General features: G+C 44.1%; 2 non-coding genes across 2 annotated transcripts; both read right to left on the bottom strand.

Annotated features, from left to right (window-relative positions):
- Window positions 1-30,740: 30,740 nt before the first annotated feature.
- LOC147672926 (U6 spliceosomal RNA) lies at window positions 30,741-30,847 on the bottom strand. The gene has a single exon (XR_015303475.1). It is a non-coding gene; the product is annotated as a U6 spliceosomal RNA (small nuclear RNA).
- Window positions 30,848-31,354: 507 nt separating this feature from the next.
- Window positions 31,355-31,461, bottom strand: LOC147672925 (U6 spliceosomal RNA). Its single transcript, XR_015303476.1, has one exon. It is a non-coding gene; the product is annotated as a U6 spliceosomal RNA (small nuclear RNA).
- Window positions 31,462-72,089: the final 40,628 nt, after the last annotated feature.

Raw genomic sequence — 72,089 nt, 5'->3', positions numbered from 1 at the left:
GACAGGTCGCGCTATATAAGTATGCCACAATACACAATACAACCAGAACCACCCTCAAGGGAGACACACTCTGTATGTGCAATGCCTGGGTCTGCATGATGCAGACCCATGATGCTCCAGCCCTCTGTAACTGCGATAGCACAGGGAGCACCTCAAGGTCAGAAGTGTCCTGCACCAGGGTCAGTAGTACAGTACTCCCTTTCCCAGAGCTGAAATCCCCATATCCATTGATACTCTCACTGTGGGGTGCCTCCATCACCTGTCCTCTTAGTCGCCGTACTCTCCTTTTGGGAGTACTACTACCAGAACCTAATATTCAGTGTGATCTTGGTGGGCTCTCGCCGCCCACTTTTTCAAACACTGGAGGTAATTCAATCTCAGAATGCAGTCAGTGGGCATCTTGGGACTAACTGTTGTCCCCCTCTGGGTCATTGAGCACCCCATTTTTAAGACACCAAATCCATAGGGTCGAAGAAATCCTGTCCATGGGCCTGAGTTACTCTGGCCACAATGGCCACCCAGTGTAGCTCCCGCCAGTGTATGGTTCTGAGTACAGACTGGGTCCCCTTCCTTGTGCCCCAGATGTGAACAATCAAAGCACAGGTGTTGGATATGAGGTGCCTCGGACAACCACCATGTTTAGGACTTCCCCCCCTATTCTTAGAAGGGGTGTAGGAACCCTTTCCCCCCACACTGTTTAGTGTGTGGCGCAATGAGTGCTGCAGGCCCATCAGTGTACAAAAAATGACCCTAGACATATGAATGCCGCAATGCTACCAACCATATGGTCATTCATTCCAAACAATAATTAAGAAAATGTTTATTTATTAAACATTGTATAACATCGTAGTGGGTGTGAGTGAAAAACATTCTCAATGCTCTGTATTCAGTGATACACACACATGACAAGTAAAGCTCAGCCCATTCTTGGTGAATCAACAATACAGATATGTGTTTCTGATTTCAGTCAATGTTTCAATCCCTAGGGAGATTATGAGACCCTGATCAGGACTCTGTATATTTCCGAAACTGAGAGCTTGAGTAAAAATGGATCTTGAAAAAGACTCAAAAGTTAATGCAAAAATAGCAGTCCTTAGGGCCTGATGTTTTAGGATAATGGTTGCAAAATCTGGGACAAGGATGCAAGGAGCTAAATGGAGGCATCGCTAAGTTAAGGGACACAGGCCCACAAGTAGCATTTAATTAACAAGCACTGGGTACTTGCAGTTCCCATTACCCCAGACTTACATGTACATCAAATGTACCAATCATGTAGATGCCAACAATACCATGTTTTTAGGGTGAGAGAACCAGCACCTACCACTGATGGTGTAAAAATGGGCTCAATTTTAGAAGGCAAATAAACTGGGGCACTGTGGCAAGGATAGGCCTCCCATGGAAAACACTGGGATACATAACAATTTTCCATTCTTCAGTTTGGGAGGAGCTAGAACCAAATAACTGGTGTCTTTTTTTAGAAATCCTCTCAATTTTAGATCCCTCCCAGTCAGTTTTCTATGCATCTTATACCACAGAGTCAGCCTTAATGGAGGTCACTGTCACAATCAGGCTTGCCTTAGATCATGGGAACACTGCTATGATGGTTCTCCTTGATCTATCAGCTTTGTTTGATACCATCTCCAATTCAATCCTGATCCAGAGACTGGTTTCAGAGGAGAAGCTTTGAGATGGCAGGAAAACCTTCTACGGAAGCAAACCCATACCGTATAACTCCAGACTATGGTCCTGGATAAAGGGGCTCTGCACAGATCGATTTTGAGTCCAACTCTCTTTAACATATATGCGGCTCCCCTGGCCAAGGTTATCACTGTGGACCCTAATTCGGAACTTTCTAAATTTAAATTTAGAGATTGCATGGTAAAAATCACCTCCTGGCGGCCAATCTTCTTCAGCTTAATTCCATTTGGATGAAGTTTTGCTCTTTGGGAAGACACATTCGCACAGCTTGGCATGGGGGTCCCTATTTTTCTTTTCAGACCACCCAAACTCTAGAATCAGTTACTCATACAGCTACATTCTTGTTCAGGTGAAGGAAGTAGCCCACTAAGGTCATCCTGGTCACTCTTGGCCTCCTCTTGCCTTCCAAACAATGAAGAGTTGATGAAGTAGTAGAGAGTACAAGCAAAACTAGTTTATTCACAAAGTACACTGCAGTGGTATCCAGTCTGACCAGACTCCTATGATGGCTGATGAGGGACTGACTCTAACAAGCATAAAGTTACATTATGTAGGTGGCGGAGCCCACAAAGACCCATCTATTATGGAAATGTACTGGCAGCTGTCGTAATACATTGGGTGCACAGAACATAAGATTTGATTTCACAGCCTGGTATAAGCTATCTATTATTCAAGGTTGTCTGGCCTATTCTCCCTTATAGACAGGTGGGAGAAGGCCTCTATGTAACAGAAAAGGCAGGCGTTAATGAGCAAGTTTCAGCATTGGAGAAACAAAACTTACCATTTCTCGTAACAGAGCAAGGAACAGTTTTGACAGAAAAGAAAATGGCGTCTTCGAGAACAAAAAAGATGGCACAGATGTCAACCTAACTATTGCAACATCTGAATTTACTGATTACATTTACACACAACATGCAGATATAATGTATTATCCATATAACTATTAAACATAATATTGGGTAAAACACGAGTAAGATGACCATATTACGTTTCAATTCTATCAGATCCTCCTTTTAGCATGTTATGCTAATACGGATAAACTTTATTCTTGCTATCAGGTAAGGGTCTTTACAATTCTAACAGAGGACAGGAAAATATAGGTATACAGACAATAATATATCAAATACGAATATGTTTATGAACATAGCCAACCAAAAGAAAAACATAACACTAGACATTTGCAGCACGAGTAGCATCAGGGACAGAACCTGCATGGGAAGTAGTTGAACCAAAAACCCCTCATGCAGCTGCATGAAGGTATCAAGTTCTTTTTGAAGCATATGGTTGCATTTGTATCATGAATCAAAATTCTTTTGGGAGTGAGATAAGTAGTACAATATGCGCAACATAAGGGAAGACACTGAATCAAAACAAAGCAGCATATTAAGATGACAATAATATATATCACCTTTTCTAAAATGCAACCCCAACTACCGAACAAGGACCAGCTCCAGTTTCCGCTCTCCATCCGTTTTACATTTTCCAAAATGTCTTAAATATGCTGCGTAATATTCTTTTCCATATTCGTGATACTGACCATACACTGCTCTCCTGTTATTGCGCAGGCACCACAGTTTTTGGCTAAAATAAAATCAACTGCATATCGTGTTTGTTCAGGGTATATGCACATACTTTTCAACTGAGTCGTGATGTTCCGTAAAGCTACTACTGTAGAGTTAGATAAAATTTGCAACTTACACCCAAAATGATCTTTAGCTTGTTCACCCTGGGCCATGGCGGTACCACCAAAAATAATAATAAAGGAAAGAATATTTTCAAAAATGAAACCATTACTATAATTATTAACACAGAATTCCTTGGTCAAAGTTCTTTTACCAATCTTATATTTGATCTACTATACCTACAAGGTACCCCAAGAGGTAGTACCATACCCAAGGCCACGTCCTCTGTACCATAGAATATGTACCATTTGATAAGAAATAAAAACTTGGATGTGAATAGATTTGGACCTTGATAATCTATGGGGCATATCTATTATTCATTCCCTTCATAATAGGATTTTTGCCCAAGCACATTACATTTTTATACACTACTTCTCCAGAACAATTTAGATACAAATAGGCATCAGTACTGTTTATTTCAGGGCAACACACAGGATAAATAACTGCCTCTTGAGTAACAGTCAGATGTTGGGAGTGCCAACCTGTCAGAGTGATATTCCTTTTACCAAGGTACAGATCACCACAATACATTTTGGGCATGCATCCAGGATACCCTGTTGCTCTTGGCTTTCTGTAATATAGGCAAGGTCCAGGATATCCCAGACCGAATTCACCTTCTACCTCTACGAATTGAGGAGGATGAACATATGACAAGGGGTAGGCAGTGCATAAACTTGTAACAGAATCAGTGAGATAACAAGCTGTGTTATTCCCAAAATGTTTTCGATGTGTGTCTAAAAAAAAACTATATGTGGTTCTTTTACTACGATCTAAACAATCAGCCTGATATAGGACACAAGAGGTAACTTCAGAGCATTTCAAAATCCAGAACAGCCCCCTCCCACCAATAGGAACAACACTGCAACTACAACCCGAACAATTGTCTGCCTGAGCAACCATTCAAAACTAATCTGTCCCGAGCGCAGGGTGCCAAGAAACTGTTCATCTTCTTCAAGAGGGTGACCAAACAGATACATTTTTACTACACTTTTACAAAACAAATCACCAGAGAAAGAGATGTTATATGATGGAGCCAATGATGGAACTGACGCCAAAAAAATAGGAAAATGTCAAAAAGATCAGGGTGTGTTCTGAGGCTCCCTGGCAGGCATCTATTGTACAATGCTCGGTGGTGCTATTGAGCTTCTGCGGTTGAGCCACACTGTTGTAGCCCTTCTGTAAATGTTCAATGTTCTCAGGATAGGGCACTCTCCCTCCTTGGAGAAAACCCTCAACTTATTCTGTTCTGCATCACAGGCAGGGCACCAAATCTCCCTCTCCCTAGTTCATTGGGAAAATGCAGAAACAAGGGGGCATTGGCATCAATCTTATGCAATAAAGTCTATCCCTAACTACACTCACTTCTCTTTCGGTGCACTACTTTTCGGGCGAAGACATAAATTGTACCTTTCTACTCCAGGCACTCCAGGCATTGTCTCATCTCAGAGAAGAATCTGCAATTCAGGAGCTGCCGGGGACTACTCCAAATTAGTCAGCACCATGAATGTACCTCTATTAAGTTCATTGACATTGTAAATGCTACTCATCTGATCTGAAGGTAGCAGGGAAGAAGCTCAGGTCGAAGCACAGTACAGAGTTTCAATTACACCAAAAATCACTTCAGTACTTCCAACAACAAGCATTTGCGAGAATTGGAGCTTTTGGCATTGTATATAGACTCAGGTTCCTGCGAATCAGATGAAGTGGAATCCTGAGCAGCCCTAATTTCAAGGGGAACTGTTGCATTCATAGCAGCAAAGTTTTCTTCTTCTGTCAAAATCCAAACTGGGGGGCATCAGAGAACGGGAGGAATCTTGGGACTTTTTCTGTCTTGTGGTCTCCAATGCCATCATGAACCCAGGAATCGAAGGGAAGGGGTGGCGGCACCCGTCTGCTGTGGGAAGCGTGGATCCAGTTTTTTTGACCATCCACTCTTACTGCCGTCCTCGTTGTGATGAGTATCAGATAGGGTCTCTTCCTTCTAGGCTCCAAAATGTCTCGTCCCTGGAAGCTCTTTATCAAAATATATTCTCCAGGCTGAATAGTGTGCCCAGGACCCTCAGGTGCTGAAGGTAACACCTTGTGTATATGTTGGTAAATACAATGCAAACCTTTAGTGAGTTCATACAAGTAATCGAATAATAATGGAAAATCTATCTCAGAAAACTTCTTTAGTCTAGGGACATGTAGTGTAGTTCCTAGTTTCCCACTAGGCCCTGCGCATTGGAATAACATAAACAGTAGTATCGACGTGGAACTGCAGATATTCCAGGCCTCCACTGACTAGGCTAAACTTAATTGGGGGTGTTGCCAACTAGCTCAGAGGTCACTGGAAACTTTCTTCTCTGCATGGGAAGTGATCAGCTTCCCTGGCACAGACAAGAAGGGATTCAGCTTTCCAACAACCGTGCAACATGACAACTTTGCTCCTCAGATCAAGAGTCAATCTCTAGGGTCGTGTGAAACAATAGACAGGTATTTCACTCAGTCAGTTTAGTGCAGTTTACTTTCACGAGATGTAGAGAATAGAGAGACGGGCATTTGTCAATAAAGGGTTAACATTTATTGAACAGTCTTTCTTCTCGTACAAGAGAAATGTATTGCCACAATTGCAAGACTTGTTATTATAAAAAGTACTTACAGTAAGATAAGTATTGCGAAATAGAACTGTAAAAGCATTGATATGGTTTCTTAGCCATACAATGGTTTAAAAGTAATAAAACATATATACAGTCATATATACATTAGGCTAACATACTCAACTGGTGCTTCTAACTACGCCTACCCCAGTGTGCCTGACCTAAGCCTAACACGTGGAAGGGGAGTAAGTAAGTAGCTTTAAGTTAAGTTGGTTTTGCCAAGGTTTGCTTCAAGAATTCTCGTCTAAGGGTTTAGTCAACACCATACTTCTGAATAGAATGATGGAGGTCTGGTATCTCCTTCAGGGGGCACTCTCGATATCCCAGTCACCCGCGAGGGCAGACCGGAAACGCCGGAGCTGGATTTCTCTGCAGGAGAAAGGCAGCGGCTCTTCTTCAGAGCGTCGGGAGGAGGAGGGGGGACAGCGTCCGCGGCAGCTGGAATCTGCTGGGCTCTTCGCAGAGGGACGGCTGTTCAGCTCCTAAGCGTACTGCACCATCGTTCGCGCTTTAGCAGCGATAATGGTATCAGTAGCTTCACCACCAAGGGACAGCAGCAGCGTACTGCCTGCAGCAGCAATGGGATGCACACAGGGTGCACAGCAGCTTACAACAGCACGACAGCTCTTGTTGGTCTCATTGCTTAAGGCAACGTTGGTAATATTTATACCTGACAGGTGCCTGGTTTGACGCAAGTTTGCTGGACATAAGACGTCAATTAAGATGTCACTAGGAAGTGATAGCTATCAGTTGCTCATTAGAGTTCCATTACTAATCAAAACACAGCAAGCGGGGATTTCCAGGTTTGCTGAGTTTTTATCTTGTTGAAGAACTCGGAGTGTTAATCTAGGAATATCAGATAGTGACTTCTGCTCTGTCATTGCACTAATTGGTCGCAAAGGAAGTGGCAGAGAACTATGCTGGAATGTGGCTCTGTTCGTGTGAGGCCAGAGATGACTTTTCTGAAAATCGCACTTGAACGGTTATGCCAATATAGGGAATAAATGGATTAATAGCCGAATAGGGGCATAAGGTCACAGTATCGATCAGGAACCTAGATAAACACGCAACACCCACTCCACATATTCATGTCCATCAAATTACTAAACTAGAGCAATTAGATGCATGTGTAACATTACCCACCCCAAAATACATAAATGCATTCGAAATAGGCGTACTTGTAATACATGAAATTTAGGTACTGTACGTTTTTTGAAGCATAGAAATCATTCAAAAAATTATTGCATATGAAATCATTGAACGATTATGCAAAAAGAATTACACATGAAGTATCTCTGACAGAAGAAGGGCGAGATAATTCATCACATATAAATGCATTGTAATAACATGTGCTAGAGGCTGATGTAACGTTGTTATGTCTCTAGATGTGTTTAGAAATAGAAGTGTGAAGCTTCTGTTCTCTAAGAATAGTTTTTACGTTAAGCAAAGAATTGTTCGTGCCAAAAAGGGTCAATATTAAAAAAATGTCCAATTCAAAAAGAATTATTGCTTGAACGGGGAAGTAGAGTTCCAAAGCTTTTTGCAGTTTTTGTTGATCAAAACTGAAGGCCGAATTCAGAGTTCATGGGAACGCTGTGTGTCGGAAAGCTTTCTCAAAAGTTATTGTTTCTGTACGGGTGAAAACATCGTATCAGACAGGCTCTCAAAGAATTGGTCTACAAAATCAGGTGACAGTTCAACCAAATTAGATAGCGCTGTAACTTGGCAGGTGTGAGAATGATTGCTGTCATCGTAGTCAGGAGCAGCAATGCTCACAGATGGCCGTACCTGGGTGATGCTGCTTTTGTCGCTTGCTCCACTGTTACCACCTAGTCGTAGCACAGGAGTCTCCACAAATGCCGTCATCAGGATTGGTAGCCGCTGGGGACAACACAATGCGTGAGCCGTTATTGGACTGAGCAAAGTATCGACGTCCATTGGTACTGCTGATGGAAGTGAAAGACAGATGTCCAACACGCATTCATCGCCGCAAAGCATACACCGTAGCACAGGTAAAATGCAATTTTGCCATATAGGTCTGAATGAAAGGAACCAGGTCATGTTTAGATCTCTCAGCCTGGCCAATCCAAGGACGTTAGTTATCCTGTCCCGGTAGCGCATTGCTAGGATTGTCTCTTCCATTCCCATGGGAGCTATGTCTGAGTTTCGGCTTGCCATAACGAAGCAGGAGGGTCAAAAATAAAATCCCTGCTACAAGTCCCAAAAATAATGGTATTCCGCCAAAAACAGAGTGTACAAAATTAGGAACGATTCCCAAAATTGCCTGGAAGGGTGTTAGCAGTCCCGTAAAGACTGTCTTAAATATGCCTGGGATGCTTGTGGCACTAGACATGTTAAGGAGTTGGCTGAGCATTTCTACGAAATGCACGGGGCAATTTGTTGATAAAAGTTCATGAACTTCAGTAGCTGTCCTTGCAACTAGAAGATCATACGTCTCTTTTGATGACGTTATAGGCACTGTTGTCTGTAAAAGTACAGATTTCATTTTGCTTAATGTATCAATTCGTATAGAATAGAGATTCAGACGAGGCCAGATGGGAGTCACTGTGTCTGTAGGCCCACTCGGGAACAATGCTTGCATACAGCATTTGACCATGGATGTTACGCTTACTAGATAACTTTTCCCTGGCACAAGGCCACAACATCCGTGATCCGTTCTAAGAATGTAACTCCCGTTTGAAAGTTGCATAAAGAAGGGCTCTATCTGAGTTGCAGGTGTGACTAGCTGGTGGCATGAAAGGTTGTTAGAATTTCCATCACATGCTCCGTGTAAATTAATACCCTGACACAAAAGTATACCGCTTAGTGAATGTTTACAGTTGTCACCACTAAGAAATACATTTTTGTCGCTGTCACTATAGCAAGAATATGTGTATGGTAATTTCCATTCAGATTTTACATATCCTTTACCCAATTGTTCATACTGGCCAGCAGGTATGTACTCAAGGCACTTTTTAAATCGGGAAGTTGTTATCGGAATTGTGATAATTCCGTGTATTATCCATTCAATGACAGGACTCTCTGACATTGTCAATGGTAATCTCTCGAGTTTTTCGATGCTCAGGATTGTATAGTCTGCTCCTTTCTGTGCCAAACTGATCTGTTTATCAGTAAGGTTAAAAATGGAAAATAATGACGTTGTGTTGATTAAACGCCAAGGCACATAGCCTGAACGAAGATTTTGCAGCGTCCAGCCTAATTCTGTAATAGAACGCAATTGCGACTGGCCATGTTGTTACATTAGCAAGTCTCTGTCTATCACATCAAAGGCAGATGATACAATATTGTACAATGAATATATTCTGGAAGACAGAGTCATTAACCCATTGTCTACTACATAAAGTGATTTTTCCAAATTAATACGATCAATTTCTCGTATTTTTTCAGCAGTTTCAATTTGTTTGACTTTCCAAGCCTCGTTGTAAGCAGCATAGATACTGGCCGCTATGAAACACTTTTGACGCTGTTTGCGTGGTCCAAGAATGAAATCGCGCAAATCAGCACCATCTTTTAGTAAAGACAAGTGTTGCTTAATTTCAGCCAGTGTGGATGTTGTTAGCCATTCAAGGCAGAGTTTCCCTACACTGTATGTTGTTATTATCCCTGGATGTTGTCTCTGGGAGTATCTCGAGTCTAATCTGGTCATTTTTAACCCCTGTGTTTTATTCAGGAATCTATCTTGACAGCTGTTTGTGTCAGTAGGCCAGATTAACCACTTTTTCCAATCAGGATGTGTTCTGTTAAAGTGTAAAATTTTTGACACGTCTAACTCAATATCGGCAGTTACATTTTCTGGTATTGGCTTTGGTATAGACGGTGTTTTAAGGTCTTTGATCTTAGCTAGGCCAAGACAAGATGTTTGGTGTATTGTGTCATTTAAAAATAACATTTGTTCTGGTATCATGCAGGTTCTAAATAGTGCTTCAATGCCTTGCACCTGCCAATCTTTTGTACCCCACATTGTTTTCGTTTCAATATTATTTTTCCAATAATCAAAACCAAATGTCATCATTTTGTCATAAAATGCTTCTGAATATATCAATTTAGAATTTGTCAGCATTGTTTTCATTCCTGTTTTATCTAACAGTTTATAATAAAACGTTTCTGCATTACTGGTGTTAAACCCTGAGAAGTATTTGAATTTCTCAAAAAATGCTTTAGAACTGCTTTTAGGTGGTGTAGAACAATGTTCCCATTGATTATACATAAAAACATTTCTAGGCTGTGCAGATTTATGCAAGTAATGATCACCATAGTGTGTGTAACCGAATAACTGCTCATAACTAGATGAACCTTGTAAATAATCATGATCTGTGAATCTAGCTGACATTACTAAATCAGACATCATGTCATTAATACTGTTAAAGTCCCAATCATCAGAGAATGTACTAGGTTTTACAAAGTCACTTAAGGAAACCTTCAGTTGATGAGGATACTTCAGGATTTCGACCGGACCATATATCTCATAGTCTGTTTTCTCCCATACTACCCCACCAGGTATTGGAATTGCTGTGACATTTACTGTTGACAGTTCTCTTTTCTTCACGTGGGATGATCTGTGTGGTTTCAGGACTAGGTTGATGTTCTGACTTGCTGTGTCCATCGTAATATACTTTCCCTCAATGAATTTTCCCAAACACAGTACAATGATGAGCCAAAGCAGGAGGAAAAATACACCTAGACCGAACCAGAACTCTAGCCAAGGGGAAATAAGGTAGATTTCCTTCAGTTGATGAAAGAGTTCCGTTGCTTTTTCTTTAAAAGTATTTTTTGTTTCTGGCATCACTTCGGGGTCGTTTTGATCTTCAGAGAAGTTGTCGAAGTTGATGAAATAACCAGAGGCAGTTCTGTCAATTGATGGGATTGCTCTTTCAATCTGTCTTTCGGTAGCATTTTCTGATGCCACATTAGTGTAGACTGGTGTTGTTTCTTGACAAACTGTTTCAATCTGTGTCTCAAGAGGCACGAGTTCCATGGCATTATTGCATAGTCCTTCATTGTGCACTGCAGGCTGATCGAATGTGATTAGTCTTTCAGTTTGAACCTCTTGGATTGTTGCAAGTTTGGGTATTCTGTTGTTTCTTGGGAGTCCACTGGGCCTACTGTTGATTATAGGCCACATGCTTGTGGTTTTACCAGGTCGATGGACACGACTCTGTTCTCCTTTTTACCAGCAAGGGGCGGTAGCACAACTGATCTTGTTCCGGTGACTGCCAAGACAGGTACTGCTTTTCTGTAAGAAGGCCCAAATTCCTTCTTCACCGCGATCTTTTCTCTGACTAGATCCCCAATCTTTGGAATCCAGACAGGACTTGCTGGGGCTGTTGCTGGTGGTGCCTCGTCAGTGGTACTTGGCTGTTGCTTTAACTTTATGTTGCTTAAGGATTTTCTTGTTTCATTCAGTTCCTGTAAAACAGCCAAACGATCTTTGATGTCAAAGTTTGTTGCTTTTTCTTGTACCACTGACATCTGACTATCAAGGTCCTGAATACGCATTCTAATTCCGAACAATAGTTCGTATGGGCTGAAACCTTTTAGAGAATTTCTTGGCATGTTGTTAAGACTAGTCTGGACACTTATTAAATGTTTGACCCACCCAGCGCCTGAACCTAATACCTTCGCTGTTAAAGATTGCTTTATGTCACGGTTTTTTCTTTCTACCACACTATTCCCTTTGGGGTGCGACGGACAAGAATACCGCAACCCAATTCCCATGCTAGCCATGGCCTCCTTATAAGCTCGAGAGCTAAAAGCAGGACCCTGGTCAGAATGGAACGTGGTAATTGCGTATGTGCCGATAAAGACTCGCAAATCTTTTATAACCGTTCTAGCGTCAGCCGAGCGCTGGAGGCCTCATTTTTTAAGTGTGTTTAGCCTTAACTGTTAATAGGACGCAGGATGGGGTGTAGGCAGCGTTACGCTCTTTCTGACTGGTAGCCGGTAGCAAGGTTCGCTACTGCGATCCCTATTACAGTTCTCACAATTGTTTGCATATATTTGGTGTTCTACACTCATTCCCGGCCACCAGAATACTGATTGCAATTCAGTCAGTGATTCCTTGATCTCTCTGTGCCTAGGACCCAAACCCATATGTGCGTCTGCTATTAAAAATATTCTCCTGTTCGTGTTTGGAATTACTCTGTCCCCCACTCCAGGGATTCGAGCAAAAGGAACGGAGTTTGCATCGATTACGTATGCATAATTGAGTGGATAGGTCACGGGTAGTGCCGCACAGTCACCTTTTACGGTTGTTTTTACTGCCAGCATGGTTTCCCCGTCTATGTATTTATCTGTACGCTTTTTTGTGGCTACGGAAGCCGGTTCAGTTGCTTCCGCAGTGGCTGTATTAGCCAATGAATTCCCTCAACGTGAACGCCATCTCGTTGAAGACTCTGTGCGTGAATCACGTGAGTCTTTTGTAGTTCTTTGTGTAAAAGAGCTACCTGTTTCCATAGCATTTTATGCTTTATTGTGGCACCTGTGTCATCTTTGTAGTCGTTTTCGATCCAACTCTGCAGTTTATTGTTGTTAGAGTTGACGCAAAAATGAGAATCGCACACTAAAAGTGTCGGGAATTCACGTTCTGCATTTTCGAGCGCCATCTTAAAAGATCTGATTTCAGTTCTCTGAACCGAACAGTTTCTTACAGATTCAGTTTTTGTCACTTTCGGTCTGAATTTACCGCACAGCCAACGACCTTTAATGATCGCACATGCTGCATCGTAGGATTTTCTCTCTACGTTGAAATGCTGTACAAAGCTATCTGTATAGATTATACAGGCGTATTGTGGGAGTGGTAGAATTTCGATTGGCAGAGGATATTCTTCTTCATATTCTAAATCATTCAGTTCTTCAAATTGCGGGGCGAAATAGTATTTCACATCTTCCGCTCCTAGAGAATCTATACACTGTATCCATTTCGGATCCAGTGACACTGTAGGCAGGTTTACTGGGCTGAATAGCGCTTCGAAGGCGGATTCCGCTGTAAGGATATTAATCCGTTTGCCGTGTGCTAGTTCTCGTTCATTTGCTAATGCGATTTGCACTGCTTTCACAGTTCTTTCTGTGTGACTGAATGTTTTTTCTGCTTGTGTGTACAAGTGAGATTTATTTGAAATTGGTACCTTTTCTCCCTCATTAGAGGTTAGGTACGTGAATCCGCATCTTCCTGGGATGACTCGGATTACAAGATCGATCTAATTTTGTTTTTGCTAACAAATCTGTTTGCAGTGATCTCAAAATTTCTGTGTGTTTTTGAGTCCAATTGATTTGTTTAAAATCAGGCTTTATTAGTTCGTAGAGAGGTTTAACCCTCTCTGCGTAATTTAGGATGTAAGTTCTTCCGAAATTCAGAAAACCTAGAATGGATTGTAAATTCTTCAGCGTTTTTGGTGCTTGGAGTACAGCGCACTTCTCTAAGAAGTTGTCCGCTAGGCTTTTCCCTTCACTTGATAACTCGTACCCTAAGAATAGTACTGTCAGATGGGCAATTCGGAACTTTTTAAAGTTGAATTTGTAACCCTCTGCTGCGAACCCAAGTATAATGGTGTTCACTCTTTTCAAGTGTGTATCCAAGTCGTCGTCTGTGAGATAAATATCATCTACGTAAGACAATGCTTTATCATCATAGATTTGTAGTAACTCTGTTACCCTAGCTGAGAATAGTCCTGGGCTGTTCTTGAACCCCTGTGGGAGTCGACAGAATTTTTCTGCGACCCAAATGCAGAGAAAGCGGTCAAATATCTGCTTTCCGGTGCAATGTTTTGACAAAAGAAACCATTAGATATGTCTAATGTCGTTTTATATTTTTTCCTAACTATGTTATTCATTAGGGCTGCACTATGCGAGTTTTGTACTGCAAAAGTTTTGCAACATGTATTAAGATGTCTGTAGTCCAAAACTAGACAATATGAATTGTCTGGCTTGGAGACAGGAAACAAAGGATTGTTCATTTGAGAGGTGCATGTTTCAATCACCCCCTGGTATTCAAGTTGATCTAAGATCTCCCTGACTTGTTTTTTAGCTTCTTGCTTTATGGGATACTGCCGTTGGGCAGTTGGTTCACTTTTTAATTGGATTTTGTGAGGAGGTGAATCCTCATCCCATCCTACATGATTTTTATACAATGCAGGTGCCTGGGCTACTGCCCATTTCCTTGCATAGGTATATTTTTTGTGAATCGGAATGTGATTCGAGAAGGCATGCATAATCACTTCTTCGCCACGAGGGCACTCCCTGACAAACTCCGGGGGCCAATCTTTTTCAGCTAACAGAATATCATAGCCTTTTGAGAGCTTATCCCAAAATAGACCCTTTATTTTCCTAGTCTTATCACCCTCTATACGCAATGTAATTTCGTATATTTTATGGGGCTCGCTAAGTCTGGTGTCGGCAGTTTCAACCTGAATTTGTGTCCACTGTCTCCAGATGACTCATCAAGATCTTGCGCGCTATACTGATTTCTGCTGCACTGTCCAACATTGTCAATGCCCACTCCCCGTTTTTCAACTGTGTCCTCAGTATTCTCGGCATGGTTGATTACTCTAATACTGGCTACCTTCTTTTTCTGAAATTGAGATTTTTTACTCTGAGCAGGTTCCTTGTCTTTGGACTTGGTGTGCTCTCCTGGGTCTGACCGTCCTCTTCTTTCCGAATTCTGTGGAAAAGATCGAGAGGGACGTGTATCAATACTTTGTTATCTATCAGGTTTTTTCAGATTATCCCTATTTCTAAGGTTATATCTTTTCTCAGAGGGCTCCCGCTGGGGAGACTGGCGTTCTCGATTCGGAGTTCTTTCCCTCCGTCGAGGAGACCTTCCTCTGGACTGGAAAACTTTTTCCTTGGGAGTGGATTGTTTATTTCCATCCCAGCTCTTTTTAGGAGTGTTTGAATTATTTTTAATAAATAATTTTTCAGGATTTTCGAGCAGTTGGGGCTTTACTGGTTTCCCACCCAAGCTGTCTCTACCTAATTCTTCATAGCATTTTTCTATGATTTTTGCAAGCTCAACAGGATCTTCTATAACTGTTTCCTCCAACTTCTGGCGGATCGCCACAGATGCTGCTTCTCCTTTTATGTTGGCTAATAATATAGCCGAGACCTGCTTGAAGTCTTTCAGTAATTTCAAACCTAGATTTAAAGCGGGCTCTGGACCGTATTCATTTTGAATCTGTTTTAGCACTTCTGGTATTACCGCCATAGACGGAACACCGTGTGTTTTTGTGTAAATGGAAGCAAAGACTGTACCCCAAGTGTCACAGTCCTCCACGTGTCGTGCGTTTCCCATAGGAAGGCAGATGGTCAAGATTCTGTGTTTCTCTATAGGGGTAGTATCAGGAAATACTGCCTCTATTTGAGTGATTTTCTGTGCTAACCAGAAAGGAATTTGTTCCCGTTTTACGGGTGTTTTACCAAGACATGACTGTATGTTCTGTGGTGTGATTTTATTAGTGTTCCCCTGATGAGGGGTCAGCTGTGGTACATTAACAGCTGGCTGGACTGTTGCAGTCCGCATTACATATTGGACTAATTGCCTATGTATTTTTATTAATGTTTTTAGCTGTACTAACAGCTCTTCCTTTGACATTTTTACAATGTCAGGATGTGGTGTGTAGCTGGCTAGAACCGGCCACGTGGCTCCTGGTCTACCCAGTGGACCGAGCTTAGTTATGTGATCATTATGTTTTAGGGCGCCATTAAACCAGAGCAGGTGCTCTTGAAATTTAAGTGGAATTTCAATCTCCTCGAAAGGAGCGTACTCTTCCGGAGGTTCCTCTATTTTGTAATAGTGGAACTCTTTTGTTGTAGCGTTTACCGCTGGAAAGTTTATCCATGAATAGAATACCTCTGTCTGCCGATATTCGTGAGCCTCTATCACGAAAATTACTGTACCACCTTGGGGTGTCAGTCCGTTCTCTATAAGTTTTAAAGTTATAGATTTTCTTAAGTGGACCGGGATGATAATAGCATCCGGGTCTGTCTGTAGGAGACTCGAGTCCTCCTCAATTAGTAGGGATGCCAGTCTAACTGCTTCCCTTTCTTCTTCACTGTCTGTCATTTTTTATAAATGCAGGCTTTGCAGAGTTGGTCTCCAAGGGGACAAAGATTAGGTGCACAATATTTTGGAACACTGTATCCTTCAACGTTGAATAAACCAGAGCTTTACATAGGAATCTCTTCCTACTAAGGTCGGGCGGATTTTAACCTTTCACCCACTCCAGACGTCTATTGGAGTATTTACGGGAGAAAGGGGTGTGAAATATGCACAACTGAGTTACTCTAACGTCTTGCGTTAGTTTATCGCCTTACCAAACGTTTGGGCGCCATGTAGTGTAGTTCCTAGTTTCCCACTAGGCCCTGCGCATTGGAATAACATAAACAGTAGTATCGACGTGGAACTGCAGATATTCCAGGCCTCCACTGACTATGCTAAACTTAATTGGGGGTGTTGCCAACTAGCTCAGAGGTCACTGGAAACTTTCTTCTCTGCATGGGAAGTGATCAGCTTCCCTGGCACAGACAAGAAGGGATTCAGCTTTCCAACAACCGTGCAACATGACAACTTTGCTCCTCAGATCAAGAGTCAATCTCTAGGGTCGTGTGAAACAATAGATAGGTATTTCACTCAGTCAGTTTAGTGCAGTTTACTTTCACGAGATGTAGAGAATAGAGAGATGGGCGTTTGTCAATAAAGGGTTAACATTTATTGAACAGTCAGTTCTTCTCATACAAGAGAAATGTATTGCCACAATTGCAAGACTTGTTATTATAAAAAGTACGTACAGTAAGATAAGTATTGCGAAATAGAACTGTAAAAGCATTGATATGGTTTCTTAGCCATACAATGGTTTAAAAGTAATAAAACATATATACAGTCATATATACATTAGGCTAACATACTCAACTGGTGCTTCTACCTAAGCCTACCCCAGTGTGCCTGACCTAAGCCTAACACGTGGAAGGGGAGTAAGTAAGTAGCTTTAAGTTAAATTGGTTTTTCCAAGGTTTGCTTCAAGAATTCTCGTCTAAGGGTTTAGTCAACACCATACCTCTGAATAGAATGATGGAGGTCTGGTATCTCCTTCAGGGGGCACTCTCGATATCCCAGTCACCCGCGAGGGCAGACCGGAAACGCCGGAGCTGGATTTCTCTGCAGGAGAAAGGCAGCGGCTCTTCTTCAGTGCGTCGGGAGGAGGAGGGGGGACAGTGTCCGTGGCAGCTGGAATCTGCTGGGCTCTTCGCAGAGGGACGGCTGTTCAGCTCCTAAGCGTACTGCACCATCGTTCGCGCTTTAGCAGCGATAATGGTATCAGTAGCTTCACCACCAAGGGACAGCAGCAGCGTACTGCCTGCAGCAGCAATGGGATGCACACAGGGTGCACAGCAGCTTACAACAGCACAACAGCTCTTGTTGGTCTCATTGCTTAAGGCAACGTTGGTAATATTTATACCTGACAGGTGCCTGGTTTGACGCAAGTTTGCTGGACATAAGACGTCAATTAAAGATGTCACTAGGAAGTGATAGCTATCAGTTGCTCATTAGAGTTCCATTACTAATCAAAACACAGCAAGCGGGGATTTCCAGGTTTGCTGAGTTTTTATCTTGTTGAAGAACTCGGAGTGTTAATCTAGGAATATCAGATAGTGACTTCTGCTCTGTCATTGCAATAATTGATCGCAAAGGAAGTGGCAGAGAACTATGCTGGAATGTGGCTCTGTTCGTGTGAGGCCAGAGATGACTTTTCTGAAAATCGCACTTGAACAGTTATGCCAATATAGGGAATAAATGGATTTATAGCCGAATAGGGGCATAAGGTCACAGTATCGATCAGGAACCTAGATAAACATGCAACAGACACACCTCACATTCGCTGGACAGCCAAAGATCACTTCCTGGGGTGATAATCCTGTCATTCTGGTGGACACTAGGGCAAGAGGTAAAGCATCTGACCATTGCAATCCAGTGCTTTCTCTAATTGTTGCCAATTTTACCTTAAGAGTACAGTTGTACTTCTCAACTAAACCTGCTGACTAAGGTTGATTGGCCGCATGAAATTTTAGTTTGATGTGCAAACCATCGCACACCAAATGGATCACCTTGGCATTGAAGTGACTTCTGTTGTCAAATCAAATGGGGCAAGCTGTAAAGCGGGAACAACTCTTTAATAAGAGACTTTGCCGTCGCCATTGCAGTATTTTCTTTAGTTAGATACGCCTCAATCCATTTGATAAATGCACAAACTACCTCTAACACATATTTCAAGTTATTAACCCACTGTAGCTCTATGTAGTCCATCTGGAGTACGTCAAAAGGGAAAGAAGGGGTGCAAAATTACCAAAAGGTGTAGGGATACCCTTCCCAGGATTGTGTTTCAGACAAATCATACAGTACTTCACTAGATGAGCAGCAACTTTTGGAATATTGTCATTCTGACAAACAGGTTCTAGCAGTTTACAAATGCTTTTGGCGCTAATATGGGCGGGACCATGTGCCATAGTTACTACAGAAAGGACATATGCATCTGTTAGCATCCATCTCTGTTTCTCAGACTTGTCAGTCCAGCATCCTTCATCATCTAGATGCCCTGTTCTCTCCTGCCACACTGCGAACTCCACTACTGTTGCCTCACTCTGTATCTTGCTAACACTTTCCAATGAATTCTCAAACATACCAACGTCTGGTACCCCTCTAGCAGGACCTGCCACAAAGATTTTGGTCGTTCTCAACCTGGCTGTCTCTTTCCCTATCTGGTCTGCAAAAGTATTTGTCCTCCTGCTTTATCCGTAATTGCTTTATGAGTACTACTTTGAGTTTTGCCAGTCATGTGGGAAGAGTCAAAGCTGTCAGAAGTCTATCTATCAATGGACCATGTTGAATTTTGGTCCCATGTGAAGTCAAGAATCCTCTCTCTGCCAAGTGGCATCTGAAAGTATGGGCCACCCCGAAGTCATACTGGCTGTCAGTAAAAATATTGACAGCCAGTCTTTCGCTTAATTCACATGCTCGCAAAGGAGCTATCAGCTCCGCAGCTTGCGCTGATTGATGAGGAACACGTTACATCTCTACTACTGTGAGCAGCGTGGTAGTAGCATATGCCTCAATAGTGGTGCCATCTGACAATTTAAAACAAGAGCCATCAACATATAGTTCCCCATGAGGATCAAAAAAGGGAACATCAGTCAGGTCTACCCGTCCCTTCGTCTCCTCCTCTGTCCTAAAGAGACAATCATGGACATCCTTGCCCTCTACTTCAGAAGGGAGGGGTACTAATGTGGCTGGATTCAGTGTGGCACATCTTTTAATAGTAATATGAGGTGCAAACAATGTTAATTTGTACTGAGTCAGACGAGGACTGGTAAGGTGCTGCGTCTTTGTTTTATTTAAAAGGACATCCACAGCATGCAGTTCCATTACTGTGATATCATGTTTGAGAACGAACCCTGTGAGTGTCGGATAGAGACTGCCGCAGCATTTAAAAAACTCAGGAGTGCTCTGGCCACAGGATCAAGCACAGCAGAAAAATAAGCACACAGCCTATGCTTACCTCCAAATACTTGTGTTAACACAGAGAGTGCACATCCAGCCACTTCGGACTTGTACAACACAAATGGCTTCTTATAATCTGGCGTGCCAAGCACAGGTGCAGAGCAAAGTGCAACTTTTATTTGTTCACAAGCATGCTGACATTCATGCATCCAAGGCAAAGGTTCATGCACATCTTTAGTTATCAAGCGCAGCAGAGGGCGTATAAAAAAAGAATAAGCAGGTATCCAGTGCCGGCAATACGAGGTGATGCCCATGAAAGCATGCACATCCCTTTGAGTCACAGGGACAGGCATCGTAACAATGGCATCAACTCGCTCAGGTGTTAGCCTCGGACCCTCTTTCGACAACAAGTGACCTAAGTAGGTGACCTGCTGTTGACAATATTGGAATTTGGAAAGGGATACTTTATGTCCTGTGTTTGCCAAATGCTTTAACAATTTGAATGTGGCATCCCAACAACCCTCTTCTGTATCGGAGGCTTTCAAAATATCATCCACATACTGCAATAATACATTACCTGCGGGAAGAAAGAGAGAGTCCATCTGACTTTTCAAAGCTTGGCTATTAATACTAGGACTTTCAGTATACCCCTGAGGTACACTACAGAATTAGAAACTTCTGCCAGCTAAAGTGAAGCGGAATAAATACAGGCTATCTGTATGGACAGGAATGCAAAAAAAGCATTTTTCAAATCAATAACAGAATTTTTTTTATCTGTGGAAGGAATTCTTGTCAAAAGGACAGTAATATCAGGGACTACCGGAAAATGAGGAACAACAATTTTGTTTATTTCCCATAGATCAATCACAAAATGATAGATATCAGGATGGGCATCAGGGGAATCCACAGGTGCCTTTTTTAAGAATGGGGAGAATGGGGCTATTGCACACATTCACTACTGTCTCCTCTACCCCCATTTGATCAGGTCCTGTATAATCTGCATCAAAGCCTGTTCCCCAGCCTGTGATATTTTGTATTGCGGAATATGAGGAAGTTCAATGTTATCTGTGACCATTATTAAAACTGGTGGTATCTGTAACAACCCCACATCTATATCCCCTGTGGCCCGCAATGAGGATGGTACATCCTTAAATTCAGCAGGAAGCTGTGCATCTTTCACCAAACACTGTTTTGCACTAACCACATTAGGTCCAAAAGTCAGATAAACACCATCCGAGGAACAAAAAATGGTGGCATGTAACTTTTCCAACAAATGCAATCCTAATAAATTTTCCCCACAATTTATCATCAACAAAAATTGAGAGCCCACGGTAAAGGGACCAACAGTAAAAGCAAGAGGTTGGGATATGGGGCATACAACTGGTATACCTCGAAAACCTACAGAGACATTATTACGACCAGACAGGGCTGCCACAGGGACCAGCGAATGAGAAACAGAGCTATTCATTGCACCTGTATCAACCAAATATTTCAGTGCTGAACCATGCAAATCTGCCGTGCCATAAGGACTAAGCTGATCTACAGAAATTTGGACTGGTCCCTCACCCTGTCCCTTGCTGTCCAAGCTTTAGGACATCCCTGTAACTTCATCCAGATCATAATCGTCATGATAGTACTGCCTTCCCCAGGGGTCATCGGAATAATTCTATTCTGAATGATCCCCTAAAGATGAACCAACTTGACCCTTATCCCGACCAACCTGTGCACTGTCCCTTCCACCTGGACCCCGCCCTCTAGGTACTGCAAGCTTCTGTAACAGTTCCAGACACTCGCTTCGCCAGTGTCCCTCCTTTTTACAACATGTGCACTGATTCAGCCTCAAGAATGCACCATCTCTACCAGCATCCCGTGACCTTTGAGCTGGACCAGAGCCTCAGCCCCCTTCCAGACCCCCTTGCAACCTGCTGTAGAAACACCTTCGTCTTTAAATCCTTCCTCTTTTTCTCCACTGTACCCTTTTCCTCATGTTCTCAATGCTCAGAATATTGAGCTATACTCAATATCACTGAAAGGGAGGAAGTAGTCCACATACTGTCAGAAGCTTGCAACCGAGTCGCAATTTGAGGAAGTACATTCGTAACAAACCTATTAACAAACAACAAACACCACCCTCAACTGATAAATCCTGCCCACTGAATTCTAGCTACATCCCTTCAAAATGCATAAAGACATCTGACACACTCTCCTCTGTCTTCTGACAACATGCCGTTAACTTGTCCAAATCCACCCGTCTAGGTGGGATAAGAGAATTCATATAGGTAGCAAGCATTTGCAATGCAATCAGTCTTCCCTTTCAGACCTTATAAGTATTTAGCCATACAGCACATTATACTGAGCACGGCAACATCTACTGTTTAACATGTTCAAAGTTGAGGGTTGCTTATAGCAACATATTTAAGGGGAGAATTAAGAATGAAAAAGGAATAATTTTCTTTCACCTGTTCAAAAAGTGAAGGGTCACCGGTGATGGAATGTATCAGATAGGGCAAGCTGAGAGTGTGCGTGAGAGAGATTTAGAAAGAGTGTGTGTCTGTGGGGGTGAAACTGTGTGTGAGAGAGGGGAGGGGTGTCTGAAAGCATGTGCAGGAGAAATGTGTGTGTAAGTATAAATTGGGTGGGTGCGTTCGAGAGAAAATGTATGCATGAGAATGTGTTTGATAAACAACTTTGGAAGCAGTTCATATATACGTCTGTTTGGAAAAATGTGGTGTCTGAGAAATAGAAAGTGTGTGTGAGAGTATGTGTGTGTGTGAGAGAGAGGGCATGAGAGAGGTGAATTGATAGTTGTGTAGCAACAAGACTTAGAGCTATTGGCATTGAAAATGCCTTTTATTTATGTGTTTTGAAAAACTGCAAATGGTGCATAAACACACTTTGTACTTATAGTCCTTGTTTACCAGAAGCACGGCTGGCAGTAAAAGAGGAGAATTTGTTGGCAGCCTTTCTTTTTATAAGCAACGACTGAGTATAAAGTGCGCGTTTACGCATCGTTTGCAGGTTTTTAAAACACATAAATAAAAGGCATTGCTATTTACAATGCTATTAGCTCCAATTCTCGCAAATGCTTGTTGTTGGAAGTACTGAAGTGATTTTTTGTGTAATTGAAACTCTGTACTGTGCTTTGCCCTGAGCTTCTACCCTACTACCTTCAGATCAGATGAGTAGCATTTACAATGTCGGTGAACTTAATAGAGGTACATTCATGTTGCTGAATAATTTGGAGAAGGTTCAGTTTAAATTTACAGATATTGTTTCGATACACAATATGGCTAACAAAAGATGTCTGTTATAAATTTAGTTAATACTCATTTTAGAATATTTCCAAAAACAGTCCACAAAGGACAGGAAAGTAAAATAAAAAGATACATTAATAAAATAACCTCACTGTATATTTTTATTTGGACCCCTGCTGTCTTTCATTTGTTTCATTTGTTAATAAAACACTCTCTTTCATGCTCGAATGCCAGGGGGATGGGACAGAGGTCCAATGGAGGTCGACAAAAGTCTGCCCATATAGAGACTTTTTTAGCAAAGTAGAAAGACGGGGCATGCAAGAGCGTTATGATGTATTTTCCTTGGTATTTTACATAAATAGTCTCCAAGTTGGCTCTTAGCTTACAACACTGTATGGTGTAGTATAAATAAAATGAGACAACGAAGTTTAATCCCCCTCCCATGCCGCTTAGAACTAATGTGTGGAGCCACCAAGTAAAGCGGTTAACTTTTAACCGATCCGCCTGCTGTTGGCTTCTCTAGAGGCACGGAGTAGAGACATCCTTGAAGACTTACAGTATCAGGAAGTGGATCACTTCCTGATACCGCTGCAGCTTATCTGGAGGAGGATTTCTTGAGATTGCATCAAAGCATGTGCATGGCTGCGTATATAAAATGAGAATACACCTGGTTAAGCATTCACCCAAAGGAAGAGAATAAAGTGTAAACCTCCCAAGAATTTGCCTTTTTGCACCTCTCCCGACGTCAATCTTTTTCGATAACCGAGAAGCGTCCCAACATTACCAAAAACCTGTGCAGGTGCCATACCAACTGAATATACGCAATCTCGAACATCATAAACAACTTGAAGAGCTGTGTCTCCAAAACACTGTTCCCAGAAACCATTTAGTGTGGCTGACATATGCTGAAGGGTATGCTGTTGTACAAACGGATCAAAATCTTTCATTACACTCCATATATTCTCTGCACTTCCGAACCCATTGTGCTGCCGTATTTGCAACCATCTTCTTCTCTTCTTCACCCACATCGGCCCAAATCAATGCCTGCCCCATTCACTCCCATGCCGCCGCCCAATCCCTCCTCCTGACCCTTGCACCGGTGCCCCAACACTATCAAACGCCACAGGTGAAACACCCTGGAAAGACACAAGAGGTACAGATGTAGATGCCAATGTCAGCAATGGCTACGTGGTGGTTGTAAGAGTAAGAGGAGAAACATGAGGCAAAGCAGCAGACTCTGTGGGGGTGCGTGCAGTCACCACACTCGCATGAGGAGAGACAGATAGTGCTGGAGCCAATGCTGTTGAACCTGCGGACAGACCAGAAGGAGGCATGGGAACACCAGGATATATTCTCTGTGGGGCATAGGGAGGTGGGGGGCGAGTGTCCAATAGATCCTCTACAAAAGGATCCTCATCCTCTCAAACAACATAGGACTTATTACATTGCCATCAAAACTTCATATCCGCACACTCAATACCCTTTTCAGTGCCCTCCTTATAATACGCTACCACTTTCTGAACCATTGTTTGCATTGCCTACTTCCTAGACTCCTTCTCAGAATGCATACGCCTTTGCTTAGCTTCCTTCTGCCATACCTGCATAGTATCAAACATTGACTGCTTACTTCTTCTAGCAAATAATTGTTCATGTAACTAATTCGGTTTCTGTTCATCAAAAGTACCTTCAAGTGGCCACTGAAGCTCAATATTGTCCCTCGTATACTTGTGCCACAATGCACGAAACATAATAGGGCAAATACCATGCTTCACATACTTCTCAAAACTCTGAGTGCCTTCCGGAGGTGCAGGCTGCCTTTCCTCCAGCCAATGTTGAGCAGAACATCAGTGGCACCCCAAGCACAACACTTTACTCCAACAAGGCATTCTAGTATCAGACGCATTCACTCTCCACCTAAATCAACACACAATAGGAACACACAAAGAGCTCTCCAAGTCAGTCTTCGACTACGCCAAGAAAAGTCAATCTTCAGACTGCACCAAGACGAGATAGGCTCTTGCTCCAGGCCTTTTCAATTTTAAACCAAATTCAGCAAGTGACTTGGCAGCTGCGATGGCCCTCTTGAAGGAGACGCATCTAACGGGATCCACTTGCAAGGCCATGAATAGATGGGGTTACAAAATGGTGACACATGCTGAGTTCTCCTCCGGGTCTAGAGGTGTGGGCGTACTTATAAAAAATAACTTCCCGCTCATAGTATGCTAGACACGGGTAGATGACCAGGGCTGCTTTGCGGCTGACACTTGCCAATGGGAAGGACAACTGTTTAATTTAGTCTCAGTATACATCCCACCATCCTTACATACAATGGCACACTCTGCATTTACTGCATTCTTACTTGCTCTACCAGAAGCGATGATGGTGATTGGGGTGACTTTAATGATATAGTGGACGGCACAATAGTTAGGCACCCCACAAAACCGACAACACCGTGTAGTCGCCGTATGACTGGCTTATAGAGGCCTTGGGGTTCACAGATGCCTGGAGGTATCAGCACCCAAATACTAGACAATACACCTTCCACTCAGGGGTTTACAATTGTCTCACACGCATAGACTACTTCCTGGTCTCAGCGGAAGGCCTTGGGGGGATAGACGAGGCAGACATTCGCCCTAGGGGGACACTCACCGATACTGCTATCCTATACGCGCCATCAGACTCTTTGGCGCCGTATATTCCCCATCCATCCTAGTTATTTGCACATACCTGAGGTGTTGAAGGGTCTTATAGACACTATTAAAAAAAAATTCCAAGAGAACACAGAGTCGGTGGATTCACCCAGCATTTTATGGGAGGCCTATAAAGTTGTTACACGTTGGCACGCTATAGCATCGGTCACAGGATATAAACGGGAAAACGGGCTGAACTAGATAGTATGGAAGCCGACCTAGATAATGCGACGGTTCAGCATGCAGCTCACCTGACGCCTCATACTGCACAGAGAGTGCGGCTTAAACAAAGTGAGTTTGTGGCGTACCAGAGAGAAATGATCTCGGTCAGACTTCAGGCCACGCGCCACAGGGTGTACGAACTAGGGCATAAGGTGGGAAAAATGCTAGCCTGGCTAGATAAAAGGAAAAAGCAGATAGGGTAATTGCACAGCTGCATACGCCCGCGGATTCCCTGGTGACTGCCCCCAATGACATAGTGGACACATTAGCTGACTATTTTGAACAGGTATATGCCTCCCGCACCACGTTCACAATTGAGGAAGCGCACGGATACATCAAAGATATTGCCATGCCGAAGCTCACACCGGAGGCGGCACTACTTTTAGAAGCTGACCTCTCGGTCGAGGAGATACAGACAGCCATCAGCTCCCTTGCGTCCGGTAAAGCAGTGGGACCAAACGGATTCCCAATAGAACTATATAAGCAAACTGCTCAGGTATCGGCCCCCTTCCTTTTGAACATGTTCCAAGACAGTCTTCAGGCTGGAGAGATGCAACGCGATCAGCGGCTGGCCACAATTATAGCAATTCATAAACCGGGCAAACCCCCGGCAGATTGTAGCTCTTACCGCCGAATTTTCTTAATTAACGCTGGACCAAAGATACTCAGCAAGCTACTGGCGATGCAGTAGACCCCCCACCTTTCATCTCTAATAAGTCCTGATCAATCGGGGTTCATACCTCAGCGAAGCACAGCACTCAATTTATGACGGCTTCAGGCGGTGCTGACTCGACGATCATACATTCAGGAACCCACGGTCATCCTCTCACTCGGCGCCAGTATGGCGTTCGATACGGTGGAATGGCCATATTTGTTTGCAGCATTGCAGCACCTGGGCTTCTGCCCTAATTTTTGTGCCTGGATCTGTCTGCTTTATAATAACCCACCAGCGCATGTGGCGGCAAATTGGCACATTTCAAGGGACTTCCCGCTTGCTCGGGGAACACGGCAGGGGTGCCCATTATCCCCCCTGTTGTTCGTGCTGATATTAGAGCAGTGGCTTAGATGGAAGCCATCTATCCGAGGACTTTGGTGGTTGACGCCTCGGAAGATCGCATATCATTATATGCTGACGATGTACTGGTGTACCTAACCTCCCCTAGAAAATACATCCTGGTGATGTTAAATGTGTGCGAGAAATTCAGTAGGGTATCTGGGTACATTATAAATTGGTCCAAGTCCGTCATTTATGTGCTGACTGATCCGCCGATGCTACTGCCTGCAGACTATCCGTTGCGGGTCACTGACGAAGCCTTTATATACCTGGGCATTTATGCAACTTCTGACTTCAACAAGTTCTATACGAAGAATTTAAAGCCCCAATTAGACCGCTTTAAGCGCGATGTGGTGGTGAGGCGAAGTCTCGCCCTCACACTGCTGGGGAAGGCGGCACTCTATAAAATGATGGCGCTCCCGCATTTTCTATATGTTCTCGAAAACACGCCGTTTCTAGTCCCGCAGGCCTACTTCAAAGCCATAGTGGCGAAAGTTTCCAGTCTACTGTGGGGAAACAAGCCGGCACGGATTGCCTAGGATAAATAGGTGCACAGCTGGTACGATGGAGGGATAGCGCTTCCAAACGTGCAGCTGTATTATTGGGAGGCGCATCTTAAAATAATCAACTATTGGCTGCATGCCCCACAGGACGTGCCGGCATATCATGCAGACAGGCAGAGACTAGAAGGGAAAGGACTGATGCGAATATATATAGACGCCGTAGGCCCCCAGGACTCCTCAGCCCTACATCACACACAATTCATATTTGGTATCAAGCGCAGCCCCGCTTAAAATGTGCAGGAACTATCACACAAATGACACCACTGTGGGACTCGCAACGGCTGGGCTGCCTTCGCAGGAGTAAAGGGTTTCAACATTAGGACAATGTTGGTCTTTCTGTAGTGGGTGATCTTTGGAAAAAGGGGGCGGTGGTTGAGTTTGCGCATTTACAAACACAGTACGGCATGGCACAGATGGAGAAATGTAGGTATTTCCAAATCCAAAATGGAATCCAGGCAACCATACCACCGGGCACTTCCCTACAAGAGGCCACCCCATTGGAGGATAGACTTTTGACAGAATACATGACGAGCAGGGTGACGTCCTTGACATACCGTAAAATAGTCAACAACTTGCCAGACCCAATGTCCAAGCTGAGACAGACCTGGTCCTGGGAAGTGGGCGACATTGACGAGTCGGAATGGCAGGAAGCCCTGTCCTCACCCCGTGAGACGGTGATACCCTCTAGGCTCCGGTTGGTCCAACTCAAAGTACTGCACCGCACGTACCACGCTAGAGCAACGCTCTGTGTAATAGGAACAGCCCCACACAAATACTGTCTGCGCAAATGTGGGGAGGAGGGCACGTTTTACCACACTATTTGGGACTGTCCACACATTGCGGCATATTGGGCCAAAATAATGTGCACTATTTCCCAGGCAATAGAAATCTCGATCCTACCGGAGCCAAGGCGCTGTCTGCTGAATGTGTGGGAGCCGAATGATCTCAACCACCAAGAACAAGATTGGGATGTGCTCGGTATGATGATGGCGAAACACAATATTGCTATGTTGTGGGGATCAGACGCGCTGCCTACGCTCCAAAAATGGTGTAGAGATATGGATGAGGCGATGGTGGCAGAAAAGGCGTTTTTTACTCATCGTAAATTGTCGCAGAGGATGTATCCCCGTGATAGGTCTGTAATGCCATGGGTGGTTGGAAAAAGGGGTTATGTGAATGGATTTTCCTTTATAATATGTGGAAGTGACAATGTGTAGCGTCGCTTTATACTTTTGATGTGGTCGCAGCCAATAATGAATCTTGATGCATGTAACTCTGCCCTGATTTACCGCTCAATATAAATATTTTTAAAAGAATAAATACATTAATTAATTAAAAAAACAATGTTATTATTTTCAGAACAGACTTGAAACAGACAATTTGACCCTCTTCTTAAGATAATAATCCATTCACTTCTCAAGCCTATCACTAACTGTTCATTATAAGCTCTGTGCACGAGTAATACTTGTTCTTTTGTACTTATAGTACTACAAAAGTACTTCTCCGGATACATGAAGTACGATCTATTCAGTTAGTAATAAAGTGCCCTACTACCAAATAATGGAAAAAAGATGTATGAAACTTTCAGATAAATAGCATGTTTATTTCAAAAATGTAGAGACAATGGTTGGAGGTGCACTCATTCAATTTATGTTCACAATTGCCTTTGCTTCTGATGTCAAACCCGGCTGAGTCCAGACCCAGTTTAAACTACCAAGTTTCGTCAGCCCAAATAATGTCTGAAAAATGTCATCTTTTTACAGGAATTGAACTACAAATGGGGCAATACCAAGTGTCAATCTTATGCCACCCCAGATAGCCTTGTGTTACTGCACATGGTATCATTTATATCTACCACGAGGGCCAAACACCAGGTAAACAAGGTGTCGAGCAAAAGTATCTAGGTACAACATCTGTAGTGATACGTTCATGAAATCTTGTGTACATTTGTGAAACATTCTTTGGCCCACTGTGTGACATTTGAATTGCGTAGGGTGCTGCACTCCCACGTGAAACGTTGACACCAAATTGTGACTCCCATCTGCATAACTTACATGTGACAATTGGGCATGGTACTAAGATATTTCAACGGTTTAAAATTTTTATATTCAACATTAATTTACTTTGGAGTCTTGTGTATCCCATGAAGTGGTCTTGAAAAAATATATGGGTAACCTAATGACACTCCTCTTATTACTGAATAGCATGTGCATCAAACGTGGATGAATTGCGTGAGTTTGACAACCAGAGCTCATGTTTTAGTGATGCCCCGGTTACTTACCGGTAATCTTCATTACTCCGAGTATAGTCTTCCTCGCCACATGATTTACAAAGTGAGCTTTAGCTCCACAACAGAACCCTCCAAAGCAAAAGAAAAACACCTCCCACCCCCTCCCAACATGGCCGACCAGTCCCACCTGACCTCTATAAGAGGCGGACCGGCCCAACCAACAGCCTGATCTACCAAGCAAACAATGAAGCCGATAGCCAGACAGGGAGGGGGGGAGGGAACTCATGTGGCGAGGAAGACTATACTCGGAGTAATGAAGATTACCGGTAAGTAACCGGGGCATTACCTCCTCGTTAGTCTTCCTCGCCACATGATTTACAAAGTGAGCAAATACCCAAGCCAACAAGGCTTCATTGACCACCCTAAAAACAACACCACACGGTGATGCAGAGAAACCAACCCAAGGTTGGAGGAGAATCAATGACCAGAAAACAGGGATCACAGGAAACCTGAATTCAAGATATAAAGGAAAAGTAGGCCAGCCAGGAGCCGCAGCCCCTGCCGTCCGAACGGCCCCAGCGAAGACCCCCGGGACCGCAAGAGTCCCAAGAACAAGGCGGGGGACGACACCGCCGACGTCCGACAAATCTCCAAAGAGGAGACACCCTGAAGGGGGCCCAGGACACCGGGCCACACCCCGTGGACCGACCTTGGACCCCCGCCGGCTCCACCGAACCCAGCGAAGCGTAGGGAGGGATGATAGCCCGTGGAAGCCCGCGAACCAAGGTGGAAAGAGGGCTAGTGGCCCGAACGAACCGGGCCAACAGACACAAACAGGCCATCCCACCGGGAAAGGAAAGACGTGCGGCCAAGAGAAGCCAAAACAGCACGCCGTCAACCAGCACGGACAAGAGAGGAACCTCGTCGGCAGGGAAAAGGCGGTGAAGACACCACCCGAGCCCGGGACCCCAGGGAAGGAACCCCGGGGAGGACACGGGGGACATGCCGGAGGAACAACCATGTCCGGCAAAAACCCGCAAGAATGGAGGGGAGCGGAGGTACGACCCCCGCACGCCCATCCGCCCAGCAGACACCACTGCCACCAGGGAAAGACCACCTAAAAGGTGAGGAACCGTAAAGCCACCGAGGGCAGGGGCCCAAAAAGGGCGGACCCCGAAGAGCTCGTAGAACGAGAGAGAGAACTCATATGGAACGCTTCACGAAATAGCGTGACACCCTAGCGCAGGGGCCATGCCAATCATCCCTGTATCGTTCCAATTTTAGTATATGTGCAGCCGAAGCGAGCACCCAAGGGGGAGACCGGCAGAGCGACCGTGGGCGAAGGAGAAACAACACCGGAGCCAAGCGAGCCACCAGGGAAACCAGCCCGTCGAACACCGGACTGTGGAAGGCCCGCAAGGCCGCCCAACGGGCCCCCCGGGAAGAAGGAGCCACGCCCAAGGAAAACCCCTCAGCCGGGAAATCCCAGACCCGCAAGGGGTCCACGGAGGCGCGGGCATCACAACGCGCCAGAATCAGGCCTGCAGACGGAGACAGGCCAGCCGAAGGAGCCGGCCAACACCGACACCGGACCAACCACGGACGGGAAGAACCGGGAACCGCCCGTAGGCCTGAACCGCCAGCTCGCAACAGGAGAGGGTACCAGGGGCGGCGGACCCCGCCGGGAACCCAAACAGGAACGCCACCCGAATGCGCGTGCCAACCATGCGCCGGGGCCATGTCAAACTGCACCGTAACGTCCCAACAGTAGGCCACTCGCAGCCGAAGCGAGCACCCAGGAGCACCCCGGCCCGGCTATTCATGGAACGCTGTATGATTTTGCGTGTCATCCATGCGCAGGGGCCACGCAAATCATCTCAGTACCGTTCCAATTTTAGTGGATGTGCTGCCGAAGCGAGCACCCAAGCGAATCCAGCAGAGGACCCGCGATAACAGAGGGCACGGGGGAAACGCGTACAGTAGACCGAAAAGGTCAAGCGAAAGACAGGGGAACCACAAGGACCCGGGCGGAGAAACCAGAACCTGGGCAGGAGGGCCGAGACCCCCTCCGTGAACAGAGCCACCGGAGGCAGACCGAGTCGATGCCCCAGGCGCCGAACCACCACCGGGGTCAGGTCGAGACCAGGCAACGGAGGCCAGGACCGACACAGCCGAACCGCCTCCACCAAGTCGGACCCCGGGGGAAAGACAGCCCGAAGGGACAGGACATGCGCCAGGTCGACCGACCCTCGAAGCACTGGTGCAAAAGACGGCAGGCCATGAGGACTGCCGGCAACCCCCGAAGCATGAGGAGCCGCAAGACTGCAGGAGATCCCAACGACCCCCAAACGCCCCGGCCAAACCCCCCCGAAAGAACCAGAAGGAAGAACCGGGACCAGGCACACGACCCCCGAAGGAGGACAAGCCCGAGACGGGGGCCGAAGGGCCCACCGCACATAGTGCAGGGAGTTTGACGAGACGCCTCACCCCCGAAAACGACGAGGCCGAGAAGAACCATACGGCCATACAGGGAACACCCAGACCCCCACCCGGCGAAGAAGCTCCACCAGGCGGGCCAGGAGCACAGTCCCCACCCACGGGCCCAGAAAAAAGACCACAGGCGAGACAAGGGAAGGAGAAGGCACCCCAACCTTCCGAGAAGGCGGAACCCGCGGAAAACCGCAAGACTGGACACCGGCCAGTAAGCCCAAAGAGCCCAAGAACCCTGACAGCAACGTCCCAAGAAGGGACGCAACGGAGGCGACAGCCCCCCCCCCCCGGGAATCCCAGGGAGGGAGATGGCCGAAAGCCAGGATCAAGGGGCGGAAAAACAAAAAGGGAGCGGCCGCACCAGCCCGAGACCGGGAAAAGCCAATCTTAGTAAATGTGCTGCCGAAGCGAGCACCCGAAAACCCGGGCCCGGAAGCCCAGAACGCCCCACGTGAAGGCTGACACCCCAAAATCCGGGGGGAAGTCGAAGGGCCCCACCCAAGAGAAGGCGAGACACCCACACCCCTAGGGACGTAACATACCGCTGTGGAACCCATCCAGGCTTTCCCTGTGAGGCGTCCACTCCGGGGCACCCACAAGGAGGAGGCCAGGCCTCCTTAGCGTTGTGGGGGCCGTCATGAAGAATAAGCAAGCTATCGCCCCGAGTGGCAGAGTGGGACTCCATGGTAGGAATAGGCACCGAGGCGAGGACAAGCCGGTCGGTGGAATTTTGGAGCCCGAGACCCGGCGAGGCGGGGAATAGAACCCTGGTCCCGGGCTAGACCTCTGCATCAGGGTCTGCTGCACTAACCATTGAGCCACACTTCTCCACAACCTGGCGCGCGACCACCCAGCACAGGGGCCACGCTAAAACTTCCGTCGCGTAAGCGACCCAAGAAAAGCGCACAACACCCCCTAAGGGTCTCAAGGCGCCGGCATGAAAGCCTAAAGCCCACCGCACCCGGTATTCCCAGGCCGACTCCCATCCAGGGACCAACCAGGCCCGACCCAGCACATTTACGGAGAGCGAACGAGACCAGGCGCCTCCAGGGCGTAACGGCCCAATGCCGCAGGGGTACCCTCTGGCACCCCCAGTGAGACGACCCCCCCCAGACACCCCTCAGGTGGAGGCAAGGCAACCAAAGCCTCGTGGGGGCCGTGCAAGCGACAAAAACACGCCATTGCCCAGAGAAGCAGAATGGGAGGCCACGAGTGGGAAAGGCACCGAGGCGAGGAAAAAACCGGGCCATGGCACTCCATGAACTGAAGGCCCGCCGCGGCAGGGGACCGACCCCGGCACCCGGGCCAAACCACCATGGGAGAGCTCTACAGCCCAGGCAGGATTCGAACCTTCCCATGGAGTAAAAAATTGCAGCCGAAGCGAGCACCTGAGGAAAGGGAAGGCTCCGCCGAAGGCCAGGACTTTATGAGGTCGAACATGTATGAGGTGAAATGCCCAGAATGTGAGCGTCATTGCCGAGACTCGAACCCGGCTACTCCTGGACCGAGGTCGAGCGCCCTAGGCGTTAGGCCACCTCCACTCCTCTGTAGTGGACGCATCAGTCCACTGAGCCATCAATCTGGCTCCACGCTCCAGCCACAGTCCTCGGGGGAAACACGGGCCCCCAGGATGACAACCGGAACAGCTGAGTCTTCCCGAACGCGCCCTAGGCGCCGGGGACAACTCCGTGCAACAGCAGAGCCGCCCGAGGACGGCATACACTAGCGGAGGGGGCCGGAGGAGTAGCAATACACAGCACATGCAGGAACGGACCCTTCGTGGGGGCAGACCCACCAACGGCATAAGCCTTACCTGCGAGCTCCTTGTACCCTAAGGGCGTCTGCACCGCTCCGCGAGCCGCCGTGCCTGCCGCCCGTGAGAGCACCCCACAGCCCCGGCCGCTACACCGGCTGCACCAGGCCGAGCGAAGCCCCGCCCCCAAGAGGCGGGAAAGCCCCCAGCCAACCCCAGCGCAGCAAACAGCCGCGGGACCCAGGGAATCCTGAAATTCCCGTCCGGAGGCGGAAGCGACCAGCGCCGAGCCCCGAGGCAGCAGACACATACCCGGACCCGGCCCACAGGTCCCCCGAGGGCCCGCCGACGAGGTAGGACGCCTTTGTATCCCTCGGAATCCGACCAGGTTTTCGTCAGGCGAGGCGCGATACACGCCGGCCGACCCCAGGTCACAGGGGCATGGCCGGGAAGCGGAAAAGACTCCGGGGCCACCCACGGTGATGCGTGAATGGCAAAAGGCTGGAGATGCCGGGGATAGAACCCGGCGCCTCCCACCTGTAAAGTATGCGCACGACTTCAATAAACTTCAGTAGACAGGAGTACCAGGGAAATGCGCTGCAGGGAGAAAGTGGTGAAAGTAGAGCCAATGCGATGAGGAGCCCTAAAGAGCGACACCATCACCGGAATTGGCATCGGGACGAGAAACATCAGGTCCATAGCAATAGTCCACCGCTAGAACAGCGCGAGCCCCAAGGACCCACGCCAGGCGTATCAAAGGTAACCGGGGCCCCAGCATACACACAGGAGACCCCCCAGCGCCGGACCCAAAGTCCACTTAGTGGCCAGGGCCCATTAGTAACGACCTGGGGAGAACACGGGAATGTACCAACACCCCATCTCCCCGGCCGCCCCCCCCCCCCTGTAGACCCTTGGCACGCTATAGCAGCACCTAACCGGCCCCACAGGACCGGGGGAAGGAAGAGGGGGGGGGATTAGTAGGCCTAAGGCACCAGGGACCGCTAGAGCAGGTCCTCCACCCTAAACCCCAAGGGCCAGCTCACGCCGGCCCATCTTACCTGAACAGCGCCTCTGGAGAGTATCGCGCAGAACAAAAAAAACAGGCTGTTGGTGGGCCGGTCCGCCTCTTATAGAGGTCTGGTGGGACTGGTCGGCCATGTTGGGAGGGGGTGGGAGGTGTTTTTCTTTTGCTTTGGAGGGTTCTGTTGTGGAGCTAAAGCTCACTTTGTAAATCATGTGGTGGGGAAGACTAACGAGGAGGTAATGCATGCCCACGTCATATTGCCAGGGAGGAGTTGTTATTGCACCTCCGCGATTAGCTTACTGTTTAATGTTTACATAAATATAACAAGGACCGTTCAAGATATGGAAAGCATCCTTAAACTGTTACGAGAGAGGTCATATAATAATAAAATAAAAATTAAATTATAAAACATTTTAATTTAAAAAGAATACAAACGCTATGAATACTATTTATGATAATAAAAATATATGTTGGTTGCAAAAATGTATTTGTCTAGAAAGTGTGATGACAGATTGGTTGAGCAGAGAGAAATACAATTTAATAACGTTATTTTCCCGTTTCAAGTGTTATTTCTAATTTAAAAACAACAGACGACCCTACTGCCCCAAATTTGCATTTTCCTAGGTACCTGCACGGTTGCTAAGGAACAAAGTGTAGTGAGAGCGTACCTTACAATCATGTTAGAAATCAAATTTGTTTCATTAGCAAACTTGATTGAAGGGGCGGCGCGCACTGTGGGCCATCGTCTGTGCAGCAGACTTGCAGATGCTTATTTCCTGCAGATACCGTGTGAAATTCTTCTATTATAATTATTTTGGATCGTGTACACTGTATTGCTTTCAATTTCAGAATATATAAAACTTGATTTAAAGAAATGATCCCACTGCTTATCTAAAGAGCAAGGAAAAACAATTCTGAGTGGACTCTTTCAAGCAGCAATTCGCATTCTTATACTGATTTAAGTTTGAGTTCCCTCTCAAAGGTTCATATGTATGTAGGACAAGATTTGCGAATCGGAATTAGCGATTTTTACCGAATCTCTGATTCCGAATCGCAAATCGCTATGTATCAAAAAAATCGCAAATAAATAGTGATTCGGTAAAAATCGCTATTTAACTGCGAGAACGTGAAAAGCGATTCCTTAAACCGGAATAAATCGCAAATTTGCGATTCCTTAACGGGAAAAATCGCAAATTTGCGATTTTCCCTAAACAGCCAATCGGAATACTGGTGCAGTCTGATGACATCACCACCAGGAAGTAACAGACTACCCATGCTGCAACAGTGTTTGTTGAGGGAGACTCACAGAGAGGGAGTGAGGGAGACCGAAGTCTGCTCCAGGCACACCATGGCTGAAAGTGGCAATAAGGAAATGGCTGGGACACAGCAGCAGGAAGGAGAAAATGCCAGAAAGAGGAAAATGAAGTTTTCTGAGGCTGAAATAGAGACCCTCATTCAGGAGATGGTGCCTAACCACGACTTGCTATTTGGTAAAAGTTCCCTGAAGGTGCCAGAGACCAGGAAAAGGAGGATTTGGGCTGACATACAGGCAAAAGTAAATGCCCTGGGAGTCACAGACAGGAGTGTTGAGGTACTACACAAGCGCTGGTACGACCTGTGCCAGCGCTCCAAGGAAAAGCTAGCTGCCAGGATGGAGCAGTCTCAGCTCACCGTTGGGGGAACATCAACTGTGCCAGAATCAACACCACTGGAGGAACTTGTGGAGGGTACATTGGTACCATAGAGCGTGACGGGCGTGGCCGACCTAGACAGCACGGACCAACAAGCATCCACAGCAGGTAAGAATCATGCCATCACAACCCCAACCCCACCCCCAGACCCCCTGCAGCAACCTAGAGGGTAGGGGAAGCACATTCAAAGCCAAAGCAGTTCCAAAGGCAGTTACAGCAACACATTATGGGAGATATAGTCAAATGTAAATCTAAGTTGTGTTAAGCAGCCACGCTAGGCCAAATTGGCCTGTGCAGGTCAGGAAAGGGAAATTAATCAGTAATATATACCCACACGTTTTGAAAATGTATTTTCAAATAGGAAATGAAACAAAAATTAATGTGTGCTGTTCTGTCCACAGCACCAGCAATTACCCAGCCCACAGGCAGTGGAACATTGAGGGACCATCCAGACTCCGGAGATGCAGGGCAGGAGCCAGATACAGATGGGGAGGACAGCCCTGTCAATCCTACCAAGAGACAGAGGCGGCACGTAGTGAGGCCACTGCCACCAATGGAGGACGAGGCAGAGGACAATAATGCCAATTTGCAGTCCCAAGAAGCACAGCCACAGCAAGAGTCCAGGCCTCAGGACAGGCAACGTCTACAGGGCATAGGCAGACGCAGACAATGCAGAGCCAGCAGCTTTGCTGATCAGGAAGATGATTCTGTCTTTGCAGGCTTGGAATTAAATATGCTCCAGGTGCAGCGTCTGCAAGCTAAAAACATCAAGTCATTACAACGTGAGATGAGGGCAGGGCTCAGGGGCATACAAGGAGAGGTGAGGGATGCCATGCACAAGCTATGTGGGGAGCTGCGTGCAGAACGTGCTGCACGGCACAGGGAGCAGGACCGCATGGACCGTTATGCATGGGCCATCAATAGATTGGCCTCTGCCATCAACGTTTCTTCCAGGCGCAGCATTCTCATGCAGCGTGAGTTTTTACATGGCATGCAAGACATCGCCACTGCAGTCGTGCAGGCAACATCCGTGGTGGATGAGCTGCGGGCACTGCGTACAGCTGGCCCAGGAGTACTAACTCCCAGTGAGGAGGACGCCCAGTCTGTGCGGACCAACAATACCCCACCACCCATCCAGGAGAGGCGCCGTAGTGGTAGGAGCAATAGGCCTACAACGCACAATTAGGATGACTTTGACGTCACACAAGTTAAATTTTTGCACTGTGACTGGAACATGTGCATAACATTTTGAGTGTGAGTAGTTGCCACAGAGGATATGTGGCATTGTTTATCATGCTAATTAAACACAGTTGCACCAATTGAAGTTGTCGTTGTGTCATTATTTCTTATCTAGAAATAGTTGCGCATGATCTCATCACACCTCTGTCAGCCAGCTGCAGCACCAGCGACACCAGCTGCCATGCGTCCAGGTCCAGGCCCCTCCACGTCAGAGGAATCTGATTCGCTCAACACCACTGCCGTGCCTTTCCTTGTGGCGATGTTGTGCAGCATGGCACATGCAACAACAACTTTGCAGCAAGTTACTGGGCTGTATTGTAGCGCTCCTCCGCTTTTATGGATGCAGCGAAATCTGCTCTTCAGTATGCCGAATGTTCTTTCAATGGTGCCTCTTGTGCTAATGTGTGCCCGATTGAATCTGCGCTCACCAGCAGTTGTAGGATTGAGGTAGGGTGTCAAGATGAAGTCCTGGACTGCATAGGCACTGTCACCTGTGGTTGCAAAGGTAAATGGTTAGTGGCTGAAATGCACATGGTAGTCAGTGGTAATGTGCCCTATGTCTACAAGCATTTACCTAGTAAGTATCCCTCGCCAAATTCCCCTCTGGAAAGTCTACGGTATAGGCCACTGTGTCTGAACATAAATGCGTCATGTGTGCTGCCAGGATACTTCGCTACTATGTCAGTTATGATATTTTTTGCATCACACACCACCTGTATGTTTAGTGAATGGTAGCATTTCCTGTTCCTGTATATGTACTTATTGTGTGAGGGGGGTGAAATGGCGATATGTGTCCCATCAATACATCCTATGATGTGGGGGAATTGGGCAATGTTGTAGAAGTCCAGCTTGGTCTGGGCTAGTTCCTGTGGGGTGCTGGGGAAGTGTATGTGGTGTTGCATTCTGTGTACCATGGCATCGAGGAATGCATGGAAAAAGCGCAACAGGGCACTTTGGGACACCCCTCCTACTGAGGCTATCACCCCCTGAAAACTACCTGAGGCCAGCAGGTGTAGTGCACACAGGACCTGGATGTGTGTGGGGATGGCTTGTGTCCTGTGTGTGGGGTGTTCTAGATAGGGTCTGAGCTCTTCAATTAAATCCAGTATACTGTCTTCCTCCAGTCTGTAATGGGTGTAGATGTCCTCCTCTGTGCGCTGGTAAATGGTGATGCTGTCACGGAATATCCTCTCCTGGCGCCTCCTCTTCTGCGCAGCAGATCTCAGTCTTCGCCTCCTCGCAATGACGTACAGCCCAGCCATTGTGGAAAAGAGTCTATTGCATTGTGGGATTCCTTATATACTTTGCACCTGGTTACCACCTGCTCCCACTTGGTGGTAATTGCGATTTCCTATTTTGTGATTTTGATGATTTCGCAATTTGCGATTTTTTCATACATACCATTGCGATTCCTTATTTGCGATTTCACTATTTGCGATTTTCGCTAACTGCATGGCTGCAGAATATGGAATCGCAATGGAAATCGCAGAATTGTGGATCACGCAATTTAAGGAATCACTATTATTGCGATTCCTTAAATTGCGATGCATTTTTGGTTCATACATTGGAAAATACTAGTTTTTGGTCGCACACGCTATTGTTTTGCGATTCGCAGCGTTTGCGACCAAAAATTAGCTTCATACATATGGCCCAAAGTTATAAAATTCAAAAAAGAAAATTAAGTACATGTTTCGTTTTTTACATTTATTTATAAATAGTTTATTTGAAAAGGTTGTACATTGAGAACAACAAAGGTTACAGACGTGTTTCCAGCACAAAACCATAGAATTCAGCAGTTAAAGTTATAGTTATGCTTATGTTAAGAAACTAAAACTCGTAGCCTAAAGGTACTTTACTTAAGGGGCGAGTTATAGTTTCTTCAGATAAGTGTAACTATAACTGCTGAATTTTGATGGTTTTGTGTGGATAAAACGTGAACCTAGCTATAATGCCCCTGTAACCTCTGTTTTTTTAGTGAATTTGCATGTTTTTTTTTAACATAAATGCTCAAAAGTCATCCTTTGTGCACCCCCTATTTTTACTGACTGGTACTGGTGGTGACTGACTCTGACTGCACCTGGGCTCTGCCTAACCAGGCCCAAGGCCAGTGCTATTTTCAAAACATAGAAAAAACACACACATGCTATTAGGGTACGCATACAATTAGCATGACCTACCCTATAAGTTCCTAGTAGATAATAGGGCAGGGGGATTAAAACGACCTATAAGTCGATAGCATATAATAGAGCATGGCATTTTAGAGGCCAGCAGCCCTTTCTGCACTTGCATGTGTGAACTGGAGAGCACCTGAGATCATTTTAAAAGCAGCCCTACCTTGCAGCACCGATTTTAAGAGTAAGTTAACTGCAAACTAGACTTTGTAAATGTAAATGTAAATGTATAGGCATTTATATAGCGCACTACTTACCCGTAGGGTCCCAAGGCGCTTCGACCGCTGCGAAACCCTTCCTGGCTTCCCTGAGAGATGGTCCCTTAATGGGTATCTCCAGGGTGAGACCAGGCATCCCCGGCGGTCTGGTGGGGCCGTTAGTGAAGATGAGGCAAGCTAATGCCCAGAGTTGCCGAGTGTGATCGCTGATCAGAGTGGGCACCGAGGCGAGAGAATTATCGAGTCCGCTGACCCTGGTCCAGAAACCTGCCGCGCCAGGAATCGAACCCTGGTCCCGGGCCGTCCTCTGCTCTCGGGTCTGCCGCCTCTAACCAGTGAGCCACACTACTTCACTCGACTTTCATAGTAGGGGCATTTGAAAAGGGATAATCTACAATATTCTTACATATTAGGTAACCTCAGTGTCTCTTCCAGGTGTTCCAGGGGAGTGGGGGTGATGTAATTATAAGCAGGGTCCTTATAAAAGATGTTTCATAAGCCCTGAGGTTAGAGAAATTGCACATTTGACTTCCCTCACTGTACTAAAGGGCCTTCCAAAATCGACTTAGGTGCTAGGAGCACTGTTGAGTGAGGGTCTACGCATATTCAGGACCCTCAAGGTCTTCCATATGTGTCCAAGGGATGGGGGTCATGTAACTATAAGCAGGACCCTTATAAAAACTGTTTTATAAACCCTGGTGATGGAGAAATTGCACATTTCGATTCCCCATTATATATGCTTAGCACCATAGGATAAAGTTGCAATAGTTTATGAACGCATAAATCTTGCTAGGAATTAAGTTAAATATCATTCAAGGACTTAGGAAAATGGTATTGATAAATACAACAATATTTTGTTGTTGGATTTATACTAACTTGTACAGAACAGAAGTTATAAGACATTTTTGTCTGTAAGCCAAAATGCAGCCCTCCTACAGTGTCCGCTGATTGGTCAGAGTTAACAGGATTAGACAGGCTGCTTTGATGAAGTGATACGTGGCTCACCCAATGAGAGGCTATATGCTGGAGAGAGCTCTGCTACATAAGAATGCCAGAGCAGGGGGAAGAGGTTGTACAGTAGAGGATTCAAGGGAAAAACTGGACAGACAGGGGATGCTTATTTATTTATGTAATTTTAAAGCGCCAGAATCGACCCTCAAAGGGGTATCTCTGCGCCCATGGGTGGGCATCAGGTAAAAAGCTGTCTGCTAATTAAGGTCTTGAGCTGTTTCCTAAAACGAAGATGATCAGTATACTGTCTTAATTGCAAGGGAAGCTTATTCCAGTGGTAAGGACCCAGATAAGAAAGGGCCTTCCAACCCTGTCTGGCTCTTTTGATCCTGGCTACCTCTATTAAGGTGCTTACACCTTTCTCTCTGTCCCAACCAGATAAGAGGCTCAAGAAATAAATCTGCAGATGTTAGGGAGTGGAGAGGTACGAAAATGAGTCATTCTGAGAATTGGTTTAGTTAGATTTTTATGCTCTGATGAGAGCTCAACCATGATGAATGTTAAAGGAATAGTATTTTCAGGTAGAAGATTATGCCACACAGTGGAAGAATTGGTCATGCTTTGGGGAGTTGTCTTGTACCTCATTGGACAGGGGTGCTCTCCTGACTCACCCCAGAGAACACTGACTAAATATGTCAGAGGCGCAGAGACTCTCAGATCTGCTGCTTGACAGTAAGAGAAGAAAAAATACTGCCATGCTGAAAACTTGATTTGCACCCCCCAACCCTGCATCTTGATTGATGGCGCCTGCTGAACAGAAACTACAGCCCTGTGGATGTGTCTAAAGGATTAAAGAGTGGACTACCTGCAAGCTATAGGATAACAGATCTCACATGCATCATAACCGCCGAGAGTCCACTACATGGAGTGGGTCCAGTGGACTTTTAAGGGTGTTGTCCAGGTGCATTGTGGTAATTATGGTCCCAACCTTTCAAGGGCCATCTTGGAGCTTTCAGACCCTTGGGTTGTGTTTTGTACACTTTGGAACCTCAAGAGGAACTTCAGGAAGAAGTTCCAGAAGTTTGGAGCAACTTTGGATAAAAGCTCCATATGGTGACTGAATAAACCGCGAGGCCCAAACCGGCCACCTTCAACCGTGAACCTGGCCCATATTTCAGGTTTGCCCCGCTTAAGAACTCCGGAGGTCTGACTTCCTAAGTTTGATTGGGACCGCCCTGAAACTCATGCTAGTGAACACTCCACGAATCCGGCTTGGTGAAAAGCATCAAGAGACCCCGGAAAAAAATCTGTAAAAGTATTTAAGTTAGATATATTTATCTAAGATGCATTTTTACTACGACTAATAACCCTTTTTCCAACAGTAAAATAATACATACTTGTATATATATATATATATATATATATATATATATATATATATATATATATATTGTTGCAGGCTGGTGAAACGCAAATAAAACCAACATCTTGCCTGAATTGTTGTGGTGGTCTGAGTTCCTTCCTCGCCGCACGCCGGAAGTGGTGGGAATTGTTTGGTGCATATATATATATATATATATATATATATATATATATATATATATATATATATATATATATATATATATATATATATATATATATATATATATATATATATATGTAAAAAAGAAGGAGAGAACTCTCGGTAGTTCCCAAGTTTAGGTGGAAGGCAGTTCCTGTATAGAGCACCCTCAACACCAGCAACACTCTAAATTTGCTCACCTCAAATGTCTGCTTTTCGATCAAAGTTTTTAAGCATAGGATTAGCACAGTGCTATCCACGGCGAGATAGAAATGGACAAAGTCTTTTGCCATTTGTACAGCAAAGTCTTTAAGCATAGGATTAGCACAGTGCTATCCACGCCGAGCTGTAAATTGACAAAAGCCATTTACCACTTCAGGCACAATATTACAGCTTTAGATTAGTAAAATACCATCCAAGCCAACCTGAAATGAATAAAAGCAACCCCTGACACGTGTTTCGCTGTCATTACAGCTTTTCAGAGCGGTTTAGCTTTGTCCAGACATAAGGGAGCACCCAGTATAAGTCAAAACAATTCCCTTGCAGTCATAGAGTGACGCATAAATTATGCAAAAAAGAAGGAGAGAACTCTGGGTAATTCCCAAGTTTAGGTGGAAGGCAGTTCCTGTATAGAGCACCCTCAATATTATATAGCGCAAACTTGACAACATGGCATGAGCACAATTTACATTACAGAAGAACACATTCATTTGTGGTAGGCAGGGGGAGACAAAGTGATTTGCCTGGAATCACAGGATGTTGAGCTGATGCCGAGATTCGAACCTAGCTCCCCAGCTCTAAAGTTCGCAATTCTAGAACTGGTGGCGGGAGGTGTGTCTAATAGTGTATGTCGGTGCTGGCCATCAATGAGAGAGACCTGTGCATTTTTTAAATGGGTGGTGAAAGTATGTTGCTGGAGATGTGGGCCGCCGTGCCACCAATGTACTTACCGGAGGAGGGTTATCACCCATTATTCCGCTACTTTCTTTCTGCATACCACCACTCCACATACTTTCATTACGAAAGTACCATGACCCCGCAATGCCATTATATCGCATGGCATTACACTTTATATGCTTTTACCACGCATACATTTACAACGAAATTAGTTGTAAATGCATGAATGGTAAAAGTATGTTTTTTTAATGTTTTGATAAGGTAAGTATGGGTATAGGGGTATATGTTTTGGGGTACTGAGGTATATGTTTTGGGGTGTTTAGGTATTTTAACGGTTCAGATATAGTTTTGGGTTATGGGGTACAGGGGTAGTTTTAGGGTTTAGGGATAGGTATGGGTTTTGGGGTACAGGGGTATTTTTAGGGTTCAGGGCTAGGTTTGAGTTTTGGGGTGTAGGGGTATTTTTAGGGTTCAGGGGTAGGTTTGGGTTTTGGGGTTCAGGGGTATTTTAAGGGTTCAGGGCTAGGTTTGGTTTTGGGGTACAGAGGTATTTTTAGGGTTCAGGGCTAGGTTTGGGTTTTGGGGTACAGGGGTATTTTAGGGTTAAGGGGTAGGTTTGGGTTTTGGGGTACAGGGTTATATTTAGGGTTCAGGGCTAGGTTTGGGCTTTGGGGTACAGGGGTATTTTAAGGGTTCAGGGCTCGGTTTGGGTTTTGGTGTACAGGGGTATTTTAAGGGTTCAGGGCTAGGTTTGGGTTTTGGGGTACAGGGGTAGGTTTGGGTTTTGGGGTGCAGTGGTATTTTTAGGGTTCAGGGCTAGGTTTGGGTTTTGGGGTACAGGGGTATGTATAGAGTACAGGGCTAGGTTTGGTTTTTGGGGTACAGGTGTATTTTTAGGGTTTAGGGATAGGTTTGGGTTTTGGGGTAGAGGGTATAATTATAGGGTTATGATGGGTTAGTGTTTAAGGGTGTTGTGGTATTTTAAGGAGTAAGGGTGGGTTATGATTAGGTGGTGCAGGGGAATTTAAAGGGAGCAGGTGGGATTAGCACATGATATGAGAAATGGCATGAAGGGCGGATCGTACCACACGCCCCCAGCGTTTGTCATGCCCCCAGCACACGCCCACAGCACAACGCAGACACGCCCACAAGGGACTACTTTGCTGGCACGGTTCTTTTACCTTTTAAATGTATATGGTGGGCGTCTGCATAGCCTATGTCCTTCTGCTGCAACTGCCCTTTCAAATGCTGTATTGGGTGTTGTGATTGGTGCTGTGGTACCTGAGATTACCCACCTCAAAGGTTTGGGCTCTCTCTATATTATATTAGTATGGATATATATATCTTGTCTGAAGTATTTTGTGATTGGAGCCATACCCCCTCTTAAAAGAGGTGGGGACCGGGAATCATTATTAAGGCAGCTAGAAACGAAGATGATTCTTGAGTTAGACACTCATTGGCCTAATGGATTGAATAACATTGAGGAAATGCATCATTTCTTATGATGCCTCTTTCTTACTTTGCGATTCTTTCCTCAGTGTGAATCTAGTGCTCGGCAGCTTGTATCTACTCCCTCTTAGTTAGGTTCCCTATTTCGAGGTTGCAGCTGGGTCTAGACACTGTTCCACACATATCTGTCCTCCTACACTTATCTTAGACTCAATTAGTATTTGTTGTATTTCTGGTGTACAGTATATTTATTCTTCCTTCAGTGTAATTTCTACCTCTAGTATGTGTGTCCTTGTATCTTAACACCCTCTTTTTATATAAGGTTTTTTTACAATGAGATACATATGGGTTGAACTATGAAATTAGATCTTTATGTGTGGTTTATATGTAATTTAGTCCTTGACATATATATATATATATATATATATTTTTTTTTTTCTACTTTTCTATTTGACTGTGCCTTGATTGATAACATGAAGTATTATATTTATCACAATTTTATTCTCATGTATATATACGTGTGTATATTATTCAATGTATATATATATGTATATATATTATTTGACAACGGTTTAGGTGTATTTATTGGGTTTTTAACACATTTTTGATACAATTGTATACTATTTATTGCCAAGAGATAATTTATACTCATGGATTATATGCAGTCGATTGTTCTCAGGGATCTGAGAAGTTTTCTATATCATGATGTTTTTATCTCTTCTATAATGAATGGTATTGCACTTCTTTTCTCTCGCTCTCTTTTGCACTTATTTTACTCTCACTTAGCACTTTATTGCCTGCCACTTTTTTTTAAGCTACATTGGCACATTGTGTATCATATTATACATGTCTAACAGTTTCGTCTCATAAGAATTTTGTATTTATACAGTTAGTTTCTGTTCAACTTATTGGCGTATGTGTATAATTAGACTATTTATACCTTTGCAGTATACACACATGAATCCTGGATTTATCCGGAAATATTTGTATGTGCTGATCCAATTGCATTAGCTATCAGTGGTAGTATGTTTTCACTGTTTATTCATCACATGATGCATTACGTCATTGTGAGGGGGTGTTCCTTCTAACACTGCATAATAAAAAAAGCATTTTGTCTGTTGTGCATGTTGCAGCGTGATCAAGGGCATAACTTGCCAGAAACGCGTAGCTGCTCTCTGTGCATCAATAAATTCACCGATGCTGATTCGTTGTGGTCCATCTCCCTTTGTTTGCTGGTGTGCGAGGCTGCGCTGTGCCTGAGACGCCGAGAGATTCGAGGAGGAGGCACATGGTATATATATATATATATATATATATATATATATATATATATATATATATATATATATATATATATATATATATATATATTAATCCAAAGATCACCTCAATGGGGTATCCCTCGTCAAATGGGGGTGGCGCGCTGCCGGTGAGGTATCCGGTACTCAATATAAAGTTCAAAGCGGCGTTCCAAGCGTGCACTCAGGTACAACAATAATCCACACTAGAACTGCAGGTCTGTCAAAAAGTAGGGCTTATGGCGTGAATAAACCCTACCTTTTTGACAGACCTGCAGTTCTAGTGTGGATTATTGTTGTACCTGAGTGCACGCTTGGAACGCCGCTTTGAACTTTGTATATATATATATATATATATATATATATATATATATATATATATATATATATATATATATTCACTGAAAAACCATAGGTTATAGACCATATATAGTTAGGAATTAGCCTTTAAAAAACCTTGGAAATTCACTGAAAAAACCATAGGTTTTAGGCCTTATATAGTTAGGAATTAACATATAAAAAACCATTGAAATTCCTCCTATATAGTTAGTTGGTCTAACTATATATTGCGCACCCGCAATCCACTGCTGATGTCACATATTACATCATTCATGACATGGTCAGTGACATCACTGATGACATCACTGATGACATCTCAAATGACATCACTGATGATATCACTGATGACATCACTGATGACATCTCATTTGACATCACTGATGACATCATCCAGTGACTGTCTGTATATTAAGCTGTATGTATATGAGTGGCTATATGGGTTATTGATTAGTTGCCCAAGTATTTGTATGGGAGACTGAGTTTGTGTGTGGCTGGCTGGGAGGTGTGTGACTCTGCGCAGATCAATGTGTACTTGTATCAGTGATTGTATAAGAGAGTAAGTATGTGTTAGTATATGTTTGAATAAGTAAGGTGTTGTGTGTATAACTATATAGATGAGGAAATGGAAGTGTGATTGATTCTTTCATGACTGACTAGGTGTGTGAGTAACTCCATGGATGAGTGGCAGTGTGTGAGTGTCTGCATAGGTGTATGAGTACATATGATAGTGTTGCATTGATGAGTGACTGTATGTATGAGTGATTGTATGGGTGAATGAGTGGATGTGTGAGTAGACCTAGGAATCAGTGAGTGCCTATGTAGTAAGTGGTATTGGTGTGTCAATAGTTTCAAGAATGGTAGTCTGTATTTAACACTGGGTGTATCAAAGGTTATATTAGAGTGTGAGGAGGTGCATCATATTATCACATGAATGATGTAATCAGTGATGTCATCTGTGATGTCAAATGAGATGTAATCAGTGATGTCATCAGTGATGTCATTTGAGATGTCATCAGTGATGTCATCAGTGATGTCACTGACCATGTCATGAATGATGTAATATGTGACATCATCAGCAGTGGATTGCGGGTGCGCCATATATAGTTAGACCAACTAACTATATAGGAGGAATTTCAATGGTTTTTTATATGTTAATTCCTAACTATATAAGGCCTAAAACCTATGGTTTTTTCAGTGAATTTCCAAGGTTTTTTAAAGGCTAACTCCTAACTATATACGGTCTATAACCTATGGTTTTTTCAGTGAATCTCATTGGTTTTTTAAAAGCTAATATCCATTGCTGTAAAATATATTCTTTTTTACGTGACGTATCACGTAGCCACGTGAGACGCCTCATGGGTGATATATATGTATATGTTTGAAAGAAAACTATTATCTCATGCTTTTCCCACAGTGGTTTGGAAGGGGATCTATAAGCTAAACTGAAAGCATATTTTCTGTAAATTCACATTATCTTTCTCAGTCATGTGAAAATGAAGTCTGACATTCTCAGTAAAACATGTACATCCAACAAGGACAGAGACTGTCAGTTGATTCCTTTGTGTTCTACTGCAGCCTCCTAGAGTGTTCTAAAGAACAACTAGAGCGCTAACAGTCCTACTTATTACAAAGGTATGGCACACCTGAAGCCATCTTGATTGGAATAAAGTGGTAACTCCTAAAACATTTAATTTAAAAAGAAACAACATGAGGGGGTATATTTTGCCATAGAAAGTATGATTAGTGCTGCAGAATGAAAAATTAGGGCACATTTTGAGTGACTTCTCAAATCCTTTTCTATTTCATTAAAACATTCTGACATGCAGTCTCCCAAAATGGCCACCAGAGACAAAAGAGCCCAAATGTAGCCCAAATATCACCCAGATGTAGCCCAAGTATAGCCCAATGACAGAATGTCCCAGAGTGTTCTAAAGAACAACTAGAGCGCTAACAGTCCTACTTATTACAAAGGTATGGCACACCTGAAGCCATCTTGATTGGAATAAAGTGGTAACTCTTAAAACATTTAATTTAAAAAGGAACAAAATGAGGGGGTATATTTTGCCATATGAATTATGATTAGTGCTGCAGAAAGAAAAATTAGGGCACATTTTGAGTGACTTCTCAAACCCTCTTCAATTTCATTAAAAAAATTCTGACATGCAGACTGAAACATGCACTTTGAATACCAGCAGCAGACGTCCCTGGTGAGCAGTAGCTTTACTACAGTGATCTAATGTGCAACTAGAGTGCTAACATTCAGAATTTATGGCAGATGTGTGACACATCTGAATGCCTTCTTGATGGAACCAAAGTAAACAAGCATTGAAAATGCAATAGATCTCGCCCTCGTTTAAGTTAAAGCCATTCTGTTTGTAATGAGGTGGCTTTTTAGCTTTGCTTTTATTAGTGTTTTTTCAACTTTCATGTAAATAACATGCATCTGTATGCATATAAGTATATGTATGCATGCATTTATGTTTGTATTTATATAGATATACAGATGATATATGTTTATATATGTATGTATATATATATATTCACTGAAAAAACCATAGGTTATAGACCATATATAGTTAGGAATTAGCATTTACAAAACCTTGAAAATTCACTGAAAAAACCATAGGTTATAGACCACATATAGTTAGGAATTCGCATTTACAAAACCTTATTTTACTCACACAAAACCATTGAAATTCCATATATAGTTAGTTGCACTAACTATATATCGCGCACCGGCAATCCACTGCTGATGATGTCACATATTACATCATTCATGACATGGTCAGTGACATCACTAATGACATCACTGATGACATCTCAAATGACATCACTGATGACATCACTGATGACAACATCCAGTGACTGTATGTTTCTGTAAAGTTAAAATATGTCTTACATATTGAAGAATGAGTGGATGTATAAGTGTCTGGATGAAGGATTTAGTAGGTGCATGACTGACTGTATGAGTGAGTGATTAAATGTGTCTCACTGAGTGCATGGGTTAGTGACTAAACTGTAATAATTTGTGCATCATTATGTCTGTTGTTCTGTAAACTGTTGCATGTGTTGAAAAGTAGCTATATGAGTAACTATATGCGTTATTGATTGGTTGCCCAAGTATTTGTATGGGAGACTGAGTGTGTGTGTGGGTGGCTGGGAGGTGTATGACTCTGTGCATAGATGTGTGAGCAGTTGATTCACTAGATGTATGGTTTCAAAAGTGCATGTGGAAACAGCTGTATGGGCGGTTGACTGTGTGCATGAGTGTATTGGTGAGTGAATGGATATCTCAGTGCTACATGTCAAAGTAAGTACATATGTAAAACACAGTACATGTGAGAGTTGACATATATAAATAACTGTGCATAAGAGCCAGTGAATGTGTGAGTGGCTGTATGGATCATTGTGAACTTGTATCAGGGATTGTATAAGAGAGTAAATATGTGTTACTATATGTTTGAATAAGTAAAGTTTGTATAACTGTATAGTTGAGGAAATGGAGGTGTGATTGATTCTTTGCATGACTGACTAGGTGTGTGAGTAACTCCATGGATGAGTGACAGTCTTTGAGTGTCTGTTTACACTGATTGTATCTAAGGTTATATTAGAGTCTGAAGAGGTTCATCGTATTATCACATGAATGATATCATCAGTGATGTGATCAGTAATGTCAAATGAGATGTCATCAGTGATGTCATCAGTGATGTCATTTGAGATGTCATCAGTGATGTCATTTGAGATGTCATCAGTGATGTCACTGACCATGTCATGAATGATGTAATATGTGACATCATCAGCAGTGGATTGCGAGTGCGCGATATATAGTTAGTGCAACTAACTATATATGGAATTTCAATGGTCAGTAGACGGTCTGATATCAGAGTGGAGCATTGGTACATGAATGCGCGTGCTGAGGACATTGCTGTTTTATCACTAGCATAATCCTTTGAACGCAATAACCCACAATATTAGCATTCTCAGCGTTTCCATTTACATTTTATAATAATATATATTTGTTTCCTGCTATTTTCCAAGTGTTTTCTTATCCTGGTACTACCTCTATACAGCAGTCTGATATCCCTAGGACCACGTCCACACTACATAAAAACATAAAAATGTATGTGCCTAACCCAAAAGACGGAGTAGTGGGTTTGTTTTCCTCTCTCAAAGTAAAACAAATGGTTTATGTGTGTGTATGTATGAATGTCTGACATAATATCGACAGACAGAATATCGAAATACAAAAATATCGGAGCAAAAATATCGACATCAAAAATATCGGAATCCTATCTTCATAAAGGTAAGTACAAAAATATCGAAAAAATAATATCGTAGTACAAAAATATCGGAATCAAAAATATCGTTTTTTTAAATGTATTAATAATAATGTAAAAATAATTTTAAAATACATATAATTTTACAAATATTAAATAAAAATATTAAAACAAAATTAAAACTAATACATATACATTTAAAAGAAATAAAACACTTAATATTTAATGTAATTTTTTTATGTTATTTATTTGATTTAATGTAATATTATTTTGTTTTACCCTGTACGCCTGTACCCCAAAAACCCAAAACTGTCCCTGAACCCTAAAAATGTCCCTGTACCCCAAAAACCCAAAACTGACCCTGAACCCTAAAAATACCCCTTTACCCAAAAACTGAAAACTGACCCTGAACCCTAAAAATACCCCTTTACCCAAAAACTGAAAACTGACCCTGAACCCTAAAATTACCCCTTTACCCATGAACTGAAAACTGACCCTTATCCCTAAAAATACCCCTTTACCCAAAAACTGAAAACTGACCCTGAACTCTAAAAATACCCCTTTACCCAAAAACTGAAAACTGACCCTGAACCCTAAAAATACCCCTTTACCCAAAAACTGAAAACTGACCCAGAACCCTAAAAATACCCCTTTACCCAAAAACTGAAAACTGACCCTGAACCCTAAAAATACCCCTTTACCCAAAAACTGAAAACTGACCCTGAACCCTAAAAATACTCCTTTACCCAAAATTAATTAATATTATTTAATTACCAATTAATTATTAATTAACAATAACAATAAAGTAAATATATTAGCAGATTAGCTGTAATTAATTTAATTTAATAATGAATATTATTTTTCCCAATTAATTAATTAAGAATAACAAAAAATTATATATAAAAAAATTACTATAATTAATGTAATTAAATAATTAATATTAATTAATTACCAACGAATTACTAATTATAAATATGTACAAAATTATATTAATTAATTAACTAATTAATATAAATTAATTATCAATTAATTATTAATTAAAATATGTCCAAGCATGTATTAATTAATTCATTATTATTAAATGACTTCCCACCCTATTCCCCTATAAACCCATAACCGGCTACAGAACATATTTATCAATTAATCAATTAATTAAAATTAATTAACAATTATTTCTTAATTAATTAATTAATAATTCCTACTAATTAATAATTAATTTAACATACTTAAATTACTTCCCACCCTATTCCCCTATAAACCCACAACCCGCTACAGAAGTAAAAGACAATATTTAATTAAATTACATTAAAAATAAATAATAAAACATAATAAATACAATATAATGTACACTAAATTTATTTAAAAATTGATATTAGTAACATTGAAGTTATTTATTTCGATATTATTGACATCGATATTTAAAACTTCGATATTACTGATATCATACTAATATCGATATTAAGACTGTCGATATTACTTACCTTCGATATTTTGTCCCATCGATATTTAAACTTCGATATTTTTGTATATCGATATTTAAAAATCGATATTTTGTCTGTGTACCGTATGTATATATCACTAAGGAAGCAAATTTTGTTTCAACAATTCAGCAGAGGCTGGCAATCACTTATCCATCCAGCCATGCATGTGTCTGTACGTCCACAACCATGTTTCCACCTGTCTACACACTCGCACTCAGCCATTCACATCCATTTATTCATTAACCCACTGATTCAATGATCCACCATGCATAAAACATTCATTCATAAATTCACCCTCATCCATGCACTCATCTATCAAGCCATCCAACCTTACCCGAGAATGTATCCAGACATTCACTATAGCCACATCCAGAAATACACACTATACATTCATTAACCCACAGCTATGCATTCATCCATCACGAGGAACCTCTCTGAACAGGATGTGGGAGATCTGTATGTCTCTTGGGGAGAATGAAGTAAAAAAAGGACAGAAGTAGCAGGAGGAGAAAAGATCACCTGCCCACTTACCACACGTCCACCCACACCCAATCATTCATTCATCCACCATCATTCATCACCTGCACTCATGAACCTTCAATCTGCTTCTAGGTGGGCATGTTTGTATCAGTTCCACCTGTTTGTTCATTTACGCACTTACCCACACATCCAACAACACCTGCACATTCATCAATCCAGTTATCCACTCACACCTATGCATCAATCCGTTCAAGCACAGTTATTACAGCCGGTACAGTGGCACAGGAGTCCAGAGCAATGAGAGGCCAACTGTTTTAGAAAAACTTAAAATGAAGCGTGGGGGGGCATTTCCCTTCCTTGAATTGGAGTCCAGGGCGCGCTTGCTGCAACAAAGAAACCTTCCACTTATACCATCGTATGCACCCAAACCCATCATCATTCAATCTTCCACCGTATACACTTTTATGTTTAGTGGTGTATGTTTTTTTGATGTTTGCACTGGTGAACGTCTATACAAAAACTTGTGTGCATAGCAATCAGTAAACGTTTTCGTACTTGTGTACCCTATATGCATCAGAACGTGTGTGTGCTCTGTGCACGTGTATGCTGTATTTGTGTATGTACCATAGAATAGCCGAACCTACTGTCTTGGTCAAAGCTCTTCATACACCTCACCCACACACAGCCCGCGGATCAGGAAGTTAGGCTGTGACCACACTCTGTACGTCTAGTCACAACCCTTTGTTCCAGTAAGAGGAGGTCAATTTGCATTTTTGTTTCATTTCCGTTCTAAACGCACATCCATTTCCCCACCAAGGGCTTTTGAAATAGACCCACACTTGCAAAAGAGGCCTTGGGTGCTACACCAGTGCAATAACAGCCTTTTATCACAGCCCTATCCATATTTGTGCATCTTCAGTCAACCCCTGCAACCATTTCCAGAAGGGTAATTTAAAAACGGAGAAAGCTATTCATTAGAAAGACATATTCAGAACGATTCACAGAACGCCTTTTTTCCTGCATAAGCACAAAACTGCATTTGTGCAAGTTAGATGATGTGCAATTTGTTGCAAGAGGCACATTAACAATGCAGCAGTAGGTGCAAATCTTCCATTGTTAAGTCACAGGTGCATGCCTGTGACTCCCCTCCCTCCACTCACACCAACGAAAACATCACTCTAGAGAAAACCTCCTTTTACATTCGCAGCTAGTGTAGAAAAGTGGGTTACAGTGTGGGAGGAGAAATGGGGGGAGTCAGGAGGCACAAAGTCAGAGCCAATTACACGTTTTTTTTTAATCTGCCAGGGCAAATGCGATAATAATTCTGTTCTGGCTTACTTATTCATGAACAGGTTCGATTTTAAAATATCTTACAACTTAAGGCACCAGCTGTAGAGATATTTGAATACTTGGCAATATCAAAGTAGCGAGAGAGCTAATGTGCTGCCCTGTTACAAACCGCGTGCAACATGCAGGTCACAGATTTATATTTTATGTGCACAGCTCAGTGGGTTACCGGCTGCTCTGCGGGCGGGCTCCTCGCTTATCCGGGCGGTGGCTGGACTGCGGCAGGGGCGGGCACCAACAATGTGCCCCGCGCCCCCTCCGCCACTGCTTCAGCCTCCCTATTGGTCTCCGGGGCTCCCTCGGCACAAGGGAGCCCCGCACCTGTCCGTCCCGCCTCCTCTTCGTCCTGGTGCCGGTGGCTTCCTTCTCTCCTCGGGGCTCCCTCAGCACACGGGAGCCCACGCCGCAGACAACGCTTCTCTTCCAGGTGGCAGGGCTCCCTCCCATCACGGGAGCCCTGCAGAGTCAGCCGCCATCTTCCTTTTTCCCCCTCGTGGCGGGGGTGGGCATTCCCGGCCGGCCGGGCTGGGATTGGCCGTCCGGCACCAGCACTTCCGGGTTGCCGCGGGCAGCGCGGCGGCCCGATTTCAGGCAGGCAGGCGGGAACAAAAATGAGGTGGGCACTCAGCCATAGACAACTCTTCTATTGCAGATGGCAGGGCTCCCTCCCATCACGGGAGCCCTGCAGAGTCAGGCGCCATCTTCCTTCTTCCCCCTCGTGGCGGGGGCGGGCATTTCCAGCCGGCCGTGCTGGGATTGGCCGGCCGGCCCCAGCACTTCCGGGTCAACGCGGGCAGCGCGGCGGCGCGATTTCAGGCAGGCAGGCGGGGACAGTGCGCGCACGGGTGCACGCCGATAGATATATAATTGATTTTAAATGCAATTTTCTCCGCAAATACTGGACGGATTTACACCATTTGAAGAAAAGCGTAATATGCGAACCAGTCTCTTCCATTTTACCAAATTTCAAATAATTCCGTTCAGCCGTTCGGGCTGTAGTCGTGTCTAAAGGTCCTATGGAAATTAACATGGGGAAAACACGTTTTGGGACCCCCCTTTTTTCTCAGCCCCCACTTGACTAATCCCCCCCAAACTTTCAGGGAAGGAGAGGAGCGGAGCGAGCCATCTTCTTTGAGAAATTTGCGAAGATTCATCAACCAGCGCCAAAGTTATTCCTAATAGAATGTTGGGGATTTCCTATGGAAACTAGGTCATAACTATATATACCTACTGGCTACTGCCAGTAGGTAATATATATATATATATATATATATATATATATATATATATATATATATATATATATATATATATATATATATATATATATATATATATATATATATATATATATATATATATATAGCCGCTCGTTGTTCAAAAGAACACACCACACTCGCGGGGATAGCAGAACATCAGCTTTATTCTGCAGCAGCACACTGATTCGCTCAGGGTCAAGGAGGGAACCCCCGTTACAGAGGTCAGAAAGTTCAACTTGTATTGTCCGACGCGTTTCAAAGGGCTGGCCTTCTTCCTCAGGGAAAGGTGAACTCTGAGTGGCTGATGCAAGTAACTTCTTTATGTAGTCTATGACACGCCCGGTATCGGGCAGGGCAGATGCCGCAATGTCTTCTGGTACTTGTACCAGAAGACATTGATTCGGACGGTGATTCGGATATATACCGACCCCTGCGCCGGATGCCACAGTGCCTTGGGTCTGACGAGGGGCTCCCTAACAAGGGTCAACATTACAACATGCGAGGCACCTTGAATTGACTGTGGCGAAGGGAGGAGAAGCATATAACTGGACAGACACACAATTGAGACCAATATATCATCCGAACTCCCCCGAGTGATGTGTCCTGATCGTAACAACAGCAATGGACAAATGGGATTGGACAAATGGGATTGGTAGACGACCAGCCAATCCTCTCCTTCCTTCCACCTACTGTGTCCAATGAAAAGCTATTTGTCTGTTCAAGTACCGCCACAGATATGCTGTTGTATTATTTCCAAATGCGAGCAGATGAAGGCAGAACGCCGAAAAGCTTCCTCGCAGAAATAACTGGATTAAGGATCCCCGTGAGTGCTGTGTGTTTTTACAGTGGAGCCGAGATGTTTTTGAATGGACCCACTTCCATTTTTGACGGCACCCGTCATTAAAACTGCTGAATGCGCTGAGGTGGAACTTGGAGCGTGAGATGTTATTGGTGTTTTGCACCACCATACGGCACCTGAGGCATCAGCGTCGATGAAAAAAGTCGCCAGGTATAAACTGGCAGTGATTCGGATATATACCGACCCCTGCGCCGGATGCCACAGTGCCTTAGGTCTTACAAGGGGCTCCCTAACAAGGGTCAACATTACAACATGCGAGGCACCTTGCATTGACAGTGACGAAGGGAGTAGAAGCATATAACTAGACAGACAGACAAATGAGACCAATATATCATCCGAACTCTCCCGAGTGATGTGTCCTGATCGTACCAACAGAAATGGACAAATGGGATTGGTAGATGACCAGCTAATCCCCTCCTTCCTTCCACCTACTGTGTCCAATGAAAAGCTATTTGTCAGATCAAGTACCGCCACAGACATGCTGTTGTATTATTTCCAAATGCGAGCAGATGAAGGCAGAACGCCGAAACGCGTCCTCGTAGAAATATCTGGACAAAGGATCCCCGTAAGTGCTGTGTGTTTTTACACTGGAGCTGAGATGTTTATGAATGGACCCACCTCCATTCTTGACAGCACCCGTCATTAAGAGTGCTGAATGTGCCGAAGTGGAACATGGAGCGTGAGATGTTATTTGCGTGTTGCACCACCATAGGGCACCTGAGGCATCAGCACCGATGAAAAAAGTCGCCAGGTATAAACTGGCGGGGATTCGGATATATACCGACCCCTGCGCTGGATGCCACAGTGTCTTGGATCTGACGAGGGGCTCCCTAAAAAGGGTCAACATTACAACATGCGAGGCACCTTGCATTGACTGTGGCAAAGGGAGGAGAAGCATATAACTGGACAGACAGACAATTGAGACCAATATATCATACGAACTCTCCCAAGTGATGTGTCCTGATCGTAACAGCAGAAATGGACAAAGGGATTGGTAGACAACAGCCAATCCCCTCCTTCCTTCCACCTACTGTGTCCAATGAAAAGACATTTGTCAGATCAAATACCGCCACAGATATGCTGTTGTATTATTTCCAAATGCGAGCAGATGAAGGCAGAAAGCCGAAACGCGTCCTCGCAGAAATATCTAGACAAAGGATCCCCATAAGTGCTGTGTGTTTTTATACTGGAGCCGAGATGTTTATGAATGGACCCACCTCCATTCTTAACGGCACCCGTCATTAAGAGTGCTGAATGTGCCAAGTGGAACTTGGAGCATGAGATATATATATATATATATATGTTACCTACTTGTGGTCGCCAGTAGGTAGTTATAATTAAAACCTAGTTTCCATAGGAAATCCGCAACATTCTATTTGGAATAACTTTGGCGTCAGTGGACGAATCTTCGCAAATTTCTTCAAGAAAATGGCCTGCTCTGCTCCGCTCTTTCCCCGAAAGCTTGGGGGTGATTCGTCAAGCGGGGGCTGAGAAAAAAGGAGGTCCCAAAACGTGTTTTCCCCATGCAATTTTTCCTAGGACCTTTGGGCAGGGCGACAGCCCGAACGGATGAACGGAATTACACCAAACTTGGCAAAAAGGTAGAGTTTGGTTCGCAGATGACCCTTTTTGTTGAATGGTGTAAATCCGTTCAGTAGTTCCTGTGAAAATCATAAGTAAAATCATAAGTATATCTAGAGGAGCTTACTGTACTCTGTACTGTAAGCTTACGGTATGCGTACCTTCCCGAGCACGAGCTGCATGCTAATTGGCTGTCAACTGTCTGTCAACACTCCAAACCAGGAAGTGTTGGCAGCCATCTTGTGCCTCGGAAGACTGAGGCAAAAGAAAGCCAAAAACAAAATGTGTAGAACGCAAAAAGGGGGCAGAGTAGAAACACCCTGACCCCCTATGCCTGCTCAGGGGGCCCACAAGGACCTCCAAGGCCCCCCAAAAATATTTTTGGGACAAAAATCGCGGGGTACGAGTACCGTATGCGTACCTTTCCGAGTACGAGCTGCTTGCTCATTGGCTGTGAATACTCCAAACCAGGAAGTGTTGGCAGCCATCTAGTGCTCGGTAGACCGAGGCACAAGAAAGCAGAAAAACAAACATGTAGAACGCAAAAAAAAGGGGGCAGGGTAGAAACACCCTGACCCCCTAGGCCTGCTCAGGGGGTCCCACAAGGACCTCCAAAGCCCCAATTTTTTTTTTAAACCCGGTCTGCTTTTTTCAAATTACCCCCTGGGGTGACCAAATCCCAGGGGCACCCCACACTGCACCGGGGACCACCACCCCCTGGGGCAAAGCAGCACAGCCCCCTGGCCCATACTGTAGGTTCTAAGGTGGGCTAGCTGGCCCGCATGGACCCCCAGCATGCAAGGGGAATTGGTTCCTCCTAGGCAAACGCACCAGGGGGCTGCATTGCAGAGAGGTGTAAAAAGGAGGGTGGCCTCATTACACCTCTCTGCAATGCAGCCCCTGGCGCATACTGGAGGTTCCTGGTGGGCTAGTTAGCCCCCATGGACCCCAGTATGCAAGGGGAATTAGTTCCCCCTCTGCAAATGCACCCGGGGGCTTCGTTGCAGAAAGGTGTAAAAACGGGCATGGCCTCATTACACCTCTCTGCAATGCAGCCTCCTGGCTCATACTGGAGATACCTGGTGGGCTAGATGGCCCCCAGGGACCCCAATATGCACAGGGACTTAATCCCCCAACTTAGAATACTCTACAGGGCATGTTAGCACAGTGGTGAAGGTAGGGGGCGGGGCTTGAGGTGATGTGAGTGCAAACATACCTGAGGTACATTTTAAGTTGGGGAATTAATTCCTGTTCAATCCAGAGGTCCTTAGGGGGCAGCTGTGTTGCAGAGTGTTGTAAAAGGGGGCATGCCCTTTGAACATCTCTCTGCAACACAGCTGCCTGGCGCATACTGGAGGTACCCGATGGGCTAGTTGGCTCACAGTGAACCTCAGGATTGAAGAGGAATTAATTCCCCAATCTAGCTCACTACTATTCCTGAAAAGTAAATTTAACTGTACTTACCAGTAACTTGAATTTCCTTCCAAAGGATATCATTGCCTGCTATATAAAATATATATAAAATAAAAATTTTTTTTAAAAATTCAATGTTTTTAAAATATTTTTTTTAATTTATATTAAAAATATGTAATGTAATTTAAAAAATAAAATATCTAAAAATAAATAGTTTAAAATAATGTAGTAAATCAGTATAAAAAAATAACAAATAATACATTTAAAAACTATCATTTACAAAACCTTTGAAATTCACTGAAAAAAACATAGTTTTCAGCCACGTTATAGTTCAAAAATAGCATTTAAAAAACCTTAGAAATTCACTGAAAAAACCATAGGTTTCACAAACGTTATGGTTAGGAATTAGCATTTTAAAAAAACCTTAGAAATTCACTGAGAAAATCATGGGTTTCACACATGTTATAGTTAGCTGGACATTTCACTTATACAAAACCATTGAAATTCCCCCGTTATAGTTAATTCAGCTAACTATAACTTGCGCTGCTGATAACGTCACATATTACATCACTCTTTATACGGTCAGTGACATCACTCATGACATCACTGATGACATCTAAAATGACATCACTCATGACATCACTGATGACATCATCCTTGTGAAAGAGTGGCATACCTCCTTTCAGTGTAATATAACCCTTGATACACACATTCAAAAATAGAAACTACAATTTTCAAAAAAATGGAGATACCAATTCCAGTTAGAACAACCTATTCAGTAATACCAAAATCTACATACACATCAAGTCATTCAATAACAGTTATATATATGCACTCATACATGTACTCACTCATCATATGTAGTCATACACCTATAAATCTTATTACACACGGACACTCATCTATGATGTCAGCGATGTCATTTGAGATATCATCAGTGATGTCACTGACCTTGTCATGAATGATGTAATATGTGACATCATCAGCAGTGGATTGCGGGTGCGCGAAATATAGTTAGTACAACTAACTATATAGGAGCAATTTCAATGGTTTTGTATGAGTGAAATGTCCAGCCAACTATAACACCCCTAAAACGTATAGTTTTCTGAGTGAATTTTAAAGGTTTTTTAAATGCTAATTCCTAACTATATCAGGCCTGAAACCTATGGTTTTTTCAGTGAATTTGCAAGGTTTTATAAATGCTAATTCCCAACTATATAAGGCCTAAAACCTATGTTTTTTTCAGTGAATTTCAAAGGTTTTTTTAATGCTAATTCCTAACTATATAAGACCTGAAAGCCCACCAGGAATCTCCAGTATGCGCCAGGGGACTGCATTGAGGAGAGGTGTAATGAAGCCACGCCCCTTTTTACACCTCTCTGCAACGTAGCCCCCGTGTATGTTTGAAGAGGGGGAACTAATTCCCCTTGCATACTGGGGGCCCCTGGGGGCCAACTAGCCCACCTGGAACCTCCAGTATACTCCAGGGGGCTGCATTGCAGAGGTGTAATGAGGCTATGCCCCTTGTTACACCTCTCTGCAACGCAGTCCCCTGCTGCGTTTGCAGAGGGAGAACTAATTCCCCTTGCATACTGGGGGTCCCTGGGGGCCAACTAGCCCACTAGGAGCCTCCAGTATGTACCAGGGGGCTGCATTGCAGAGAGGTGTAATGAGGCCACACCCTTTTTTACACATCTCTGCAACGCAGCCCCTGTGCATGTTTGAAGAGGGGGAACTAATTCCCCTTGCATACTAGGGGTCCCTGGGGGCCAACTAGCCCACCTGGAACCTCCAGTATGCGCCAGGGGGCTACATTGCACAGAGGTGTAATGAGGCTATACCCCTTTTTACACCTCTCTGCAACGCAGGCCACTGGTGCGTTTGCAGAGGGGGGACTAATTCTCCTTGTATACTGGGGGTCCCTGGGTCATATCTGCCCAAACACCGATATTCCGAACGATTGAAAATGACTTTTCTTGAGAAACATTTGGATTTGGATTATCATGTCCTATACTTTGGAATTTTTAAAAGACTGACTTTGAGGATGCTATAAATTACTCAAGTCTGCCCGAATTGTGTGGGTAAAATTGATACCTAGTCACTTTGAATAAGAATGTACTTATGTCTCGTCTAACATTTGGAAGAAACATCTAGCTATATGACAACAGGATACCAACATAACATGAAGGAAATAAGAATGCCCTGAAGAAGTTCTGTTGTACAGAACGAAACGTTTCGGCTGGCTGTGGTACATAAACTTAAGGAAAATAAAAGCATTTGAATATACACCAAGATTCAGCGCTTCAATAAGGACTCTAAGTGATATGATTTGATTGGACTTATTGTGCAAGTGGTGCTGTGCCAAACTTTGGAATATTCGCTACTACTCTCTACTACTTACTCTCTCCTACTCCACTACTCTCTAATAATCACTCTCTACTACTCATTCTATACTACACTACTGCTCTCTACTACTCTCTCTCTACTACTCACTCCCTACTACTCACTATCTACTGCTCTCTACTACTCACTTTCTACTACACTCTACTCACTACTACTCACTCTCTACTACTCTCTCTCTACTACTCACTCTTTACTACTCACTCTCTACTACTCTCTACTACTCATTCTCTACTACTCTCTACTACTCACTCTCTACTACTCACTCTCTACTACTCTCTCTCTACTAGAGTCTAGTGCTCACTCTACTACTCACTCTCTACTACTCTCTACTATTCTCTCTCTCTGCTACTCACTCTCTACTACTCTCTACTACTCACTCTCTACTACTCACTCTCTACTACTCTCTACTACTCACTCTTTACTACTCTCTACTACTCACTCTCTACTGTTCTCTACTACTCACTTTACTACTTACTCTCTACTACTCTCAACGACTCACTCTCTACTACTCACTCCATATTACTCTCTACTACTAACTCTACTATTCACTCTACTACTCTCTACTACTCACTCTCTGCTACTCTCTCTACTGCTCTCTACTACTCCCTACTACTCACTCTCTACTCTCTATTACTCACTCTCTACTCTCTACCTCTCTACCTCTCTCTACTTCTCTCTCTACTAGTCTCTACCTCTCTACCTCTCTACCGCTACCTCTCTACCTCTACCTCTCTACCTCTCTACCTCTACCTCTCTACCTCTCTCTACACGCACGCATATATATATATGCATATATATGCATATGCATTTATATATATGTATGTGTGTGTGTATATATATATATATATATTCAATGAAAAAACCATTGGTTTTAGGCCATATATAGTTAGGGATTTGCATTTACAAAACCTTATTTTACTCGCATAAAACCATTGAAATTCCATATATAGTTATAAGCGCTAACTATATATCGCGCACCTGCAATCCACTGCTGATGATGTCACATATTACATCATTCATGACATGGTTAGTGACATCACTGATGACATCACTGATGACATCTCAAATGACATCACTGATGACAACATGCAGTGACTGTATGTTTCTGTAAAGTTAAAATATCTCTTACATATTGAAGAATGAGTGGATATATAAGTGTCTGGATGAAGGATTTAGTAGGTGCATGACTGACTGTATGAGTGAGTGATTAAATGTGTCTCACTGAGTGCATGGGTAAGTGACTAAACTGTCTTAATTTGTGCATCATTATGTCTGTTGTTCTGTGAACTGTTGCATGTGTTGATAAGTAGCTATATGAGTAACTATATGGGTTATTGATTGGTTGCCCAAGTATTTGTATGGGATACTGAGTGTGTGTGTAGGTGGCTGGGAGGTGTATGACTCTGTGCATAGATGTGTGAGCAGTTGATTCACTAGATGTATGGTTTCAAAAGTGCATGTGGAAACAGCTGTATGGGCGGTTGACTGTGTGCATGAGTGCATTGGAGAGTGAATGGATATCTCAGTGCTACATGTCAAAGTAAGTACATATGTAAAACACAGTACATGTGAGAGTTGACATATATAAATAACTGTGCATAAGAGCCAGTGAATGTGTGAGTGGCTGTATGGATCATTGTGAACTTGTATCAGGGATTGTAAAATAGAGTAAATATGTGTTAGTATATGTTTGAATAAGTAAATTTTGTATAACTGTATAGTTGAGGAAATGGATGTGTGATTGATTCTTTGCATGACTGACTAGGTGTGTGAGTAACTCAATGGATGAGTGACAGTCTGTGAGTGTCTGTTTACACTGATTGTATCTAAAGTTATATTAGAGTCTGAAGAGGTTCATCGTATTATCACATGAATGATATCATCAGTGATGTTATCAGTCATGTCAAATGAGATGTTTTCAGTGATGTCATTTGAGATGTCATCAGTGATGTCATCAGTGATGTCACTAACCATGTCATGAATGATGTAATATGTGACATCATCAGCAGTGGATTGCGGGTGCGCGATATATAGTTAGCGCTTATAACTATATATGGAATTTCAATGGTTTTATGCGAGTAAAATAAGGTTTTGTAAATGCAAATCCCTAACTATATATGGCCTAAAACCAATGGTTTTTTCATTGAATTTTCAAGGTTTTGTAAATGCAAATTCCTAACTATATATCCACTATAACCTATGGTTTTTTCTGTGAATTTCATTGGTTTTTTAATAGCAAATATGAAAAGCTTTAAAATGTCAAGTACGTGATAGATGAAAACATTTTCGTATTTATGCACGCTGATGTGCTTTGAACGCTGCACCCCCCCCCCTCCCCTCTTTTGTCTTAGTAGTACTCTCTCTTTGCAGATAGTGAACGGTAGTTAACCAAGCCTTTCCCCCCTTTTTAATCCGTTGTGCCTGCTTGTCTCTCCATTTGATTGATTGTTGTCCAAGCATTTACTGTTTTAGAATTGGTTCTCTTTGGATCATTCTCTATTTACAAACAAGCACAAAGTCGCAATACTCTGTTTAGTCTTTGCAGATAGTGAAAAATCGTGTAAAAAAAATAAAAGTAATCGAGCAAAATCAGTAGGCCACTAATTGGATCTCTTTTTGACCTAGCTAAAATAGAAATATTAGGAACAACCATACATGAGAAATACAAAAATAGTGAGATGAACGGAGCTCCACACCATGAGGGCTGCAAGACAGCTCGGCTCCATCACCCATCCCGCACAAAATAACGACAAACCCTATGCAAATATTAAAAATATAGACAACACACCAGCAAAGAAACAGGGTAAAACATTTTATTAAAAAACTATTTACATAACGTTGGTTTATAAGATGATATCAGTAGTGGACCGATGTGTGAATAGATCGAAAGCAGCACAAGGCTCCAAGATCCGGATGGCAAGCTCCTGGATGTTGGGTGCCATAGTTTAGAGTTCTGAATTTGAGCCTTTTTCAATGCCTGTGCTTTGTTGAATCAAAATGGCGGCTTGACACAAAGCTGACTCAAGCGTTGCTACTGATGCTATGCAGACCAAAACTGGTTTTCAGTTTGTACATTTTTCTAGATTTTTCAATCCAAGTTTGGTTGACTTTGTAGAACGATGGCTTCAAATTTTCAACATACGGTGTGGTGGCGCTGACTGGGAGGGGGCGCTTCGCTCCTGCCCCCTCCCCAAGTAAGATTTTCATACGTGAAAGTACGTTAATGGTTTTGGTCCCTGAGATGCTTCGATGTCACTGCCATTCTCAAATAGCATAAGTTCTGGATGTTGGGTGCCATAGTTCAGAGTTCTGAGCAGCGCTTGTAACACTGTCTGAAGCTTATTTCCACCTACTGCAGCTTCACTATTCTCAAAGTAAGTGAGTGTCGTTTGTGGACCTGACTGCATTAGAAAACTTGGGCGGTGTGATGGCCATGGACTCGGAGAAGACGCTTGGCTCCGACACCCTCCCCAAGTCTTATAGCACTGGTGTAGCCTGAGATCGCCCCCGACATAGGCGGCCGGCTCCCGGGGTCCGGCGGAACTTTTTGCCTTTTGATGACTCTTCAATTCTGGACCTTGTCCCACAATCCGTTTCACCTGAAGACAAGCTGTAGTGGGGCGCCCCTTTACCGTTTTAGTTGCCATTCCGCCCGCTTTTGCTACACTGTGCCTCTTCCGCCATTCAGCTGTTTACCGCCCGCTCTTGCGACTACAGCGTCTCGCTCATCATGTAGTTGAGTTGCTCCCGCTCTTGCGGTGCAGCGATAGGCGGCTGCCACAGGACTCTCAAAATGGCGGCCGGCTCTTCGGTTTTGGGCCTGGTCCACTAAAATGGCCCTGGGACACCTTGGAACTCGGACGCTTCCCTGATAGGGCTTGGGTCCCATTCTCGAAAAGCGTCCCCTCAGCCGTGAAGATTCTACAAAAGTCTTGGGGGCCTCCGACTCCCGCAGGCTTCTGGTGGGGAGCGGCTGCCATGATTGCTCGTGGAATGGCCACGACGGAGCTACGAGATGGTAGTGGTCTCATGCTGACGCCAGCTTTAGTCTGAAACATCCAGAAACACTGTAGACTACCAATTCGATCAGTTCCGGTAGCGCCCCAACATGACCTGGAAGAGAAGAACTTGCCCTCCCCTCTTTGACTGATGGTTCTTGTTGCCTGTCCCCTCTGTTGTCATTTAACAGAACTTTTTGGACTGCTGAAAGGGGTTGTGTTATGAACGCTGGTTGGTGGAGACATTTTGACTATATTCTTGACCTACGTTGTCGCGTAATGCGTTATATGACACGCCGCATTAGCGCACCCGGAAGTGATCCGAGGCGCGGCGCGCAGCGCGTAACGTAAGCATAACAGGTCATGTGACTTGTTAATAAAACTTTTCATTGGTTCATTTTACTTTTGTTAATTTAATGATGAAAAGCTTGGTCATATGACCTAAAAATTACGCTTTTTATTGTTTTCGAACAATATTTTTTTTTCAAACATATGTTATAATATTCCAGGCTAATGTACTTTCCCGGAAAATTTACAACTGTCTTGCAAGTAAAATATATTCCTTTTTCGAGAAAAAGGGCGTTTCTTCCTTCCATGACGGAACCGTTGAGTAAAAGAGATTCGGCCTGCTGTCTTAGTCGCCGATACGCCTGATTATCAGATTCTTATCGATCACTTTATGTTGCAGACATGAAAAACACAACTGCCCTTGACCATTTATCTTTACTGCGTTCCTACATATTATACCTTTTATCCGTCATGTAATTGGACTGCTTTATTTCACTTGCCTTTTACTGATTCGAAAACAGTGACTAAAAGTAAAAACTTTACCAATGTAAATACTACTACCGTGTTTTGTTTTAAAAACCTTTATTGTGAAAATGTCAGTATACAAATACGGGCCTATAACCACGTGGGCCGGCCACGGAGCAAACTGAAATCGTATATGATGAGGAGACATTTACACTGTAGAGGAACGTAACGAGCGGGCCATTAGGTTGCAAGAACTAAGGTGTCTAACAGTTGCGGAATCGGTGGACATACATTTTGTAATTAAAATAGGACAGGGCCACTTACAATAACATTTTCTAGATATACATTTGCGGGCAAGGAGTTACGAGTCCCATTTATACCGGCGCCATTTTGGGCGAGGCCGGGCAGGTCCAAGATATAGTCAAAATGTCTCCACCAACCATCGGCCAGACCAGAACTCCTTTCGGCCCTTTATGCTACAAGATGGTGTCTTCCATTCAGAAAATATTGTTGGCAGCATTTTGAAAGGAAACAGAAACAGCCGTTCTCCTAGTGAGTTTCACATTGTTACATTTAGGAAGAATGTTAAAGAGTAGTATGTGGAAAATCTGAAGCCATTTTTCTACAAACTCTCAATCAGACTTGGATGGAAAAAAAAAACATGAAGAATGTACAAACTGAAAACCAATTTTTGTCTGTATAGCATCAACAGTAACGCTTGAGTCAGCTTTGTGTCAAGCCGCCATTTTCATTCAATCAATAGCGTCCCCCTGCACACATTCAGGGACCTGGTCGTGTCTTCAGATGAAACGGATTGTAGGAAAAGAAGCAGAAAGGAAAAGGCAAAAAGTTCCGCCGGACCTCGGGAGCCGGCCGCCTATGTCATGTGCGACCTTTGGCCACACAAGGGCAATAGTGAAGCTGCAGCAGATGCAAATAAGCTTCAGACAATCTTACAAGCACTGCTCAGAAATCTCAACTGAGGCACTCAACATCCAGGACTTGCCATTCGAATCTTGGCGCCTTGTGCTGGTTCCGACCTATTCACACATCGGTCCTGGATCTCGGCGCGTTCGACTCACTGTACCGCAACAGTGACCGCAATTCAGCTGGACAAGCCGCCATTTTCATTCACTCAATAGCGTCCCCCTACACACATTCAGGGACCTGGTCGTGTCTTCAGATGAAACGGATTGTAGGAAAAGAAGCAGAAAGGAAAAGGAAAAAAGTTCCGCTGAACACCACCTTGGGCAATAGTGAAGCTGCAAAAGGTGCAAATAAGCTTCAGACAGTCTTCAACTTACTCTGATTCTTATAATAAACTTCAGATAATCTTACAAGCACTGCTCAGAACTCTCAACTGAGGCACTCAACATCCAGGACTTGCCATTCGGATCTTGGCGCCTTGTGCTGGTTCCGACCTATTCACACATCGGTCCACTACTGACATCACCTCATAAGCCAACGGGGCACCCCACGCCGACTTTCGGCGCAGCATTGTAGGATGGCCACACCAGTGCGGCAATTTGCTGGACACCACCTCGGTGCCATCCGGATCTCGGCGCGTTGTGCTGCCTTCGGCCTATTCGCACATCGGTCCGCTACTGACGCCGCCTCACGTGCCAACGGATTTTCTACGCTTTTTGTAGCCCTATGCCGCATAACAGGTCATGTGACTTGTTTATAAAACTTTTCATTGGTTCATTTTACTTTTGGTTTCCTAAAGATGGAAGGCTTGGTCATATGACCTAAAAATAACACTTTTCATTGGTTTAGAACATTTTTTTTTCCCAAACGATGAAAGCCCCACCTTGTTTCTGGATCATTCAGACTGAAGCTGGCATCAGCATGAGAGCACCACCATCTCGTGGCTCCGTCGTGGTCATTCCGCGAGCAATCATGGCAGCCGCTCCCCACCGGAAGCCTGCGGGAGTCGGGGGCCCCCAAGACTTTTGTAGAATCTTCACGGCTGAGGGGACGCTTTTCGAGAATGGAGCCCAAGCCCTAGCAGGCAAGCGTCCGAGTTCCAAGGTGTCCCAGGGCCATTTCAGTGGACCAGGCCCAAAACCAAGGAGCCGTCCGCCATTTTAAGAGCCATGTGGCAGCCGCCTATCGCTGCACTGCAAGAGTGGAAGCAACTCAACAACATGGTGAGCGAGACGCTGTAGCCGCAAAAGCGAGCGCAACTCAGCTAGATGGCCGCCACCTGGGGAGGCCCGTTCACGCCGCCTCCCCCACCCCCGGGCCGCCGCACGCCAATTTTCGGAGCAGCATTGTAGGATACCAAAACCAGTGCGGCAGTTTACTGGACATCACCTGGGTGCCTGTCGTACATGTTGTGTCAGCCATGTGACACTGGACACAGTCCCATCAACATCTCAACGCGTTCTGCTGCCTTGGGACTATTCGCACAACAGACCGCTACTGACGAGGCCTCCCCCCGCACCACCCGGGACGCCCCACGCTGTTTTTCTGTGCTGCATTGTAGGATCCCAAAACCAGTGCGGCACCCAGGCGACATCACCTGGGTGCCGTCCAGAACTCTGCACGTTGTGCTGCCTTGGGACTATTCGCACAAAAGACAGCTTCTAACCATTGTTGCTTTTTGTGTTGAAAAATGTTTAAATGTTTTTAGTTTTTGTTCCGTTCGTTATAGTTAATAGTTAATAACGTTTTATAATCTTACTTTGTTGGAGTGTTATCTATTTTTTTAAAAACGGGTGAATGGGGCCTTGAATCGGGTTATTGTCATGTGTGGGCTTTGGAAGTGTGCTGCTGCAGGATCGGACATTTCAAACTCAAATGCACATTCTTTTTCTTACCTTTCCGAAGCATGGAGCGCAATAGCAGGCAGAGAAAGGGTGATGCACGTGTTGAACACTACCTGACCTGGCAAGTTGCTGGCAGTGCCCCCCCCCCCGCCCGCTCCTGAAAGAGGACACACACACACCGCCGCCCCGAGTACTTCACAAATCTTTAAAAGACCATGCGCTTGTTCATGAGGCTTAAATGGTTTATAACCTCTTCTAGAACCCCTGCATCGACCCTCTGACGTTTCCTGGAAAAATTACCATGTAACACAATACCAAGCCCTGTCAGCTGAAACCCCCAAGGAATCGTGGGGCATATTATCAAGGGGGTTTATCTCCGCTTTTTTGGCTTTAAAAGCCAAGAAAGCGGAGATAAAAATATCTCCCTATTACCAAGCTGTCGCTAACACCAGTTAGTGACAGCTAAAAGGAGATAGCGACCATCTTGGGCCCCGCTTGCATGTCAGTGATACTTATCACTAATGACATGCAAAGCGGGCGTGCCAAGATGTTAGCGACTGGAAACAGTCCCTAACATCGCTATCTCCTATTACCAACTTTTGGAGATATTCGCGCTAAGCGCGAATATTTCCAAAATCTAACACCTGCCCTGAGCAGTTCTTAGCCATGTTATCCAATGGGAGGTGGATAACATGGCTAAGAGCATTTGCTCGATAATACATGAATATCGCTGACTTTTCTGCGATAATAGCAAGGTTTATCTGCGATAAAAATCGCCGATGTGCGGCGATAATTTTTGTCTCTAAACAAGTTAGAGACAAAAATTATCGCTAGTTGTTCGTAATATGCCCCCGAGTTTTTGCTTGCAGAAATCGGGAGGCGGGAGACTAGCACTGAAATCAGTAGTCACACGCCTGAATCGGGAGGGTTGGCATGTCTGAATTCTCTACAGCTGGGGCCATAAACTACATCCGCAGGGGTAGGTGATAGCCTAGGTCCGGCCTGGACAATCGGACACAGAGGAAGAGGAGTGTCAGAGGGTGCGGTAGTGAATAGGGTGAAAGAGAGGTGTCGGGAGGGCACAGGGTGTGATTCTCAGAGAAGAGCAGCGCAGATGGGGGGAAGTATATGGCCCATGCATGAGAGAGAGAGCGGGGATGACCAGTGCGTGGGGGAGATGCTTGCGAGGGTGGGAAGCCATGCTGAGGATCGGCGGCGTGCAGAGAGTGGGCCTGGTCAAGGCATCTAAAATGGCTGCCGTGCACGACAAAATTGTGGCATTGGACAAAAAGGCAAGATGGCGCAGACAATGTTTTTCAATAAGGATTCATTTATAACAAAATATTTACTCGCAGTGACAAAATGGTGGTCAACACTTCCTGATTTCCATCGAATCGAACGTTAACAAACGTCACGCAGCAAAAAAAAAAAAAAAAAAAAAAAAGCTCTTGCACAGAGCAGTTTTTAACCATGTTATCCAATGGAAGGTGGATAACACGGCTAAGAGCATTTGCTGGATAATGCATGAATATTGCTGACTTTTCAACGATACTCATGCATTGTGGCCGATGTGCGTCGATAATTTTTATCTCTAAACAATTAAAACGAAGCACAAAATGGCGAATTCCCGTTTCGCTACCAGTTTGCGGCCCAGTTCGCGGCCCGTGAAGCGCTTCTACCGTGAAAAATCATTTTTTTTTCTTTTCCCCACGGGACCCTTTAATAACCCCAACAACATTCCTAGGGGGTCAAGAGGGGGATACCTTGCCCCCTTTCATTAACTTCCCCTTTCGTTTTTCACCTCTTCTTCTCTCTCGATCCTACCGAGAGACAAGATGGCGGCCGCTCCGGACTGTCACGCAGCAAAAAAAAAAAAAGCTCACGCACAGCCGCTGGAAGAGATGTATCAACATATATCAGCCTCCTCAGCCACCCTCAGGAAACATAGGGGATTAGGATACGTCTCCCGCACCCCCTTATACCTAATAATTTAATTAACGAAGCACAAAATGGCGAATTCCCGTTTCGCTACCAGTTTGCGGCCCAGTTCGCGGCCCGTGAAGCGCTTCTACCGTGAAAAATCATTTTTTTTTTCTTTTCCCCACGGGACCCTTTAATAACCCCAACAACATTCCTAGGGGGTCAAGAGGGGGATACCTAGCCCCCTTTCATTAAATTCCCCTTTCGTTTTTCACCTCTTCTTCTCTCTCGATCCTACCGAGAGACAAGATGGCGGCCGCTCCGGACTGTTTAGAATGTTGACAGACACCGGAGAGCCAATCAGCTTTCTGCGCGCAAAGTTCCGTTTCGCGAAAAGTAAGCGGACCGGATCGCTGCCCAGAGCGCTGTTACAGATATATATCTTGTTTTGAACGTTAATTTCTCAAAATCCACTGAAGCACATATATTGAGACCTAGCAAAGGCACATCGGGCTAACAGTCCCTACAATTTTGCCAAGTTTCGTACAAATCCATTCAGCCGTTCGAGCTAAAAGTGAGGCCAAAGGCCCTATGGAAATAGACATAGAATTTTCAAAAATGCCATAGGGAAAAAATCCTAACTATATATACCTACTGGCGATAGCCAGTAGGTAATATATATATATATATATATATATATATATATATATATATATATATATGTCAGGGGTGAAGGGGGGTTTGGAATGAATAAACTTTGAAAAACATCTGAAGCATCGGAGTGCTTGCCGTTCTTTTAACCTGCATTGGTTGAATTGTGTGAAAATATATATATATATATATATATATATATATATATACATATATATATATATATATATATATATATATATATATATATATATATATATACATATATAAACA

This window comes from Lissotriton vulgaris, unplaced genomic scaffold (assembly GCF_964263255.1).
Source record: "Lissotriton vulgaris unplaced genomic scaffold, aLisVul1.2 SCAFFOLD_3287, whole genome shotgun sequence".
Taxonomy (NCBI): domain Eukaryota; kingdom Metazoa; phylum Chordata; class Amphibia; order Caudata; family Salamandridae; genus Lissotriton; species Lissotriton vulgaris.
Note: the sequence above shows the minus strand (reverse complement) of the source record. Positions and strands in the feature narration are given on the sequence as shown.